The 71,109-nt window shown below is 39.7% G+C and overlaps 4 protein-coding genes across 6 annotated transcripts; 3 read left to right on the forward strand and 1 right to left on the reverse strand.

Moving 5' to 3' along the window:
* Positions 1-482: 482 nt before the first annotated feature.
* wdr20b (WD repeat domain 20b) lies at positions 483-9,327 on the reverse strand. The gene is made up of 4 exons (XM_026142785.1): positions 9,027-9,327; positions 6,244-6,426; positions 2,706-4,112; positions 483-2,301 (listed from the first exon to the last, which is right to left on the reverse strand). The coding sequence occupies exons 1-4, from the start codon at positions 9,273-9,275 to the stop codon at positions 2,245-2,247; spliced, it is 1,896 nt and encodes a 631-aa protein (XP_025998570.1). The 5' UTR covers positions 9,276-9,327; the 3' UTR covers positions 483-2,244.
* A 2,029-nt stretch (positions 9,328-11,356) lies between these two features.
* hsp90aa1.1 (heat shock protein 90, alpha (cytosolic), class A member 1, tandem duplicate 1) lies at positions 11,357-15,859 on the forward strand. Its single transcript, XM_026194214.1, has 12 exons — positions 11,357-11,434; positions 11,528-11,630; positions 12,449-12,598; positions 12,718-13,084; positions 13,173-13,306; positions 13,425-13,730; positions 13,817-13,982; positions 14,108-14,298; positions 14,415-14,562; positions 14,656-14,924; positions 15,040-15,373; positions 15,471-15,859. Exons 3-12 carry the CDS (start codon positions 12,449-12,451, stop codon positions 15,578-15,580), a joined length of 2,175 nt encoding a protein of 724 aa, XP_026049999.1. The 5' UTR covers positions 11,357-11,434; positions 11,528-11,630; the 3' UTR covers positions 15,581-15,859.
* Positions 15,860-16,201: 342 nt separating this feature from the next.
* hsp90aa1.2 (heat shock protein 90, alpha (cytosolic), class A member 1, tandem duplicate 2) lies at positions 16,202-23,338 on the forward strand. Its single transcript, XM_026194213.1, has 11 exons — positions 16,202-16,390; positions 17,436-17,585; positions 17,751-18,117; positions 18,208-18,341; positions 20,699-21,016; positions 21,152-21,317; positions 21,431-21,621; positions 21,839-21,986; positions 22,097-22,365; positions 22,457-22,790; positions 22,889-23,338. Exons 2-11 carry the CDS (start codon positions 17,436-17,438, stop codon positions 22,999-23,001), a joined length of 2,190 nt encoding a protein of 729 aa, XP_026049998.1. The 5' UTR covers positions 16,202-16,390; the 3' UTR covers positions 23,002-23,338.
* A 2,300-nt stretch (positions 23,339-25,638) lies between these two features.
* On the forward strand, positions 25,639-54,077 carry ppp2r5cb (protein phosphatase 2, regulatory subunit B', gamma b). Of its 3 annotated transcripts, none has more exons than XM_026194756.1 (16): positions 25,639-25,780; positions 26,295-26,354; positions 29,391-29,556; positions 41,185-41,384; positions 44,327-44,437; positions 44,529-44,621; positions 45,223-45,353; positions 45,568-45,627; positions 47,120-47,228; positions 47,713-47,766; positions 48,167-48,337; positions 48,446-48,573; positions 48,687-48,788; positions 49,066-49,138; positions 49,517-49,633; positions 51,057-54,077. In XM_026194756.1, exons 1-16 carry the CDS (start codon positions 25,754-25,756, stop codon positions 51,189-51,191), a joined length of 1,737 nt encoding a protein of 578 aa, XP_026050541.1. In that variant the 5' UTR covers positions 25,639-25,753; the 3' UTR covers positions 51,192-54,077. The 3 variants fall into 3 exon arrangements, with proteins under 3 accessions (XP_026050541.1, XP_026050542.1, XP_026050543.1); XM_026194757.1 differs by having other exon boundaries at positions 25,640-25,780; positions 29,394-29,556; XM_026194758.1 differs by lacking the exons at positions 25,639-25,780; positions 26,295-26,354; positions 29,391-29,556 and adding an exon at positions 36,617-36,835.
* The last annotated feature ends 17,032 nt before the right edge of the window (positions 54,078-71,109 follow it).

The following is a 71,109-nucleotide window of genomic DNA, read 5'->3' on the forward strand; positions in this document are numbered from 1 at the left end:
AGCAACCAGAAGTTTTCCTGCTATCTTACACATTTATTTCTCACTATTTAAGCCAGATTTCATTCATTTACCGCAGCAGGATTTCTTTGTCGTGTTGAAAAACTGAGATGTTGTTACAATTGCAAAGCTTATAAGATATCTCTGCAATTAAATCGAAAGAAAAGGGAATTTTACTCATCCAGGTTGCTTTAGATCAAAGTGGCTCACAATGTCAAATGAGTTTGCCCTAGAACCCTGCCCTGGAACCAAGCCATCATGGGAAATTATTAGTTGTGCTAGTCCTTCATTATGAAGTGAAAAAATGTAATACTTCTTTCGCTATGCGATAAAAGTAAAGGTTAACAATGTAAGAAATTCACATTGTATTGAGCCTGACCGCTTATCCAGGCAGAAGAAAGCATGGAGGTGCATGTCCAACTAATAAGTGTTGCATGAACGCGTAGTTTCATGTGTAAATAAACAGTGAACACAAACAGAACAGGTAGTCTGTCAAAGCTGTTTTAATAGGCGTCACATGGAGGAAAAGGCTCCCACTGTTAAAATCCTTAGTTCTGTGTGGGTGCCTGAAAAAGCACCCCTCACCTCAAGCACCTAACCCCCCAACACCACCAGTGCTGACGCATGTCAGCTAGTAATTCAACACAGTGTCAAGTTTGTTCACAAGTTCAGCATCAGTTACTGGCAATATAACAGAAGTCACAGATTTCAGTCCTGTGTGCAGAACAAGGTTGTCAGTCTTATTTGTTAAAGTGAGTTTCACAAGTATTATGACGGATGGGACTGCTGCCTATGGGTGAGGAGAACTATGCCAGCGTTGGTCTTCCTGTGGTTTACCTGAGCTCGAAGTGATGGCTGAATTATAGACCACTGCCTCTGCGCCTACCTGTCTACGTAGTAAAAGGAATCTGCAGCGACAGGCTAGCTAGCATTCAGCACTACCTGTTAGACAAAAGGATAGACATTTCCTATACCAAACGTTTCATTAATAAAAATACACCTGAAATTTCTCTATGTACAACAGAAAAGAAACATTTTCACCTGCATATTCAAGATTTGTTTTAATATTAGGTATAGATTTTCTGTATTAGAAATATCACTATTTTCTGAAATGAGGATTTTCAATTAATGTAATATGATCATTTCACTCATAAATCACTGATGTACAATATTTACATATATTACAGAGCCCATTTCATCCGAAACAATATTAAAATAAATGCTCAATAGATACAAAGTTTGTTTTTTTAAATTCTATTTATATAACAACCTTGTCAAGGAGTCCTTACACACTCCAAAATGTAAAGCCATACTCCTCTAACTATTAAGTGCAAACAATTTTTTTTTATATAAAAAACTATGATTGCAGCATCCAGCGTTGAGACAGAACGATAACAAGCCGTTTCCCCAAGTGCTTTCAAAGCGTTTTGAAAAACTTGTTCCACCCTCATGAGTTCAAAATATACAAGGGAAGAAAAAGAATGAAAGAAAAACAAAACTGTGCAAATAAACTCCTGAGTTTGACAACTCGGACTTAAAAACGTTTCAAAAGGAAGTAAAAGGCAGTCTCTCTTGGGCAGGTGTTTGACAACCGTGACTGCACAAGGAATCACCCAGGAGGTGAAAAATAAGAGACTTCGCTTTGGGGATATGCTGCTGTCGCTCCAAAACAGTTCCTCATCTTATTCCCTTTATCTGTGAATATATTACATTTATTTTATCTCTTTCTTTTTTTTTTAAAAAAGGGATTTAATTAAACCCACACAAAAAGGTCAGGTTGAGGCATCATCACAAATGCTTACACCGTATCTAGTCTTTGAAGATTTACAGGCACAAGAGATTGGGGGATTAGTTTGTTATTGTTAGACTAGACACGTTCTGATATGAGCATAGATGCAATAATGAAGCCAGTCAAACCTTCCCATAAGCCTCCTGGATGATTTAAAACTTGCCATCTAACTTCCAATAGAACCCTTTAAACCCACTCCACCTCCCCCACACAGGCGCACGCGCGCACACACACACAAAACAAAGGGGGTCAAGTTTCTAACTCTGGCCTTGGCCAAAATTCTTAACATGAACAGTAACACAAAGAGAGCATCTGGGTGCTTGTAGTGATGAGAATGAAAGGAAACACTCGAGGTCATGTGATGTGTGACTGTGTGTGAAGAAGCGCTGCAGGGCCTCGGTCGTGGTCGTCCCCACGTCTCTGTTGCGTGGAGCTGTTATTAGCAGCACCAGCATCGACTATACTACTGTTCCACTGGGGGAATTGGCTGGGTTGTTTTGAGATGATAGCAATCCCTGTGGAGAGACAGATAACACACATTGATAATAAAGGTTTTTACTCAAATGTAACACGAGAGGTAGAACAGTGAGGCCGTGAGGTTTGCTCTCTCTTTTTTTTTTTTTAAACAAACTGTCCTATTTATAATCAAAAATGATGCAGGTTTATATATTTATATATATATATATATATATATATATATATATATATATATATATATATATATATATATATATATAGCGATAGATAGATAGATAGATATAGATATATATGAGGTGTGAACTCAAACCCAAACAAACCCAAACCCAACTGCTCCTGAATGCAAGAATTACTCAAAAACAAAACAACAACAACAACAACAACAACAAAACATAACTTTAAAGTGTCACAAGAGAGTATTCTCATGAGGCCCGTCACTCACCACTTTCCCAGGCCTAGCCCAGGTGCAAACGAAACCCTCCTGACAGGCTGTTACCAGACAGTCCTCCAGGAAGATTAACACAGTGAGTCTTTCGTGAGCTATCTTTTTGCACACCAGCGGTTCCAGGAGCGGCACCTCCTCCATGCGTGGGCACAGAGTAGTGCCTAAAGTCTTAGCAGCGTCAGCTTTCGCCATCTTTGACGAGCTGAGCTGGTTTAGCTTGTCGCTGCTCTTGCTGCTGATGTGACCCATGCTGTGGTTTCTCTTGTGGTCCTTCTCGTGGCGCTCCTTCCGCGAGTCGTGTAACGACAGTGTTGCAAACTTGCTGACGCTGGTGGCGATGAAAGCGCTGTCAATGATGCTGTTGGCCTTGGTTGTGGCGGTGGTGCTGCTGCTGCTGTTGCTGCTGCCTGTGTTACTGTTGGGGGTGCTGCCCCCCGCTGGATTTGAGGAGTGAGGCAAGCTATTGGACCGAGGCAAGGTGCCGGGGAGGGAGTTAGTTGGGTTGCCGCTAGTGCTACTATTGCTCAAATTGTCTTTACTGTTGGTGCCACCGGAACTGGTGGTCGTGGACAGAGTAGAAGGAGGTTGTCCTGTTGCTGGAGGGCTTGTGGCACTCATAACATTAGTGTGTGTTCGAGTGCGGGACAAAGGGAGGTGAGGGAAGAGAATGTCCTCTGTGAGATCCCACAGGCACAGCTGGGTGTCCTGTCCCACTGAGCCAAATCTGTAGGTCACACTAACCGGTCTACTGTCCGTAGAGTTTCTCTTAGAAAGCCGAGAATGAGAACTGTTTGCTCTGTCTCTGCCTGCACTGAAGTGATTCTGCTCGTGAAAGTCCTCGTCGCTGCCACTAAACTCCGCAGGCAAGTCGCCATCCTCAACACTGGTGGTACAGTGGTCAAACGCCACCACGCTCACCCATGACTTGTGGCCATGCCCTCGTGCAATGACTCTACAGTCCAAAAATGACCAAACCGTCACCAGGTCGTCCTCCCCTCCTGCCACAATATACCGTCCATCGGGGCTCCAGCACACGCACAGTAAGCCACCGAAGTAGCTCTTCATAGTTCCGTGTAGCTCTGCGGCATCAAAGCCAAAAACCCGCAGGAAGCCATCCTGGCTCGCACAAGCTAGAAACTTTCCATCTGGGGAGAAAGCAAACTCATTGAGCGCCCCTTCGCCCACTGTCCACCGCAGTAAAGGGTTACGAGCCGATTTGCTCTTGCAGGTATGCACAGCATAATTTTCACCCTGCTTAAGAAGCTGGTAGTGAGGTGCTGTGGTGCCACAGGTGTTTTCCACATTGTACAAGTACATGCTGCCACTGGAGTGAGCCACAAGAAACAGGCTCTCTGAACCAGGAACCCATCGCACACATGTTACTCTCGACTTGTCGATAAGTCTCTGGAAAGAGAAGAATAGAAAAAAGGAAAAACAAAGCAAAAAACAAGGAGACAGGTCAGCTAGTGGACTAGATCAAACATAAACACAATTTCTTTAAGGATTAATAAAGTATTCTGATTCTGATAAACATATTATTGGGAGCCTGTACAAGGAAAGTTCATCATATCCATGACACCTTTTTTCTATTTGTCACCACTTACCCCAAAATCAGCAGTCAAGCTAAGGGGTCACACAAAGGTGATTAACAACATGCTAAGTCAGGTTTCTCGATCTAGCTATGAGGATGTTCATATGAAAGAATATGACCAATCAGAAATGGGGTAAGACTAAGGGAAGCAGAGTGATATACACTATGGTATTATAAAAATAGATTTTAAAGACATAATAGAGGCTTAAAAATTAAACTAACACGTGCATGAACACACACTCGCACACACATGCGCATCAGGGCTAAAGCTATTACACCAGAGAGTTTGTATGTTTGAGACAAAAGTACAATAAAAAAAAAAAAAAGAGTCATCTAAATATGTCTATGTAGTTATCTCAGTCAGAGAATGTCCAGGTCATGGGAGTCTGGACTGCTTGAGAAGAAGGCAACTGGTATCTTTTGTGGTTTGTGAAAATGAGCCACCATATAATTCAAATATGAAGGTTGCTACAGACTAAATATGCGCCATGGCTTCCCCAGTGTAACCAATTTTTGCATAGAGGAAGTGAAAAGTAACACTGTCTGATCGCCTTCAGAGATCAGATGGGCAGATGACACCTGTGTCACAATAGAAAACCTATAAAGCAGAAGCCTGCATAATGACTGAAACCAGCCCACTGAAGGAACAATGGGCTGGGAGGTCGTTTCAGTCATTATGCAAATGTACTGTTTATAAGATTGGGGAAACCTGCAGTCAGCTGAGACTGAAGAAGCTACTTTAATCAGTGATGAAGCGTTTCTCCCACTGAAAACGCTACGTCCAGATGAACAGAATCAACTTTTGGAGACACCTTATTAATATGAGAATAAATGCACCAGAACAAACCTCAGACATCCACCAGGGATAGAGAACAACAAAGGGAAATACACTGTTGTCCAGTATGTGGCAAGTTTTTTTAGATAAGTTCCAAAAAATGTTCTCCAACCATTAACATCCTAGTACACGTTTCACCATGGAAAACCCTCAAGACAAAAACTGGCACATTCCAAGGCTAAAATACTCTAACATAAGCTAAACAACACAGTGTAATTCAGTAAGCAGTGTTCAGATTTTTACATGGGAGGAACCAAACACTCACTCCACAAATGCATTACACAACATAACAGAGCCACCTCAACAGGAAAAGGACAGGACAACACCAAATACCTCATATTATGATAAAGTGAGGCAAAGACTCATAGAGGATTCCCACCTTGGCCCTGATTACAATAATGACCAAAGCCTTGTTTCACACCTTGGCTCATGTGACAACTCACATAATTAACAATGGCTCACAAGACCTCAGGACAACCCCCACTAGGGATTAAGTCATTGAGATTCTCCATCAGTTGTTTTAGAATTTTACGAAACCTCTTCGATGAGAGGGGAAACTCTTCATAAACCAAAAATAAAGTTCCTTTGTTTCGAAGCATTCATGATGCTGCTTGATTATGTGTGAGCTTCATCTTCTTTGGCCAGCTAGACTGAAAAAGCAATATTAATAAAGTTTAGTCTATTCAAAGTACAATAAAAGTTTTAAAATGACTTACAGATAGCTTGGACAAAAGGAAGAATTTATATTTATTACTAATGCTCACCAGAGAAAAACAAAGATTTTAGATTTTCTTTTTTCTTTTTTTTTTTAACAACCTTTAACTATCTACACACTTGGATCACAAGGATCATCCAGGAATGGTGATGCTTCATTCCAGAAAACTGAACATACCTGTTTATCTCTTACGTCAAACATAACCTGTAGAGCAGATTAGGTCTACGGTACAAATTATGTTGGCGATGTACCCTGGTAAGTAGTGGACCACATTTGGAACACTGAAAATCCAGGGTTAAACCCGAAGTTACATTACTAAGCCTCAAATCCTTCTTCATAGTACAAGGCTCAAGAGAGGCAAGTTGTCTTCAAAACAATGATAACTGCTACCCACCTCCTCATTGAAGAGTTTGCTGGTTTCCTTCTTTATTGGGTCTATGAGCTGCACCTGGCCAGCTGAGAAGCCCACCAGCAGAGAGACACTCTCTGCTGTAGCTGTGAGGGGGTTGAAGTCATGGCACGTAGGCTGCGTTCCTTTGTATATCCTCTTGTCTATGGGCTTACTAAGATCAGCAGCCTGCAATTACAAACACATTGACATGACTAAAAATAAATTAAAGAAACTGTGATATGTTGTTACATGTAGAAAGTCATTATTCCGAAATAGAAAGAAAGAGCAACAAAGCCTGACTAATGCAAATCTAACTTTTGTGAAAGCTTCATGTCTATCGCTTTCTTCAGGTCTATTTTGGGGCATAAAACAAGTCAGAGAGAAAGGTTAGGAGTTGCAACGCTTCTAAAGGTATCAGTGTTGTCAAAAAGGCAGCTCAAAATAAAATGAGATAAAATAAGCATCTATGGCTGCCTGACAATACAAGTGCTACGATGATGCTGTGGCTAGACTGTCATAAATCATTTATACAAGGATGCTTCATATTCCACCTGGGTTAGACACAGAAGACATATTACCAGGGATGTTCAGCTGCTAATATTAAGTTTAAAGAGAAATAAATACCTCAAACAAAACTTGCTTGATCCCAACTGTTTGCAGTGGATCTGTCTAATCCTTGAACAATAAACTTTATGTACAACAACTCACTGTGACTTATCATCCTGACATACCCTGGTTAGGGTTTCAGGTGACAAATGTTTTACTCACTTTTGTCAACAGACAAAATGGTGATTTTGATCTATCTGTCACTAATCTGAAACTGTGCAAAATGTGTTGCTGTGCTTCAATTTCTTTTACCCACTGTCCTGTATATGGCTGAAAAACTTTGAGATGTTAAGTGGCAATCCCATTGATTGTAAGATTAGTGGTTTGACCATTAGCTCCTTCTTCATGCACATCACTGGGTCTTTGAACAAGACATTTAACCCCAAAATAATTGAGATAGTCAGGCCTTCACCTTGTAATGTGTGTGTTATCCATCTATGTTAGCTATCTTTGTGAGGACCGAAATCTGCATTCTACTATACTTGTGAGAACCAACAGTCACTTGTAAGGACACACACACTGGTCCTCACAAGTTTGAAGGCCTTTTTGAGGCTCAAAATGTGGTTTTAGTGTCAGGGTTACAATTAGGCTATGGTTAGGTTTAGGGTAAGGGTTAGAGTTAGGCATCATTTTTAATGGTTGGGGTTAGGATAAAGGGCTAGGGAAACCATTATGTCAATGAAGGTCCTCACTAAGATAGCGGAACGGGGTTTTGTGTGTGTGTGTGTGTGTGTGTGTGTGTGTGTGTGTGTGTGTGTGTGTGTGTGTGTGTGTGTGTGTGTGTGTGTGTGTGTGTGTGTGTGTGGCTGCACTAGTTCAGTCCGTGCTCTGGGATTCCAAAACTTGATGAGGAAGTTTTGAGAATTGCTGATGTTAAAAACCACCCGAGACGTCCCTACATCAGGAAAATGAACCTGAATACAAATGCTGTCCCTAAAGCTAATGCAGCATTTACTCTGGTTCAATTTTGTTGTATCAACAGGTTAACATTGCTGTTTACTGGCAAACAGTTATAATGGCTAATATTTACTCCCTGCAGTTTTGATTAAGTAGCAAAAGTATCAGCATTTTTATCACTATTCGAAAATTTTCTCTAGGATCTCTTTTCCATAGACAGCAGTGTTGTTAAATGTTTTGACATTGCAGTTTTACGGTTGCTCAGTCAATTTGAAGATTTTTTTAATCATAAGGAAACGTCAAACACTAGCCTCAGGGTTCAAAAAATGTAAAATCGAACCACACAATTCTGTAGCTTAACTTGCTGTCAAATAACAGACTTCATAACTTTTCAAACCTAAAGGTTGCCCTTTGCAGGGTAGTACACCATATTAACTTAGAATTATCCAAAATAAGTGTTCCTCTTTGCACTTTACTTTTGTTAAAGACGACAGAAGAACAGCTCTAACATTAACGTCAATATGCAATGTTAGAGTTTTCGTGGAAAACCAAAACACGAACACAAGTGTGAGTCCTTATTAGGATGCTTGGCCGCTACACCCAGCTTACGGGTCAAGCACATGACCAGCATGATCACCGCTGTCACAGTCACCATCTCTGCTTAAACGTGTCTTGCTGCAATGACATCACCACTGCACGCAACCTAAACAGTGGATCACATTGCATCACAACCCAGTCCTGACAGTAGCGTGCACACATCATTACACCATGAAAAACAACACTGTTCACTTCCATGCCCACAGCTTACAAAGTCTAAAGCTTACATGCAGTCAGTGGCTTCTTTAACAGGAACAACAAAGTTGTTTCCTGTCTGTATTGCCACCGACAGTGTAGAGGTGCACTTTCCACGTAAAGAAACGAGGATAAACAAACACCACATGACATGACAGAACAGGAGAAGCCTTTTCTCGTATAGCACAGTTCACTGGGTAATTTCATGTCACAGCTTTTCGCCGAATTAACTAGTGAACCTTGGAGGGCGCACAAATCTAATCGAAGCAACAACAACAACAACAAAAACAACTGTGGCGATGTTAGCTAAGAATGCTAATCAGTCTCTAACTTAGCTCGGTTTGCTACATGGCCTTCTCTTGATAATCTGCGCACTTAAATAACAGAAGCCGAGAGAGCTGACAGCTGGTTTGCAACGCATTTAAATATGTCAAATTAACGGACTGCTCCCGAACAGCGGTTACTTTGCCTCCTCGCTCAGTACTGTTTACCTTTCTCACGCCTTTGTAGATATAAAAGTAGAGTTCCCGGCCCACATTGAAACAGATCCTGTCGCCGTTGCCGGACTGGTCGTTTACATTGACGAAGGAGACCTTGACGGGATTGGAGCCCTGCGAGTTGAAAGGCACCCTGTTCGGGCGGCTGTATTCAGAGTGCGTGAGGAGTTTGTAGACACCTTCTCGTGTGGTGAACTGAGTTTTAATTTCGTTCATCTCCTTCCCTCCTCCCTCCGCCGCCATCTTGGAAATCGCCGTTCATCCTTGTCCTGGCCCCGGATGTCAGCGAGAGCGCATGCGTTGAACCGTTGCGGTCGCAGCCATGCGTACAGTGAATTATAGAGTCCAGCAGAAAAACAGAAGTGTATGCGCGTGTAAAACGCGATTAATTTAAACAATAAACACATCGACTTAAAATAACTCGCTGTTATTTAATATTTTTTATTGCTAAAATCAATGTTTTTTTACAACTTTTATGGACCACCAAAGCAATAAATAAATTATATTTATTTTGAATGAATACAAATAAAAATTCTATGTAATAATAAGAAAACCTATGGTGAAAAAGCTTTCAATTGAGTATAAACAGAGTAAACAAAAGTAAATATTATTAGTAAATAAAAACAAAGGGGGAAAATCTCTCTGTGCAATAAAATCTTCCATAGTCAAGGCAAAGACAGAAAGTTCTGAAACAGAAAACCAAGACTGACACTCATGGTCACTTCTGTAATCAAAGCACCAAAGTAAGAACCATCCCAGGATGTAAAAACTACCTTCTGGCACTAAGTTCCAGAAACATTGCTATTATTCTCATTCTTCCATTTCATTAAAAAAAGGACTGACTCACTGTCTTACTCAAACAGAATAGTGGAAAACCGAGAAATTTGGCTTCTCTCTTTCATCAGTTTACACTGAGGTACATGAGTATTCAGCTTCTAGTAACGTCTGCTACCAGCTGGAAACATTTAGATTATGTAACTGATCCCTAGAAAGTGCGATACACTGCCCTCCTCTGGTAAGTAAAGCCATTACCGCTCAGATCGGACCAGAGTATTCTAGTCGTCTGTCTTACACAAGTCTGACTTTAATTATTTTTTACATGTAAGTGCAGCCTATTCCAAGTGTTATGGGATGAATGGGTTTTTGCAACCTCTTGCTAAACCATCACAAGCTCTCATCAACACACTGTGTCTTTGCATACACATATTAATGTGTTATAGGGAAGCTTATGATTTCTGCGAGAATTTAAGTTTGGCCAATGGCCACAGAGCATAGTCAAAATTCAGTTTGCTTCACTATAAGTCTCTCTCTATCACCAAATACTTTGGATGGCATATTCTGTTTGCAATCCACAAATGAAAATCAGGAAATTAAATGGAAAGTTCTAGACATTCCTAGTAAGTTGGTCTGCAATATGCATTATGCAAATAAAGAAAAGGTAATCTAAACTCTGACAATATGCATATATAGATGTGTAAATAAGGCAGCATATGGGTTTCCCTCCAGAATTTCTGTTTGGTGAATGTATTAATCAATAAATTTATTAATAGCCCAGAACAAATTCAGAAGTGTATGAAGGTATGAGCTAAACCAGGCCCAGCCCAGTAAAGACACCACTCTGATTGTGAAATGTGAATGAGTACACAGATTTTGAACTTTTGACTGTATTTTCATTAGTTTTTACAACTTTTCCTATTGATAAAAATCTCCCCCATAGCCATTCATATTATACGAAAGTAGTTAAGTAATAGATAAACAATTAAATTGCAGAAAAGTTCCTGTTTCTGTGATATACTATATAAATTTGTTTTGGGTTTTTTTTGTTGTTGTTTTTTGTTTTTTCTTTTATTAGTTTTCTTTTCTTTTCTTTTCTTTTCTTTTACAAGAAGTCCATTTTAAATGTGTTTGTGATGTGGAAAAATTGAGACACACTGTTAAAATTGCATTAAAGACATCTCAGGGATTAAATGTTTAGGTAAATGTCTTTCTCTGGTCCAGCCCACTGAAGATCAAAGTGGGCTGTATGTGTCCCACAATGAAATGAATTTAACATGCCTAATCTAAACTGTGAATGGACAGCAAGTTGCAAACAGCATCCCAAATGGCTTTAAATATGAGCATATGTGGGTGCAGTGGGGCACCATGGCAGCTGCTGATGGCAAAGGCAATGCACAGCTGTGGTGCTGGGTTATGCTGTCTAACAGCTATACAAGCTATCAGCGAAGCTCTCATTGTGACTGACAGGCACTCCTTGTGACTCTGCAACCCTATAAGGGCACACCAACTTTAGAGCGCCAATGTCCCAATCGCAACCCCCTTCCAGACCATTCCTCAGCACCCCCCTGACTGTAGTGAACATACAATCTGGAAGCTTCTGAATGGGAGCTTCGAGAAACCATCCCGTAAGTATAAAAACACGTTGTCATGTCGTGTGGTCTGCATAGAGTCAGAAGACGCTCACTAGAACACAACCAAGAGAGACTTACTGCCCACAGGAGCAGCAGAGAAGCACACACTTGAAGTTCTCCAAGAAGAGAAATCAAGCTCAGTGATACATTTGTCTACTAAAGGTGACAGAAGACAAAGATTAAATCTAAGGTAAGAATGGAATCAATGCAACAATCATTTCAATTTTAGAGTATACTGGGTGCTTGCACGGTTTTATGTAAAGTGAGTGATTTAATTCACAAGACACTTACTGCTCACAGGAGCAGCAGCCAAGCACACACTTGAAGCTCTTGAAGAAGAGAAATCAAGCTCAGTGATTGATTTAACTATACAAAGTAACAAAAAATAAAGATTATATTCAAGGTATGAATTAGAATTCAAGGTAAGAATTAGAAAATTTAAAACAACTTTTTCTTTTTACAGTATATTGGGTGCTTTTGTGATATAATGTAATTAACTTTAACCTTTACTATCGGTTAGAATCAGAATGGTATAGTGTATGTGCTTTTCTATCAGTGTCTAAGTAGGACTGTTACAGGCATGAAGCACATGGCAAGCAAGGTGACCCAAGTATGGGACCAATGGCTTCTCAGAATCTATTCTAACAGCTGATGCAGCACATTTGCATCTTAGCTTAGTAAACTGTAAAGGAATTATTGATTCTGGATTAAAGCTTTTGTTTAATCTATGAAATGTTCTTAGAAGGCCTAAAAAATATATGCAGTAGCATTAGCCCCCCCCCCCCCCCCCCCCCCCCCAAAAATGCCAGTTCTCTGATTGACAGAAGGAACATGTGCGTATCAGCAGGCCATGTGGCTGCCTGAGAAAAACGTAACCGAAGAAGTTCAGAGTAAATAAATTTAAACTACAGGTGAAAATATAATTATTTGAAAACACAAAAAATATAGAGGTACAATTTCAATTTTGTTTTTCTGAAAAATGTTACCCAATATGTTCTCCCCCTTTAGATGCCTGAGAGCTCTGCACACATTATGGAGGAGGAGGTGGAGACCTTTGCCTTCCAGGCTGAAATTGCTCAGCTGATGTCCCTTATTATCAACACTTTCTACTCAAATAAAGAGATCTTCCTTAGGGAGCTCATCTCCAACTCCTCAGATGTAAGGGAAATAAACACTTCCGCATCATGTTTTCCTTTTTTTTTTTTTTTAATGTAAAACAAGCCCTTATATTTTTTGCCAAAAAAAAGTATTTTAATTGAGTTATCTATTCTCGGCAGGCCTTGGATAAAATCAGATATGAAAGCTTGACGGATCCCACCAAACTTGAGTCCTGCAAGGACCTGAAGATTGAAATCAGGCCTGATCTGCATGCTCGCACCCTGACCCTCCTTGACACAGGTATCGGCATGACCAAAGCTGACCTGATCAACAACCTGGGCACAATCGCAAAGTCCGGCACCAAGGCTTTCATGGAGGCTCTGCAAGCTGGGGCTGATATCTCCATGATCGGTCAGTTTGGTGTGGGTTTTTACTCTGCCTACCTGGTAGCTGAGAAGGTGACAGTCATTACCAAGCACAACGATGACGAGCAGTATGTGTGGGAGTCTGCAGCTGGAGGCTCATTCACAGTCAGGCCTGATACAGGTATGTCTTAGTCCCCTCATTTACAGAACAATTGAATCAGTCATTTTAACCCTGTCTGCCACGGTTCTAATTTTGTTGTTGATTTTAGGAGAGCCAATTGGCAGAGGCACAAAAGTGATCCTTCACCTCAAGGAAGACCAGACAGAGTACTGCGAGGAGAAACGCGTCAAAGAAGTTGTGAAGAAGCACTCACAGTTCATTGGCTATCCCATCACACTTTTTGTAAGTTTTTAATTACACAGTAAGAACAATTATTCAATCAATACTTGATAATAACCACACATTGACTGTGATAATGGCATGGCAAAGCAAAATGTAAATATGCCTTTGCATATTTAAGGTGGAGAAGACAAGAGAGAAGGAAGTAGACCTGGAGGAGGGAGAAAAGGAAGAGGAGGTTGAGAAGGAGGCTGCTGAGGACAAGGACAAACCTAAGATTGAGGACGTTGGCTCTGATGAGGATGAAGATACAAAGGATGGCAAGAACAAGAGGAAGAAGAAGGTCAAGGAGAAGTACATTGATGCCCAGGAGCTCAACAAGACCAAGCCTATCTGGACCCGTAACCCTGATGACATCACCAATGAAGAGTATGGCGAGTTCTACAAGAGTCTTACCAATGACTGGGAGGACCACCTGGCTGTGAAGGTAAGCTAAATCTTCTTGTGATGATCATATTTACCAACACCAGTTGCAATAATGTTATGCTAATTAATACATATCTACCCCCGCAGCATTTCTCAGTGGAAGGCCAGCTGGAGTTCCGCGCCTTGCTCTTTGTACCCAGAAGAGCTGCATTTGACCTCTTTGAAAACAAGAGAAAGAGAAACAACATCAAGCTTTATGTGCGCAGGGTCTTCATCATGGACAACTGTGAAGAACTGATCCCAGAATACCTCAGTAAGTAACAATGAAGTAATGCATAAATCTTGACGCATTCTCTCAAAATTCATAGTTATTAGTAATTGTTTTTGGAACTCAACTCCTGGCTTTGGGAAGCTGACCAGTTTATTTTCCCTACTCAGATTTCATCAAGGGTGTGGTGGACTCTGAGGACCTGCCACTGAACATCTCCAGAGAGATGCTGCAGCAGAGCAAGATCCTGAAGGTCATCCGCAAGAACCTGGTCAAGAAGTGCATGGAGCTTTTCTCAGAACTGGCTGAGGACAAGGACAACTACAAGAAGTTCTATGAGCAGTTCTCCAAGAACATCAAGGTAGGTTCATCCATCTGAATTTCTTCAACTCTAAAACTTCAGAAAAAATGTCTGATACCAATCATCTTGCATGGATTTTAATACCACGAAATGACACGCTGTTTTTTTATGTTTAGCTTGGAATCCATGAAGACTCCCAGAACAGGAAGAAACTGTCTGAGCTGCTCCGCTACTACACCTCAGCCTCTGGAGATGAAATGGTTTCCCTCAAGGACTATGTCTCTCGTATGAAGGATAACCAGAAGCACATCTACTACATCACTGGTAAGTTATTCAGTGTGGTTTATTTTCCTTTGTTTTCAAGTATTCCCCAGTAGTTTAAGTTCATTAAACACCATATTGAAATAACTTTAACAGGTGAGACCAAAGACCAGGTTGCCAACTCTGCCTTTGTGGAGCGTCTTCGCAAAGCTGGCCTGGAGGTCATCTACATGATTGAGCCCATCGATGAGTACTGTGTCCAGCAGCTGAAGGAGTATGATGGCAAGAACTTGGTTTCAGTAACCAAGGAAGGCCTGGAGCTGCCTGAGGATGAGGAGGAGAAGAAGAAGCAGGAAGAGCTCAAGACTAAGTTTGAGGACCTCTGCAAGATCATGAAGGACATCCTTGACAAGAAGATTGAAAAGGTAATTTTTCTCCTTCAGAAAATGATACAGTTATTTTAGTTAACATTGTTAGGGATGGGAAGTTGGCTTGACTGTGTTCAAACATACTAAAAATACTGAATTTCTATCCTGACAGGTTGTAGTTTCGAACCGTTTGGTTGCTTCCCCTTGCTGCATTGTCACCAGCACCTATGGATGGACGGCAAACATGGAGAGGATCATGAAGTCTCAGGCACTGAGAGACAACTCCACCTTGGGCTACATGACTGCAAAGAAGCACCTTGAGATTAATCCCTCGCATCCAATCATTGAGACCTTGAGGGAGAAGGCAGAGGCTGACAAGAACGACAAAGCTGTGAAGGACCTGGTCATTCTCCTGTTTGAGACCGCTCTGCTCTCCTCAGGATTCACACTGGAAGACCCACAGACACATGCTAACCGCATCTACAGAATGATCAAACTTGGTCTTGGTATGTATATCTTTTCCTTTAAACATTCAGGTAGTAGTTAGGTTATTATACATTAATTGAGGAATTTGTTTTTTAATGGCTGTATTTCTATACACAGGAATTGATGATGATGATTCTGCAGTTGAAGACATAATTCAGCCCACTGATGAAGATATGCCAGTCTTGGAAGGCGACGATGACACATCAAGAATGGAGGAAGTTGACTAAATTATTTACTAGACTTTTTCTGGCTTTCATTTTTATTTTTGTAATTTATGTTCCTAATTTAAATGTACATTATTTTTTAGCAGAATTTCTGTTAGTAAACAATGTGCTAGTCAGAAAAAGTTGATGGAATTAATACAGACCACAGTGGCTTTAGTTTATATTGTATCAGCCACTTGTAAAACTTCTGACAATCACTAAGAGTATTATTGAGTCACTGGGGGTTTGACTTGTATCTCTTTTGTAACATTTTTTATGAAAAGCAATCAAATTTGTAATAAAATATATTTTAAAAATGACACCTGTCACTTTTTATTGATCTACTGCACTTTATTTTATCACTTGTTCTTGCTTCCTGCAAACAATAATACTGAAAGGTGAAAAGTTGTATTAGAGAAGCGCATTATACAGCTGGCTTACATTTATCAATTACATCGTTTGATTTATCATGTATTCTGGAGTTTTCAGTGAATACAGCATGGTTCATTTTAGTTTCTGCTCTCACATGCCTTACTCATTAGGCTCAGCGACCCCTCCCTTAATCCCGCCTCCTTCTGCCAAGAAAGGCAGAGAGGCATGTACACGCACCATGATTGACAGGCCACCGGGCCAGTGAGTGGCCACCACCGAGCAGGAGGATTCCAGACGGTTCTGGAAGCTTGTGTCAGGAGGATTTCTCGAATGGTCATAGAGGGTATAAAAACCGCACCGTTACACCAGTTTCCGTAGGAGCATTAGCAGTCAACGAACCTGTGAATAAGGAAGGATCTCTACACATCTTCCTCAGGAGGTTTTGGCACACTGCAAACCAAGGTAAATACATTAACAGCCTTACCACAGACATTTGGGATACGAAAATATTACACTCCCTGAAATTCAGATTTAATAGTACTAAATGTTAGCTTATTTGACATTAATTTATAAACAAAGCTGACATTTTTGTCATGTCTGGATAAAAAGTGAAGCTAAAGTGAAGAAAGGGTGAAGTCTAGTTACAGCACTTGGTCTTTAAAAACTGATTTAAAAAGTATTAATATCTGCTCTGAGAATATTAATGTCAGCTTCATAAACGGTAATAAGAATTTGATTCCTATTGTGCCTCATTTCAGAATTCAAACCTGCGGGACAGTAGCCACATGGCAGGATGCTTTAGTGATGCATTTGGGAGGAAGGTGTTATGTTAAGCAGGGGTTTAACTGTTTGAACCTTAATCAAATTTCCTGTGCTAAAATTTCTGCAAGATTTTTGGGCCACCTTATCCTTGTACCAGGTTTTAATTCAGTGCAAAATCAGTAGGTACAGAGTGTGCATTCCTTTAATCTCGTCAGCTGTATGAGAGGCGGAGCTTTTGATTCCTATGGAAACTGCTAGAGAGTTCTTCTTGCCTCCTCGTACCTTCTAGAAACCTGCACTTCACCTGGGAAACCAGCAGGTGGAGTCATTTCTGCTGACACGGATATGCAATTCAAGCCACGTGTTAATCTGATTAGCCAATAACCAAGCAGAGATTAAATTCACAGTCCAAGAAGGGGGAAAAAAAGGTCCTTGTACCTTTTTAATACAAAATTATGAAAGTAAGCAAGAAAGAAACCCGGGAAAGTCACTATATACTACACATCTACAGAGAATTTGCTTTCGTTTGACTGCTGTTAATTCCTTAATGTAACATCGAGGCTACTTAATAAGGATAAGCTGTAACTGCAACATCTTACATAAGAAGGATTGGCAGTGTTTTTCAAGTGTACATTGCTGGGATGCAAACATTTAGTGTCATAAAAATAGTATTTTATATTGTGTTCCAGTCACTTTAGTCAATGTGTTTTCTAAAAAACAATATTTGTTCTCCGTCTTCACTCAGATGCCTGAAATGCATGACCAACCAATGGAGGAGGAGGCAGAGACCTTCGCATTCCAGGCTGAGATTGCTCAGCTTATGTCCCTGATCATCAACACTTTCTATTCCAACAAAGAGATCTTCCTTAGGGAACTTATTTCCAACTCCTCAGATGTAGGTTTTCAATATTAGTCTGTGTTGCTGTGTTTATTATTTAAAAAAAATAATTAATTAAATTACATGCTTTTTTTCACTTAAGAAATTTAATTATATTATTATCAATACAGAATAAATTCTGGAATTTGTTTAAACAATTAACATTTTGTTTTGCTCTGTCAGGCACTGGACAAAATCCGCTATGAGAGTCTCACAGATCCTTCCAAGCTGGAAACTGGCAAAGACCTCAAAATTGAGATCATTCCCAACAAAGAGGAGCGTACTCTAACCCTAGTTGACACAGGTATTGGCATGACCAAAGCCGACCTGATCAACAACTTGGGCACAATTGCAAAGTCCGGCACCAAAGCGTTCATGGAGGCTCTGCAGGCTGGAGCTGACATTTCCATGATCGGTCAGTTCGGTGTGGGTTTCTACTCTGCCTACCTGGTAGCCGAGAAGGTGACAGTCATTACCAAGCACAACGATGACGAGCAGTACGCCTGGGAATCATCTGCTGGTGGCTCATTCACAGTTAAAGTAGACAACTGTAAGTGATATAACCCCGAATTTGAAGTGAATTATTAATCATTTAACCCAGTGGTTATAAAGTATACTGACCTATAGTCTTCCTCTACAGCTGAACCACTGGGACGTGGAACTAAAGTGATCCTGCACCTCAAAGAAGACCAGACAGAATACCTTGAAGAGCGAAGGGTCAAAGAGATTGTTAAGAAGCACTCACAGTTCATTGGCTACCCTATTACGCTATTTGTAAGTACTTAAGTCATATTTAATGATCCCATAGAAGAATTAAATTTGTAACTATTGCAGATAGCTTCTGCACTTAAGACTTCTGAGAAAGTTGCTCAATTAATCTCGGAAACACTGATATTATAAAATAGTGACTCCCTAAGGCCAGGGCTGGATTGGGACAAAAAATTGGCCCGGGCATTTTGACTACAGACCGGCCCACCAGGTATTATAGGAAAAACCATAAAGCCTTTGAATGAAAACAAACGCTGTTGTGACAGTGATGTACACTGTCTTGTTGGTATATGTATGATTTCAATACGTTGTACATCAGATAAAAACTTTGGTTGTAAGATTCAGATAATTATTTAATAAAAGCTAGATATTTTAAATGAGAATAAGAAAGAAAAGTATTTCTTTGTGCCCCCCTCTCCCTGTTAATGCCCCACCTGGGCCCCTGGCAAAGCTTTGCTAGACCCGCCCCTGCACAGTTACCAGCTGTCAGCTACTTAGAAAAGGAACCTGGTGTTATTTGTCTCTCAGAAACAGTTCATAACTTCAACTCATTCATGTCACCTAAAAGGTAAACCTGTTTCTCCATCACCTGTTCAGCTCTGATGATTCAGTAAGGACATCTCCTGGTTTCAACTTCATGCTTCCCTCTCCCCAGATAACCAAACCGACATAATGACCAGCAGCTTTTACAGCTGTGACTCCAGCAAACATCAGCTGATACTAGAAATTAATATTAAATAAATTCTAACAACAGCTGATCAAGCTTAAACATGCTGCTGTTGCTTAGTGCGACATCTGCTGGTTTCCTCTTTCTGGCGCAAAGTGGGCGATAAACAAGCAAGAGAGCCGATCAGCTGATCACTGATCAGTTTCACGATTGAATGAGAGAAGAAGGCTACGTTCACACTGCAGGCGAAAGCGCATCAAATCCGATATTTTTTTTTTTTTTTTTTGACCCTATGCGACCCATATCCGATCATGGTATGACAGTGTGAACGGCACAAATCCGATATTTTCAAATCCGATCTGGGTCACTTTCATATGTGGTACTGAATCCGATACACATCCGATGTTTCAGAAAGCAACTGCTGTGTGAACGGTCAAGTCACATTAAATCCGTCTTTTACGTCACTGACACAAGACAGACGCCAATTATCAGTGCCGGAGAAGCGCCCGATAAGACATCGCGAACGCTTCCTGGCCATCTGGTGAAACTGCTGGGAAGACAACGTTGGAGAAACATGAACATTTTATTTGTACTGCATAATCTTCAGATTCTGACAGAAATCTGCAACTATCCCTTGAAGCACCGCTCCTCTAAAACAGCAATAAGGATAATGATTAAGTTATTTACATTATTATGGAAATAACAAAATAACTTAAAGCAAAAATTGGGAAACATGAAGTCCGAAGTCTTTATATTAAGGGCCATCAGTCAAACGATATTGTTTGCTCTGTGTCTAAACAGAGCGCGTTGTGTGTGACATCTTCTTTTGCGCATGCGGGCCACTTTGAACGTTCACACTAGAGCGCGTTCGCTGTCGCATTTTATTTGTAGTGTGAACGAGCAGACAAAAAAAATCGGATTTGATCAAAAAATCGGAATTGAGCATTAAGACCTGCAGTGTGAAGGTAGCTGAAGAGACAGCTGACAGCGTAAAGACAGAAAAACTCCAGCTTTGTGTCTTTTTCCATTCTAGCTGAAGTCCGGGACAAACTGTTCCTTTTCAGCTCAATACGAAACGCGTGATATTTTCTCTGAATACGGGACAATTCCATTTTTCAGGGGACGGTTGGCAACTCTACTAACTAACCTTATGAATAGAATAAAGTTCACTATCAGTAACATAGCACCCACTCAGCTGTAGAAACTCCGTCATGCTAGCTAGTACGCAGTACAAGTTATTGTAACTGACGGTAAAAACTCAGCACAACGAAAATAAACTCCACCTAAACTTGGATTATATCTGATCCAGATAGACTGCAGGTCATAACTTCTTACCTGAAGTTCAGTTCACCTGACACTCGGACGGGCGGCCGCCTCGGGTCTCTGCTCCTCCTGCCTCCCCTTTCCCTCATCCACCTGGCCTCTTGTGGCAGCTCCGCCATAGCCACCACCAAACAACTGAGTTATTTTTACACATCTGCCAGCATCTGGCCAATCCATCACCTTTCATTGTTTATACTGTTATTAAAAAAAAAAATAAAATAAAAAAATAAAAAAATCATCGGCCCATAAAAACGAAAAATCACCATCGGCCCACCAAGCAAATGCCCTGTATGCCTGATGGCCTGTCCAGCTATGCCTAAGGCTAAGGTGTAGGGAAATTCTTTAGTGTGTGACCAAATGTATTTTCCTTCAGGTGGAGAAAGAGAGGGACAAGGAGGTGAGTGACGACGAGGCAGAGGAGGAGAAAGAGAAGGAGGAGAAGGAGAAAGATGAGGAGAAGGATGAGGACAAACCTGAGATTGAGGATGTTGGATCAGATGAAGAACATGACCATGACAAGTCAGACAAAAAGAAGAAGAAGAAGAAGATCAAGGAAAAGTACATTGACCAGGAAGAATTGAACAAGACCAAACCCCTGTGGACCCGAAACCCAGATGACATCACGAATGAGGAATATGGAGAGTTCTACAAGAGTCTCACCAATGACTGGGAGGACCACTTGGCTGTTAAGGTTGGGCTTTTGAGATGTTATTTTAAAAATACCTAAAAATGTAGCAGTACTTTATAGGAGGAAAATTATGTCTGATATAATGTAGTCCAATATATAATCACTTTAATTTTTTTATTTTATTTTTTTGCCTAACAGCACTTCTCAGTAGAGGGTCAGCTTGAATTCCGTGCCCTGCTCTTCGTGCCTCGGCGTGCTCCTTTCGACCTCTTTGAGAACAAGAAGAAGAAGAACAACATCAAGCTGTACGTGCGCAGAGTCTTCATCATGGACAACTGCGAGGAGCTCATCCCAGAGTATCTCAGTGAGTATTAAAGTGTGGATTACAATTTCCCTAACAATAATAGAATTATCATAATGAAAATGACACAATGGAATCTTTAGAGTTTTAACAGTTTCCTTTCTGCTTCCTATCAGATTTCATCAAGGGTGTGGTGGACTCTGAGGACCTGCCACTGAACATCTCCAGAGAGATGCTGCAGCAGAGCAAGATCCTGAAGGTCATCCGCAAGAACCTGGTCAAGAAGTGCCTGGAGCTTTTCACAGAACTGGCTGAGGACAAGGACAACTACAAGAAGTACTACGAGCAGTTCTCCAAGAACATCAAGGTCAGTATCCACAGCCTTGACTGAGTGAGGTGCAAGGTTACCAGATCTTGTCTTTAATTCTTTTGCTTGAATAATTTAGCTCTAGCAGTATGAATATTATAAAGTAGCTTAACAACAATTGAATGCAGCCAGTGGTAGCGCCTGCAATTTTTTTTTTGCACATTCAGCTGAATAAATCTGCACTGTTGATAACAGTTGACTGTTTTCCTTATTACAGCTTGGCATCCATGAGGACTCCCAGAACAGGAAGAAGCTTTCTGAGCTTCTGCGGTACTACACATCAGCCTCTGGAGATGAGATGGTGTCCCTGAAGGACTATGTCACACGTATGAAGGACAACCAGAAACACATCTACTACATCACTGGTGAGGACACTTTTAAAACTGCCAATCAAAAGCATGCGTTCGGCAAACAAAACTTGTCTCATGTGGGCAATATGGCATGAATGAACAACATTATCATGCCTGCATTTCAGGTGAGACCAAAGACCAGGTTGCCAACTCTGCCTTTGTGGAGCGTCTTCGCAAAGCTGGCCTGGAGGTCATCTACATGATTGAGCCCATCGACGAGTACTGTGTCCAGCAGCTGAAGGAGTTTGAGGGCAAGAACTTGGTTTCAGTAACCAAGGAAGGCCTGGAGCTGCCTGAGGATGAGGAGGAGAAGAAGAAGCAGGAGGAGAAGAAATCTCAGTTTGAGAACCTATGCAAAATCATGAAGGATATCTTGGAGAAGAAGGTTGAAAAGGTAAGCTGATGAAACCAAATGACAATATAACAACGGAATTTGTTTTCTTGTTCAACTGATTGATACCGGTGGCTTTTGTTTTCCTCTGCAGGTCACAGTCTCCAACCGCCTAGTTTCTTCCCCTTGCTGCATTGTCACCAGCACATATGGATGGACGGCCAACATGGAGAGGATCATGAAGGCTCAGGCGCTGAGGGATAACTCCACCATGGGATACATGGCAGCAAAGAAGCACCTTGAGATCAATCCTGACCACCCAATCATGGAGACCTTGAGGCAGAAGGCAGAGGCCGATAAGAATGACAAGTCTGTGAAAGATCTGGTCATCCTTCTTTTCGAGACCGCCCTGCTCTCCTCAGGATTCACACTGGATGACCCACAGACCCACTCCAACCGCATCTACAGAATGATCAAACTAGGTCTTGGTGAGTATCTGTTAAATCTTGTATCTTTTGGTGGTATGTTTGCCAGTAAACGAGTTAACCCTGCTTTGCTGACTGATCTGCTCCTATTTTCCTTCCAGGTATTGATGAAGATGATGTGACATCTGACGATAACACCTCTGCACCCACTGAGGACATGCCCCCTCTTGAAGGGGAAGATGATGACACATCTAGGATGGAAGAGGTGGACTAATCAGCTTCCATTTCCTGTTTAGATTTAAAAAAAACAAAACAAAACTAATGTTATAAAAAAAAAAATTAATGTTAAATGTTGTAAATGAGCCTGGAATGTCTGTTCCTAAACACTTTTGATGACCATCGTAACTTTATTTCCACTTGCGTTGACCACATGCAGTCCAGTCATTCCTTTAGATGTTTAGAGTTTTCAGATTGTTATTTTTGTTTTTGTATTGATGCATTTGTTCTTTTTGTATTTGACATTCCAAAGTTTGTTCTTTATTGTAAATATAACAAAACACGATACTGTTATTTGAAACGGTGCAAAAACCATTAATAAAGGTTTACCATGTTAAGCTATTTGGTCATTGTTACTGATGAGTGAACACAAGTCTCGTGTTTTATGTATAGTATGCTGCATTTTTAGATTGGACAGGTGGGTTAACCTGTCCACTCTGTCTATCTGTCTATCTATCTTTCTATCTATCGAGAAAATCAATGAAACTTAGTGTTCACTTGTAGTCGAAGAACTGCTTTAGACTTTGTTCTCACCAAGTAGAAAGCTATGTCAAAAGGGTTTCTTAATTCAGCTCAAATGAAGTACAAACATTATTTTAGAACCTTTTTTTTTTTTCTCACCAGGATTTTTTAAAGACATTCTTTATCCATCATTTGACAGAAATTTATATCTTGATAAATATAAAGTGATGATGTGACATTGTAATTTCCATGTTTGAAGTATACTGTTTTCATTTAAAACCAGTGAAGTCAACACTGTTTATGAATCATAAGCTACCAAACCAATGCTTGCTTAAACATAGAGTGAAAGAAAGAGAAGAACCACCCCTTTTTTTTCTTTGCTTCATATGAATGAAGCATTGCCCTTGGGCAGATTGTTTGCTCTCCAGTTGCCTTTTTAGTTTCTCCATGGAAAAAGCAAAAAATCTTGTGTAATAAAAAGCAAAATGCTTGAGGGGAAGTCAAGAAATAGCAGATAAGTCTGATAATTATGCCTTTATTGGGAACAAATTGAAAGAAAGACAAACGGGGAAAAGCCAAAAGAACTCGAGGCTTCTTTTTTTGGCTATAATTTGGGAATTTGTTCATTTTTACGTAACCTCACTGAAGTCTTTTCCACAGTACTGATATTTCTTGCCAGATTGAAGCTACAAGGATATAGATGTTTGTGTTGAAAAAGTAAAAGTGGACAGAGAAACTCCTAAAGAGGAAGGAAAGGTTTATATAATACATCATTGCTGTAGTCAGATTAATCCAAAAATAACTTCCTTTTTTTGTCTCCTCTTCTACTTTTCTGCTTATCTATCTTTAAGCTTCTTCTAAGATACAAATGATCAAATTAAGGCTTACCCATTTTGTTATTTGTGGAAAGGCACATGTTTAACTCATAAGTCTGTGAAGGTTCTCAGTCATCCAGGTCATTGTAGTCTAAGGAGCTTGGGAAGAAAAGAGTCTGGACTCTCCACCATTTTACCCTATAACTGAAGAAGCTTCTCGGATGAGTAGTGAAACGTCTTCAAGCAACCTAAAGAAGTCCAGACGCTTTTTTTCCCAAGCTCCTTAGACTTAAACTCATAAGCTTAAACATCGATTTAGATATTTTCATGCATTCCGCACTGCTTTTATCCTATATGTCCAAGTCATTTTACACGTGTGGGTTCCTGTTAACTACCAGTAGATGGCAGTCGTTGTGCATTCAAAGAAGGTTCTACCAAGCTGTTCAAATATTCTAGAAAGCTCCGGCCTAGTAGGGGTCTCAACCAGCTGAAAGAAGAAGGTAGGTGGCGGAGCCTCACCTCTGTCAGTGCGCCCCAGGGCAGCTGTGTAGCTTGCCACACACCATTGTATGAACGACTGAATGTAGTGTAAAGCGCTTTGAGGTCCGTAGGGACTAAATAAAGCGCTATACAAATACGGGCCATTTACCACTGGTTTTACAGGTGCGTGAATATATTTAGCCAAAAATATAACTATAAAGGAAAATTATTTTGACACATAACGAAGATGGTTCAGCCTGGTATAAAATGTTATAATTTGTTTTCACCATCCGAGTCTACCCAAAATTCTGCAGTATATAATACTACTACTTCTACTGCTACTACCACTATAATAATAACAACTTTATTTATATAGGATTTTTTAAACCTAGTTACAAATTGCTTCACAGTTTGGATAAAATCACTTATTAAAGATAATTCTACATATTCAAACACATTAGAAGAACAAGAGCCAAAAACACTGGGAGAAACATTAAGGAAACACAACTATGGAGACGAGTTTTTAGCAGATTCGCTCCTGAAACTATGGTATGTGCCAGGATTGGGATGCTCAAAGATTTTAGACGAAAAATTGAATGAAAAGGAATAAGTAAAATAAAAACTGTACCTGAACATGTATCTGTAATAAAAAATATATATATATACACTGCCAACTCATTATGAGGGGGTCATGTGGGAGGCACTGATTGATTTTCCATCGAATGACCATAGGAAGTATGCTGTCGATGGCTGTAATCCAAAGTATCGGGAGCCTGTAATCCTATGTGTTGCTGTCCTGTCACCGGCAGGGTGCGCTCTCGGTGCCTTTACACTGGCCATCGTTAGCGTGACGCGCCAGAGTCAGCTGACTGAAAACAGCCAATCACAGCGTAAGGGCAGACTGAACCGCCTTGCAGTGTGCTGTCCTGAGAGTTGTCAAGGTTTTGGTTGTGGAGTATCCGTGAGGGGAGCAAGGGCGGTTACGCTTGTACAATGCCGAATAAAACGAAAAAAGATAAGGTGAGTTAGACAAAAGCTAGCAGGCCGTGTCCATAGTGAACAAACTTTGCACGAGTTACATTTCATTGAATTTATTGATAACGTGCCGGGTGTATAATACGACATTTTGCTACCAGCGCAGTGTCCCATCACACAAACGTTAGCCAGCCTGCAATCATTACCTGCTAGCCCTATCCTGCCGTCATGTTAGCACTTGGCACGTTGTGCAGTGTTATGTAAATAGAGTACCCTTATCTTAAAGTGATACTTACATTGCACGTGTGTGTTATTTTGGTGTAAATTTAAGGACTTTTAGAAGCTGAAACCTCGGGTCGTGTAACGTGAGCTAGCTAACAGCAGACTTTACAGTGTGGTTAAACAGGAGTGCGAGACTGGGTGGGCAGGCGTGCTATATTTAGCTTGGATTTGTGCAAGGCGGCATTCACCAATTGCATTCACCTGATGTTGTCAACCAATATAAACTTCATTTAATTAAATCAAGTTTATAATCTTTTGATTGAAAATGTTTTTGCAGGAGTCTCCCAAGTCTGGCAAAGTGGGGAAGAGTGGAGGACAGGAGAATTCAGAACATGAGGTATGCTAACAAGGAAAACCACTCTAAGAACACATAACTTTATTTTTATTTAAAATGTATTTAACCCTCAAATTGGGACTTTTGAGATGTCAGATCTCGTTTGTGATAGTCCCCTGCCCAAGAGAACAACTCAAATAGAATGAGCATATACATTACCAAAGACCCTAAACACAGAGCGATATATAACATTAGATTAGATAGAGGAAATAGAAACTTGTAAATGATATATTAAAAGCTAAACAAGCAGTTAAAAAAAACCAACACACCCTAGACTCATCACAGATCAAACAGAGACCGCAAGGGTTGGGATAACCTTTTCAACTTGATGTAATTACCTCCAAGTCATTTAAAATTAAATGGAATTTAGTGACACCAGCTTTGCAAGAGGAGTATTACATTATAATTGGATTATTACTGCATGATAGTGGTCTCCAGTATTAGTGATTGTGGTTGCAATACAAATGAACGTACATGCTGAACTTATTTTTTCAATTTAAAAAAAATGAAGAGGGACACGATAAAGCTTAAGTTTTATTGTGTATATCTAGTTTATTGTCTTGTTATCAATTCAGTGTTTTGCAGATTACAATTTATAATGTTGCTCCTGAAGTGCCGATTCAGAATACTTAAATGCATCACAAAGGCCTCCACAAACCAGGATGCCTATGTTATATACTTGTGCAGAAATTGTATATTTTTCACTTGACAGCAAGTACTCATGCAAAAGGACAGGAAGCCTCCTGTGGAGTGGAACAAGAAAAGCTTATTCTGTTTTAGGTCTCATGATTCTTTGAACTCATCAGGGGAAAATTCTTCTTTGTGACCAAATTTGCTGTAGCGAGCTAACTAATGATGGATGTGAGTCACATGAACACCATAGTGAAATATGGGAGTATGGACTACTTGTGTTGGCCATCTCAATTTGAAAATCTCAGTCCATCACAACTGTGGACTTACTGTAATATTGGAAAAACATGAACTTTCTGTCATTTAATTGTTTATCTCTTACTTAATGGCTTTGTAGGAGTATGAATGGGAGTAGGGAGTGATTAATCAATAGGAATCTATGAACTCCTTCATATTTTCTAAAGCTGTCTGGCGTGCAGGATTGGAGTCTTTGCCATGCTCATTCTGGTCTGCTGGCCTTACATTTGACCTCCCTGTACTAATAAAACTAGTAAAATGGGATGATGATAATGACTGAACTCAAACAACTAGAGGCGCTTTAATTTTTTTTAAAGGAAGGCAAGCATTTGAATGCAGTTATGTCGCGTGTGGAATGAGAGCTGGCAGCTGTTTGTGCTGCCTAGAAAGCAAAAGGTAGTCCTGCTCTTGCACAGATTACAATGTTCTCAACCAGGCTGTATTCCGGTGTCACCACAGATGGACTGAGTTTAGGTGGCAAGGTCTTTTGAAGTCTGTCCGAGTACACTTGACTCATTTTAACATTTACATATTTTTCTTTTCATCCTTTCAAGAGATCCCCCCCCCCCCCCCCCCCCCGTGTCCAATTTGCATATAAACCACAAAGGCACACATACACACAGATTATAGTCATGGCACAAATTTTGTATTGTATACAATATGCAACTTGAGTTTTTACAGTAGTCATTCACACTGGTTCAGAGTTATTGTGCCAAGAGATCAGATTCATTTTTATGAGCTTCTGGACTTAGCCCCGAAGCTGACATCCAGCATGTCACACTGACAACAAAAGCTTATCAAATGCCTATGATTATGTTTTTACCATATTATAAAAACATGAAATGAAAACTTTAGGCCATGACTGTACAAGCTAAATCTGTGGGAAACACACTATTTTATTGCCTTGTGTTATATACACAGTCCAGTTTATTGAGTTATAAAACCCACACTTGTCAGTTAGCAGATAATTTCATTAAGCTTTATATCTATTTCAGAGCTTTATGTAGTTACCAGTTTAATATAATCCCTATTATTTTCCACATTTGCGTTGTACATTTACAATTACAATAAAGGCCTTATCTGTTCTATTTTAAAACCTGTCCTTTAATAACAGCTGGCTAACAGCTGGCTAACAATTACATATATTAGTCATCCTTGCCGACCTACTGAAATATATTTATTTATTTATTTATTTATTTATTTATTTATTTATTTATTTATTTTTTCAAGCTGAAAGTTTCAGGCTCTGCCAGCATTAGACTTGCGTGTCAGCAGCCATGTATTAGATCAGCTAGTGCACCAACCTGTGTCAAATTAAAATCGCTGGGCTGCAAGCTGTTGTCACTGCCCCCACCCTTCCTTTTTTCCCATATGCTCTGTCAACCAGAAATGCATAACTGTAAAGGCTGTTATGTAATATATATGTAACTTTCATTTGGCTTGTTGTCAGCAACCATAACTGACAAATGAAAATTTGAAGCATTAAATGAGAAGAACCATAGATGACAGATGTTTCTACTTTGGCCTAATATACTTACATGAGTTAATTCAGATCTTTCCAGTACATTAATATGTAATCGAGTTCATAGCAGAAGTCAGCACAGCGGCATTTTCCACTTCACACAACAGCTTTCTAGTGGCACAGACTGATTGTCTGTCTTGTAGTGTGGCTCAGACTGTGGCCAACTTTGTCTGGGTCTTAAGCGAATTTGATAAATCTCTTGTGACTCAGACTCCACAGCTGCATCAGGTGAATTAAGCTCTGTGTCATCAGGTCCACACTGATAAATGGATCCTAGTAGGAAGGCTGGATCAGTTGAACTTGCTGCTTTCAGGTGATCCCACATCAGGATGATGCACTATTGTAAAGAGTAATTGTACATTTGGTAAACGGGTTTGTTTTTTTTAATGAGCATTTTGTCAAGTGGATGGCAACTCAGTGTATATAATTAAAAGTACCAGTTGTGCTCCTTGGCTGGTGGCTGCATGCACACATTTTTATTAGATTTCTGCAGAGGTTCATTCGCCCATATTTTATACCTGCATCTTTTTTTTTTAGTGTGTCTTTGCTCTTATGTCCGTGTAACTAATGTGTGTTTTCTCTTGTTTCAGCAGAGCTCTAACAGGAAGGCTAGCAATAGTGTTCCTCCAACAACTCAGCTACTAAAGGGGAAGCAGCCAGGTTCCCAGACACCTGTCAAAAAGGACAAGAGGCAGAGCTCCTCTCGCTTCAGCTTGAGCAACAACAGGGAACTGCAGAAACTTCCTGCTTTTAAAGGTATTCACCTGTGTGACAGTCTGAAATCCATTTTATGTAATCACATAATGAACTACAGAGTGCGCTCGATTTGGTAGAATTTGCATTTGTTATATATTCATAGAGAACGGAGTTGAGGTAATGTTTTCACGCTTCAGGGTTTTGCACAGAATTCAAAAATCAAATCAACCAAATTTGGCAGGTGGAGAAAACTACCTGGTCTGCCTGTGTATGTTTAATATGTAAGAAATGTCTCAAATGCAGATCTAGATAAGTGCACACCTCACAGAAATATGTACTAACAAGCACGTACTCAATTATTTAGTCACTCCTTCCCCACAGAAGTTCCCATGAGCATCCCTTGCTGCATCACCCCCATTTTAATACCAGGCTGAACATGACATTATGCAATATGTGGAAACAAACAGAGGACATGCATGGCATGGATTTTGCTCTGGATTTAACCCAAGCATCTATATTTAGTGATAATCCAGAGATAAAGCTTTAATTCCACGGCCCTTGTGTTTCCGAATGTTGCCAGTGAGCAGATAAGACATGTCTGCCAGCTATTACTATTCCTCCTCCTGTCTTTCCTCGTGAACTTTACAGATGTATATGGATATTTAGTGTCCAAGTTCAGTGCCAGATCCAAGAGCAACGAGCAAACACTGCTGCGACACAATAAATGCATATTGTCAGCATTGTCCTGTGTATACATGGATGACTGCACGCATAATTTCTCAGTACTTTAATTATAGTTACCTAACATAGTGGTATGCTTTACAGACAGTTATATTGACATTGTTGGCTGTTAAATAATCATGTAATTAAACTTCAAAAACAATTTTATAACTGATAGTGGCAATGGCACAACAGGAATTGGTTATACTGTTTCTGTTTCTTTCTAAATGTTCAGACTCAGGAAAAATAAGAATCTCGTAGGAAAAGGGTATTTTAGTGGTCCCCAGATGACTATTCTGTTTAGTAAGTGAAACAAAGTTGGGACATTGGAAATGTGCCCGACACTTTCAGAGTGGGTAGGGAGAATTATCCATCTCCTTTCAAGGACAGATATTTCCTGGATTGTTAGATTATTTACAGTTGATGCAACAGCAGTGTAAAGTTTATGGAACTGATGTAACCCCGAATGGTGGTGAATGCAGTCTCGTTGGGTTACTTGCTCAAAAGTTTCTGTATTTGGTAAAAGATATTGTGGACGTTCTGGCACTGATGCCGTGTGTGCAGAAAAGAGCGCTTTTGTTTTTGTTTTTCGTCATCGGTGGGAGGCTTGTAAGCTCACAGTAGAGCAAAGGCAGCGTTCTTCAAGGAGAATTTACGAATGTTATTTCTGTCTATGGAAACCTTGGCATGTAGAGCAAAGTTGGATTTCCTAAGGTGGCAACATGATAACAGGCCATTTATTGTTCATTGTGTCTTTATGCTCTGCCATAAAAAAATGATTGTGTCTTTATCTTAGCTAGCCGTTACCTTTGTAACGTGTGAGGAAACCAATAGGCTTAACTTCATTTCTGATACAGCCTGCTCACTTCCCACACCCCAATGAGAGCTTTGATAACATTCTGCAAAACATTATCCCACAGTGGCCAAGTAGATGTTATCACTTAGTCCTGTCCAAACAGGCTCCTCGCTTGGCCTGTTTTCATTCCAGGCATGTTCACCACCTCCTGATGGAAACACATGTCCGTGAGCCTGTCCCGCAGAGCCGCAAAGTTGAGGCGAGACTTAAAAACCCTGACCAGAAGCAGGCCTTTCCCATGAACTTCCAGATTCGTGTGTGCTTTCTTTGACTGTATGGTTCAAATTTTTGCATTTGTTTGGACGATAGTTTGGTTTCTGTTGAAACCCGATGTGGTGAGCTGCCGTTTTTTTTTTGTGTGTAGATTTTATAAGACAAAATACACAAATCCAAACTTGTTTTTTTTTGTGTTTGGCATAATGTTCAGCTGGAGATCTGTCTGACTGAGGCAAGTAAACAGGAGATTAATTCCTCTTTCTTTGTCTCATTGCAAGTGTTATATACATGTGCCAAAAAGCACAGAACAACAACAGTTGCTCCCTCTGTATGGGTTCTCTTTTAAAGCAGGACCTCTCCTTCATGGAGCCTTGGTCTCACAGGGTTTGGTGCCACCTTGTGGCTAGAGTGTCAAATATGAGAGGTGATGTTGAAGGACATGAGTATATCTACTTGTAACCAAAGTTTAAAAACAGATAATACTTTTTAATCTGATTTTTTTTTTTTTTTTAAATTGAGGGTACAGTTAACATAGTGTATGAAATTTGCAGTCCTTACCTTTTTAATGAGACTATGCTTAATGGCAATGCAAAACTTTCCCATGTTCCTTTATAATGTGAAACTGTTTTAAGGGGCACTTTAATGGATATAACTAACAGTCGGCAGACCGCAGATATGCAAACATTGTACACAATGTAAAAAAGAAAACATAAGGAAAATAAAACACTTAAACAGAAGGACACCAGGAAAAGCCTTACAAAAACAACATAATGAAATCATAATGACCGAGAATGTTTATTAGTCTGTGAACAGTAGTTCGTGCTAACTCTGAGATATGTTTTATTGAGTAAACAGTTGGATGAGAGAGAAATTGTGTAGAGTAAAATGTTACAGATAGTGACGAGGCTAAATGCCTATGTCACGGCAGATTCTGGTGGGTACTAAAATATTATTTTTATTGTCGCAGGTTAAGTTGGGACATTTCTGCTCTTTTATAAACATGTAGCTACTAGTATTCAAAGTAGTTTGGATTTCGTTTATGCGTCACAAATTGTTATGTTTCTCCCGTTGTTGTGTTTCTCCTGTTGAATGAGCGTAGTTCATTGTAAATTATTAATTGTCTGAAATGAATCTTATCAGTGAGAACGGTACACGGGCTTCAGCACTAGTCAAAGACACAATGGACACAAATGACGAAGCACGGAGCAGGGACAGCTGGAGACAGTGGGCTGTCCCAAGTCTAATAAGCTGCAGTGCTTCTGACAGTTCTGACTATTTTTTTTTTTTGGTGTCACACTGTGTGCCAACAGCTAGTTATGTTTGACTTCTTCAGTGTACAGTCATCTTCATTTTGAGGGATAAACAGTAAAGATGACAGAAGTTATATGGTCAGCAGTTATGTTTTTTTTTTTTTAAAGCATTTTTTCAGCCTAGCACTAGGGAGACAGGATAATGACAGCAAACGTGAAGATGTTAAAACTAAATAAGTTGTGTGTTTAGTTCTGTTATTGCTACCTGTAATACAGTTGTTTAGTAGGTGTCAATGACTGTTAGCAGAAAACACAGGTCTAAGTCAAACTACTAAAGTGTACGTCAGTCAGTTTTTATTTTTATGAATCGAAATGTTGCTTTTACTGTGGTTGTCTTTTAGTTACATTCTAAAGCTTCCAGGAAGTAATCTTAACGTTAAATCACTATTTGTCATGTCATGTCAGAGAAACGTCTTTAACTTTGAATACATGTGGGAGCAGAAAAAGGCCCCTACAACTCATGACAGAAACTTCCTGGGTCAGACATTTCATATGAATAAAAATACAAAAAAAAGTCACTGGCAGTGATCATGGTGTTAAAACTGCTCAAGCTGTGCACTGGTTTTGCACGATTGGACTTTTCAGCATTGCTTCTAGAAGGGTTTTGTAGCTAGAAGTCAGAGAATCAGACACATTGCTATATTTAAGCAGTGAATATTTCATTTATGCATCAGCAACATTCAGAAATGACAGGATCCTACTAAAAAACATGACACTGTATCTGAATTGGTGGTCTTTTGTTTGGAAGAATAGTAAATATTGAAAATGGTATTTAATTAATTCACACACGTTTACTATATCTGCAGGTCTAAAACTTGTTTTTGAACTTTGAAAAACGTTTTAAGCTTTTAAACTGTTGTACATATTATAATAACACATTCCTCAAGTTACCAGGTTTAAGCTGCAACATTAAATGCGATCTCCAAGCGTGTTTATCTTGTAGTCATCAGCCACAGGTGTTTTCCACTTGTGCAACATTTTTAGTGGCACAATGAACAAATCTGGGCTTTGTTTCTTAATATATCTGCTTCTAATGTGACTAATACAGATCAGCATGTATCATCGCTTTGTGATTCATCTTTGCGTTACGAGAAGAAGAAAAAATAGGTTGGATCTTGATAAAGATGTCCCTATCATTGGAAGCTGCCTAAGTTCAGCCACTGTTGAAAGAGCCTGTGTCCTCAGCTGCGTCGATCAGTCTGTTTCTCCAAATAGATCTGAGCCTTAAGCGTTTACAGAGGACCGTGACATTGAAGATCAGCAGACCTGTGAATGAACCACTTCGTTGTGTATTTTAGGCAGTGCTGCTGATATCAATGATACGTTTAGAAAAAGCTCTGAAACCATGCTTGTGTTATAGCAATCTCACAAGTTTCTTCGCATTTAAAAAATAGCACAGACACAGCAGAAAGCTCGAGTTTGGTGAATGCATGTGCCAAAGTAGCATTTGTAATGAGTAATCCAGTATTTTCTTCTCATGGTCATGGATGCACTATGCCTAAGGTACAAAATGGCAAGAAAGAGCCCTTTATATGCCCAGATTAGTTCCTGCTGATGAAGTGCTCCATTATCGTATATATTAGGACCAACTAAACTAGATGTTAAGTATTACATCCATTAGGGGTGTAGTTGTTCCCATTTTGTACAGTTGACTTTAGTGTAAGACTTTTTACATCCTCTAACCTGCAGACAAACACGTATACAAGCTCAAGGTTGTGTAGCAGGAGCAACAGTGGCAATACAAGAAGTGTGCAAGAACAAACAGCAGCCGGACTCGAACCACACCGCACCTCCTGCACCTCCAGCGGAGAAGTGCAAACCCACAGGGAGGAACCGTGACACCATTATGTGCTTTATGAAATACCACACAAAATGCATTTTGCACAAACATTACATTAGCCTAAAACAGTGTTTGTTTGTTTTTTTGTTTGTTTGTTTGTTTTTTTGAAAGTGTGAAACTTCCAAAACACTTTATGTATTCTATTTTTCTTTTTTGAGCTTAAATGGTAAATGGCCTCTATTTGTATAGCGCTTTACTAGTCCCTAAGGACCCCAAAGCGCTTTACATATCCAGTCATCCACCCATTTACACACACATTCACACACTGGTGATGGCAAGCTACATTTAGCCACAGCCACCCTGGGGCGCACTGACAGAGGTGAGGCTCCCGACACTGGCGCCACCGGGCCCTCTGACCACCACCAGTAGGCAACGGGTGAAGTGTCTCGCCCAAGGACACAACGACCAAGACTGTCCAACCTTCCGATTACAAGGCGAACTCCCAACTCTTGAGCCACGATCGCCCCGAGCTTAACCAAACCTCTGTATAGAGTTACATCTGCTGGACAATATTATCCACAAATAATGATTCCCCTAATTACTTTTAAGCAGTCAAGAGTATATCAATGTCTTCCTTCTTTGCACATTATGCAGAAACTGCATAGAAAAAACAACCCTGTTGCCTTGCTGTAGTTGCTCGGCCAGTTTTATGTAATCTTAGCTAACGCTGCCAATCACTGAAATGACAGCAATCATAGTGCAAAAAAATAATGTCGTTTTTTGTCCTTCACAGAAGAGAAGTAATTGCGAAGGCTAGTATGCCATACACACATTTTAATAGAAATGTTTGTGGGTTGTCACACAGCTACGGTTATGAAATGTTCATTCTAATGGGGTAAGCAAAGTCTTTTTGTGCAGTCTTTTCTCCTCGGTGGCTTTCTTATGCAGCAAAAATTATTAGATTATATGTGACTGTAGTCCAAATCTGTTTAATTCACACCCATCTACACTGTATTTGCGTGGTTATTCTTCGTGCATAGGAATGCTTATGACTTTAGCTGAATCACTGTTTCGACACCTTGTCTGTATGTGCTTACTGTACTTTCAGTATGATGACACATATGGCATGCACAAAAAAAAAAAATGTCGGTGTATGTTCTGATTGTGTTTGTCTGTGTGCAGAGTTTTACAGAGCCCTATTGTATTCTAAGGGTGCAGTGGTTACTATATTTGGGAGTGCTACGCCAGTGACTGGGAGTATGGATTTCTTGCTTTTAATTGTCTGTGTCACCAATGTGCCCGCAAAGGTTTACAGTGCAGGCTTTTGTTCCCCAGTGCTGCTGATTCAAAATGTGGCTTTCTGCATATGCACATCCTGTGTTGCTCACATTGAGACTTCCTGCCTTCCTGTTTCTCTTGTCACATACACCTGGGCTCAGGCTGTGCTGCTGAAGAGCCATCTGTCATGCAAACACAGACACACGCGCACAAAGTTGGCACGCATGCTGGAAATGGCAGCAGACATTAAAAAAAGGTCCACTAGTTGATGACCAGTGTAAGGTGACATTAAGCATTGAACACCTTGTTGTATTTTGTTTTATTTAGGTTTGTCAATATGGAAAAGATATATATAAATCTTCTAAAGTTTGTATCTGTCTTGTGTGAAACTTGTATGAAAAGCATATAAGAGTGAAAACAGATATAAGATCCCTTGAAAAATTATATAAATGAAACTTCCATGTTTTGGATACTTCCTAAAACAATATATGAAAGTAATGAGAAAGTGGCCACTTTCATGAGTAAATCATATAAGCGTTATATGATTCACTATATGAAGCAAGCTAAAGCTGATGCAAGTCTTTTATAAGTTTTTCTTATTTCTTTTCCATGTGGGTGTTGTTGGGAGTTAAAGACTAAAAGAGAAATAAATGGTTTCCTTTGTCCTCTGCTTCTTACAAGCAACCTACATGTTGTACAGTTATTTGTATTCCATGGTATTATTATTCCATTTGTGGTTATTTCAGAACCGGTTAAATGGAATTCAGGCGAGTTGTTTGTGCTTTAAAAACTCCTTGACAGATGTAGGTTCTTTTGGCCCAATCACAGTAACTGGCCCACCCCTTTTCTCCCCACTCCAATAGCCAGTCTCTTTCCTCATGTTTATTTATTCTGACAGCCCGCCCATGTGATTGCAGCTAACCAACCAGGTTGCTTCTGTGTGGGATGACATCACTAACTAGCTGGTTCCCTCCAGCAGCAGGGGAGCTTCATTTTCTGCTCAGTGTTCGTGCTAAAATGGAGGCTGGCTCCTCGCCTTAGCCTGGGCTACCCTCTTCTCTCCCGTTTCCTGCCTCAGCTCACTGATGTTGGCATGTACTAGAGCTGCCGGCGGGATGGTTCTGGATGGACCGAGCGCCAATGGGCCTTTCCAGCCTGTGGCCCTCATGCATTTTAGAGGTGAGAATAGGAAATCTGCTGCTGTGTACTGGTCTGTTTAAAGAGGAGGTGGGCTTGAGTGTTAAGCAGCCACAGCTGGTGATTTAAAAAAAAAAAAAAAAAGAAAAGAAAAAAAAAAAAGCTTGATATTATATGTATCATTACTTTTGTGGAGGCGAGTTTAAGAGTTTTTTTAGTGTTGTTTGCACGAGGGTTTTTGAAAGAGAAAGGAGGTGATTGTGTTTGTATGTCAGCAAGGAAGGGTTCTGCTAAGACATTGCAAAGCTTAGCTTTAGTTTAGGGGGGGTGTAAGATTGGTAGTTTTGAGTCTCCCCTCCCCCATCAACACTATTGATGTCATAGAAAGTGAGGTCAAAGCTTGTTGTTAGTTTGTATATGTCTGTATTGTATTGTTGCAATGTGACTAACATAAGTAGAAAGGTTGTTTGATGTTGTTGTAGCTCCAGTGTTCTTTTTGAGTTGACGTTGATTCGGACAAACTTAAGGAAGCTGGAAGCTGTCTCTAGATGAAGTGGCAGTGTGTGTTTAACATGCAGCCAATTATTTCATATGCTTGCTGCTGTCACAGTGATGTCAGTATCATGGTGTTGCTTATGTGGCTGTTAACATGGTCTCGTGACATTTATATGCATAGTGATAATTACAGCAAGTTATGGCAGAAAGCCACCGGTCCCTCCTTCGGATATCCTGTGTCTGAAGGGACAGATGGTAAGCGCACCACATTTGCCATTAGGGACACTTTATTAATCAGTTATTTTCATATTCCGTAGTACAGAATGTCTGAGTCAAGAGTTGTGCTTAAAAGCAATTTGTGTTCGTGGCTGGCTTCCTGTATGCATGCTGGAGCTTTTAGATGAGTAAAGGTTATTCACTGATCCATGCAGAGACGCTCGTGTGTGAAGTCTGCAGTTGCACAGCAGGTCTCTTAATATTTTAGGTCTGTTCAGAAACCCTACTGCTGTTGTGTAACAGGAGCTGGTAGACCTCTCAGCACTCAGAGGCTGATGAGTCGAGGTGCTCATGAGTCGGCCTGTAACAGTAATAGGAACAAAACTTGATGCAGGTGTACCAAGCCTCAAATAACTCAGCAACCGTTTTTCTGTATTCATCTTACTCTTTTCGCTATAAACACCACATTTGACCACCTCCCCTCTACCCTTAATGACAAGTTTTGACACCTCAGTGTTTATCAGTAAAGATGTTGTTTGATGACCATTATGATAGTTTCTGGGTTTTTCAAAGGGTAGCTGAATAAGCAGAGACCACCCTCACGAATCTGCACACCCAGTCATTTTGTTCTATAAGCAGCTCAATTCAGAAAAGACCTTAAAGGGTCCTTGTAGGATTTCAAGCGTTAAAGAGTTAAGGGTAAAATTTTGAGACTTCCTAGTAAAACAGATGCTACTATATTAACTTAACACTTATAAATATTTTTATTAACTTGCATGCATTTAGAGGGGATTGTTCATCATTTTGACAAGTATTTGTGCTCACTGTCCAAACAAGGCTTAATATATATATATTTTTTTAAACACACTGTACGCACTTAAGCAGAAGCAAGCTGAATATTAGTCATGAACACAAAAAGTGGTCGTGAGTTTTACTTTCACAGTTAGTGCACCTCACTGGAAAGGAAGACACTCTTATGTAAACTTGCTCCAGAAATACAAAATGGATGTTGTGGCAAAAGCTCAAGAGCTTGGCTGATGTTTGACCTTTTACTGTGCTCAATTGGATCCTGTTTGCGGATAGTAGTTTGAATATGGCAGTTAGTCTTCTAAATATAAATTCAAAAATCTTCCAGTTTTTTCCAAATATCTTATGGCATGTATAACTATTTGTATAAAAACAGACAAATGTAAAACAAGAGCCAACAAAGAGCTATTAGATAAGAAAGGAAGCAACAGTAAAGTAAGGAAGCTTCACCACAAAGCTTTGACACTGTTGGGGAATTATAAAGCAAATACATTATTGATTCAAAAGGGTAGTCTACCTAAAAGAACTCATAGGACAGCTTTGTTTCATGCTGTTTTAAATGCTAACGTTTCCTCTGTGACTAATGTGGAGGTGTGCTGTCAGTCGCAATTTGAGGTTCTAGTCTGTGAGCATTGCCTCCATTACTGAATCTTTTAGAATTGACCTATTTTATTGGTGCCAGCTGTTAACATTTTGTCTGGTATCAACTTATGCAAAGCAGGGTCTGCACAGAAAATACTGTAGATATATAATTACAGATTACCGTGCTGTTTTAACTCTTTATTCCAAAGTGTTCAAGAAAGCCACTGGACGCTTATAAATGTATCTGTAAGATTACTGAGTGTAGCAGGGAGTGCTGACTGACTTATTTTACTCCATGATTCATGTTTTGCATGATGCCTTTGGCTGACACTTTTTTCAGCCATAGCTGATGTGATCAGCAATTCAGCGGTCTCTTGATTCCAGTGTAGAAGCAGCAGACATGCGTCTCTGATTAGCAGTGGTCACCCCCTGGTCCAAAGTCCTGTCTCTGCCTGCAGTCACCATGGTGATGTAGGGTACACATGCAGATTGTTAATGGGGAGAAAAGAAAGACTCAAGAATCACAGACTGTGATGAAGAGATTAATGCTGCCCCATAGGTAGGTTTTATAAGGTGACATTCTGTTTTAAGACACTAATCCCCGTGTTGGATGAAAATGAATGAGCACCAATCCACTTCTCTTGGTTTCATGGTATTTTCTGGAGCTTGGGAATCGGATGAGCTCAGGCTAATTCAGAGGAGAAGCTTCCTTTCTGTGACTCGTGTCATTTATTACAGGCTGCTACTGACAGTTTTGATCATTGTAAAGAAAAGGGAAATAGCTGTGTCCTAGTGAAGGCCCCATCACAGTAGAGTGCATAATGCTGGGGTTATTTGGTGCTATATAGGCTGCTTGTAGTAATGGCGTCCTTTCTACTTTTGTCAAAAAAAGGTGAAAGTAAGTTGCACTTTATTCAGAGCTCTTCTTCCTGAGTGCTGATAAAGGGAGAGAGCACACATTATAGCTATTTCTAAAATTGCTAAAATGGTTACCTGTAGATTTAGAGTAGGTCTTGTTTATAAAAACGTCCGTACTTTCATACCTTGCACTGTTGCACACCTTATGATGTATGGAGTGTGCAAACCCTTCAAGCTCTGTTCAGGTTCCCTCTGAGCAGTCCAGAAAGTTGATTGAAATTATGATCTATTTTAATATATAATAATTCTGTTTAGAAGCTTTGTTATTGTCACTTAATTACTTAATTGCAGACAAAAAATGTTTTCATACTTTTCTCTAATCGTTCATATCTTTAAGGAAGCTGTCAAGTGGTTATAAATCATTTAAACTGACACTGATTGGAGGTTAGCTCATTGTGCAAAATTCATTGGCTGCAAAAACATGTAATTTTTTTTAATTGCAAGCTAATAATGATACACAGGTAGGTGTGGCCCCACATTCCCAGAGGGTGCATCATTGATGTGGCGATAACATAGCAGTCATTACCTCACTAAGTTGAATTGGTTGCTTTTTGCTTTAATAACTAGAGGAACGTGTGTATGTGTGTGCAGAGTTGAGTTTGAAATCATTTGGATGAACAGTTTTCATTTTTTACCAAAGGATTTCACAACAGTTGGCGCACGGATACGTCAGCTGCAGGGCTGCTCTACTCTGTGATTGGTTATTGCTTTAAGCAGCTGTGATTTGTTATTTGGCTGTCAGCAGGCTTTCATCACCGGGTACACTGGCAGCACAGAGAGAGCTGCTGTGCACAGTTGATGCATGGGGCACTGGTAACTTCATTATCTATCATGTGACGTGCCACCCGGATATATTCTGCTTTATCAACCAAAATGCTTATCTCCAAGCAAACAGCTGAGCTGCTGTGCACAAATTCACAGTTCCAGTGAAGTCTGTAGAAACAATGCAGTCGTGCCCAGAATAAAGCCAGCAAGTCGAAATGTTCTTTCCTCTGGAGAAGCACAAAATATGTGTATCTGGTGTTTTTATTAAAGAGTTTTCAGTAGGAAATCCAGCATTTCCTGAACTATCAAATAAATGAAAACGCACACACAAAAGCTGCAACCGTTCTGTCTCAAACAAGCACAGCACAGCTCAGTAAACCTAAAGTTATTCAGAGACATGCCTTGCAGTCTATAACATTATAAGTCCTTTGTGATGGATCACAGCAGAATAAAATATGGTTGTAAAATGAAGAGATTGCTTAGCAAAACATTTAAAAGTAAGTCAGCCTGTCGGTATCATTGCTGCTCTAATGTTAAAAATCATTGACATTTTGCTTTGTGAAGAGAATTTGAATTTAATTCCAGCCTTTCTTCTCTCTGTTTCACAGATGTTCCCCCTGCAGAGCAGGAGAAGCTGTTTATCCAGAAGTTGCGTCAGTGCTGCGTTCTCTTCGATTTTGTCTCAGACCCACTGAGTGACCTGAAATGGAAGGAGGTGAAACGAGCCGCGCTGAGCGAGATGGTGGAGTACATCACCCACAACAGGAACGTCATCACCGAACCGATCTACCCAGAAGTGGTTCACATGGTCAGTGTTACAGTAAACAGTGGAAATGAGAAGCTTGGACCAGTTGTTTTTATTTTATTATTTTATTTTGACCTGGCAAATGTTTAATAAGTAGAGAGTATAAGTGAACATAATTAACTAAACTTAGTTAGCCATCTTTGTACTTTGTATCACTCAACTCCTGGAAAAAAGTAAAGCCTTGCATAAAAAGCGATTTGGTTACTCATATTGCAAAAGTATGTGTGGACTTTGTCTCGAAAGGCTACATCTTATGTCAACTTAACTTTCAAAATAAGAGTAAGGGAATTTTCCAGTTGTAAATAGGTCACATCATTGTCGGAGATGGAGGAAAAAATTAGAAGAAAATGCAAAGTATGTTGCCAAGATACATGGGACTCCCACCCAAGTCAGGTTTAAGTGTGAGGAAACTCTGCCACCAGTGTTTCCATGAATGAAAGCTTTAAATGATTTAGAATAGAACATTAAAATCTGTAATGTCCTGTGATGTACTAGTGCTGTGGTTCTATAGCTGATGATATTTCTCATAAAGCTTTTTATCCCATAGAATATGCAATGTGTAATATGGTTTGGGGAATGTTTTAGTAGTTTAGGTCTAAAAATATTCACTTACACAAACTCTGCATTGTTCCTTTATAATTGCTTTATTTCGTGTTAGCGAGATGTCACGTGTCACTTCTCTTACTGTAAAATTGTGTAAGTTGTAATTGTGAAAAAAGGCTCAGTGGAAGCCACATGGCCTCGGAGAGCCATCTCACCCGGTAGATTCCCTTTTCTTTCTTTTTTTCATGTTTGTGATGAAGCTGATTTGTTTTCTTCAGTTTCATTTTCGCAGCATGGAACGAACATTTTGTGGTTTTCACTTGACCCATTTTAGTTTTTATTTTGGTAGTTTTTTTTTTTTTTGCCACAAATCTTTTAAGATCATTTAAATAATTCGTATGCATCCAGGTGATCTGTTTGTTTTCTTCAGCATGTCTCTTGTTTGAATTCGTCTAAAGATTGTTCGTGTATTGCACACCCTAAATTGTTTGTACCCCTCAATGGTGTAGGTCTGAAAACTGCTCGTTTAATCAGGGTGTTGCCAGTGCAGCTGTGTTGGAGCTCCTGCTGTAGATTGGAGAGGTGTTCCTCTTAGGTCGTGGTCTCAATGTGTTCCTGGTGCCAGATTTGCTTTCCCAAGCCAAATTAAAAAGCCTTTGATGTTAATCAAAGGCCGGCCTCAATGCCACATGGTAAACTGCAGATGATCAAGGTGCAAATTTCCCCCCGTCCTCCTTTGCCTGGGCTTTATTTGATCAATGCGGCAGAAAATGCAACTGAGCTGTCAAATCAGCATAAAAATATACTCTTACTCCTGGCAGCGCCTGTCCCCGTACCCCCTTAAAGACAAGGGCTCTTTGAAGTCCACTGATGGCTTTTATGATCAAAGTAAGTAAAGAGTGACACGACATTTTCCTTTATGGTAATAAAGTGTATTCTGATGCTAAAACTTTGCACATTATTTACTTCCGTAAGGTTTCTGTATTTCAGAGCATTTTTGACATCTCAGTGTTCAAGCATCATTATTTAAACAGGCATTATTTGCACTACATGGCACTGTAACAGTGGTTTCGTTGTCCTGATCTATTTGTTGAAAGTAAGGAGTGATTTCTGCTTGGAATAATAACCTGATGGTGAATGAGTGTTTTGACCTCTGATCGACTGGAATCCCAAAGGAGTTCTGAATGCGCCGTCTCAGAGGCAAAATAGATTCTTCACAGTCTGGGGTCTGTACAGTCACAGAAATAGGCCAGTATGGACAACTAGCGCAAGAGACTGTTGATATCCACTCACCTACCACCTTTTTATTAATTCTTTAATACAAACAATACCTCAAAGTTGATGTATTACACTGAACTTGTTAAAAAACAGTTTAAGTCTGATATGTTTGCACAATGTGTATTTAAAATGTAATCTCAAAATACTTCACTGGTCTTTCTTTCCACAACATTTTAACGTCTTTGCCCCTTACAGAGTCTGCTGTATTTTGCAGATATTAACTTATCCATATTGCACATTTTTGGTGATGAATCAGTTTCACAGCACTGCTCTTAATCTGAAGAAACGAATATACACCAATCCCCAAATCAACGCTCACTGCCTTGTTTTGCCTAGTATACCTAATATGTGCTGTGGATGTAGCATGAAAAATGGATACATTTCAAAGCACAGTCAGTCCACAGATACACAGATTCATCGTAGTTAAATGTATGAAATATTAAAAAGAGGAAGATACGAGCTCAGAGAACAGAGAGAAGCAAACAAATCTAAAGGCTGATTAAAAAGCAACATGAAACACAGTAACCTACACTCTGTTCTTGTTTATTGCTTTTCATAAAATCTGATTTTCATTACATTACAGCATTCCAATTTTGACATAACTGTGGCTCGTAGGAGTACACTCAAACCTAAAGGTAACATTAGCCACAGCAGCTGCTCATACTGAATTTAATAAGGCAGGTCTCCTTCACAGCCGGGGGCGGTGCTTATCAGGTTTTGACGTCTCAGTTGGTTTTAACCTCGAAGGGCTCAAGAAGGAAAAGGAAGGAGAGGATGTAGTCAACTCATAATTTGTGGATCTAGACAATTTTTAAAAAATGGCAAAAAGTGGATTTTGCAACATTTAAACACGTTTATGCTGATAGAAATATTTTACTTGTCTTTTAAAGGCAGTTTGGACAGTACATGGTCCAATGGATTTGATCTATTTGTTACTACAGGTTACTGGCAGCCTACGTAAACAAAGAAATGGTGATGTTTTAAATATTGTGTTTTTATGCAAGTAAAAAGGGCAGAGGCCACCGCTTCCTTGAGCGGTTTGGATTTCTGTGGGGGAAATGTCTTTTTCAAGTTTATATTTATCTGGCATGTCCGATTGTCTGTCCTCTGTTTTTGTTTCCCAGTTTGCTGTGAATATGTTTAGGGCATTGCCGCCGTCATCCAACCCCACGGGTGCAGAGTTTGACCCAGAGGAAGATGAACCCACTCTAGAAGCTGCGTGGCCGCATCTACAGGTACATGCATCACACCCACATACATGGTTTAGTCAGAAAGAGCCTGTTCACCTATTTCTGTTGTTTTAAAGTCTTTGCCCCTCTTCCACAGCTCGTCTACGAGTTCTTCCTGCGGTTCTTAGAGTCACCGGACTTTCAACCAAACATAGCCAAAAAGTATATTGACCAGAGGTTTGTATTGCAGGTGAGCATGTTGCTAGAGCACAGCTTCTTTCTCTGTAAAGAGGAGCTATGATGCTCATTTCCACCTTGATATTTTTATTCTTAACTAGACAAGCTTTGCATGATTGATAGTTCAAAATAATCCTTGTTTATCGCATACCAGTGCTTGGTCCAGCCCCTCTGTTCGTGCACTGTCTAAAACAAGCTGTTTTAGCTCCTCTACCTTTATGCATGTGGGTGAGGCATCTGCGTGTACAGCTTTGACTGTGCGCACAGATGCCTGGAAAGAACATATTGAGGATATCTGCTCTCCTACACGTCATTTGAGGCCAATGTTTGTCTGAAGTTTAGTGACTAAAGCAGCCTAAGGCCTGAAGTTTTGGCTTTTTCAGATTAGTTGCACATACACTGAAATCATTGTTTGAAGCTTTGGCCATGTTTAGTATGAGCATGCATTTCTGCATTTCTGTAATAGTATCAATGTGACAAAACAATAAAAACCGTAACATGCCCACTTAAGAGCATTGTATGTAGTACTTGGTTACGTTTAATTTTATTGTCCCATTAACCTTCTTTTGTGTGTGTGTGTGTGTGTGTGTGTGTGTGTGTGTGTGTTTCTTCAGCTCTTAGAACTTTTTGACAGTGAAGACCCCAGAGAAAGAGATTTTTTAAAGACCACTCTCCATCGCATCTATGGGAAGTTCCTGGGCCTTCGAGCATACATTAGAAAACAGATTAATAACATATTTTATAGGTGAGTGTGTGTCTTCTATAGCTACATTAATGGTGCTTGTTTTGTTTATGGGGTTTTTTTTTTTTGTTTGTTTGTTTTTTTGTTTTCTTTAACCCTCAGGGCTCTATACTGGCCACTTGTGGCCACGAACAAGCTGAAAGGGTGGTGATTTTTAACAAAGCCTGAGGGTTAAAGGAACATTATTGCTAACTTGTGTGTGTTTGCCCTTTTTCAGGTTCATTTATGAGACTGAGCATCATAATGGAATTGCAGAACTACTGGAAATACTAGGCAGGTAAGATACTTTTAGATTTGTTAAAGCAGCTGCTGTTCGCAGTATAGGGCTCAAAATATAGGTTTGTTTTTTGTGTGTGTGTGTGTGTGTGTGTGTGTGTGTGTGTGTGTGTGTGTGTGTGTGTGTGTGTGTGTGTGTGTGTGTGTGTGTGTGTGTGTGTGTGCATACACGTACACAAGTGGTCCGCAGGTGCGCATTTGCTATCAAAATAAAAGATGCGCACCAGATAAGAAGTTTCAACATGCGTTTGCATACATATTAAAGGCACTGTTTTGGTCCACTAGAGTGGGATTTTCATGGCATATTCTGCACCACATCTCTGTGCGTTCATCATTTGTTTGAAGCCAACTCACCTCCTCCAACCACTTCTCCGAGAATATGCGCTTCTTTTGCGGACTCCCTCTGACATTTCTTTGGAGGTGAAGGAACACCAAAGTAATTGCTTAAAGGAGCTTCTTCGACATCTTTAAGAGTTCTAAACAAATGTCTGTCCTCCTCCAGAAAATCTTATGCACGCAAACGTGCGTTGCAACTTCTGATCTGGTGCGCGTCTTTTATTTTGATAGCGAGAGTGCACCTGCGGACCACTTATGTACACCCCTGTGTGTATATGTGTGTGTGTGTATATATATGTGTGTGTACGTACACACACACACACACACACACACACAGTATGTGCAAAAGTGTTGAGCTACCTCTTTTTTTCTTTGTAGTTTGCTAGGATAATGGCTAAAGGGTGCAGTGATTTATACCATTTGCAAATTTAAGTAGAAATAGAGTATATGAGGCAAAAAGTGAGTTTGCATAGTTTTAGTAAGTTTGAGAGTCAATATTTAGTAACGCCACCTTTATCCTTCAACACAGCCTGCGCTTTCTTGTGATTTCTTTGAGTTGTCTTCAGAAATAGTTCTCCGGGCTTCTTGAAGGACATTCAAAGCACTTCTCTGGATGCAATTGAAAAATGAAGCTGTTGGCAATCAGATGCTTTCCAGATGGAGTTGTATTGTGGAGGATACAGATTTCGGTGCCATCACTCCATAAGACTTGTTGCCACTGATTTCAGTCCAGTCCTTGTGTGATTTGTCATTTTCATTAGAACATTTCTAATGAGGCTTCAGTAAACAGATAATGGGTCACCTGAAAGGCCACATGGTATTTGCAAAGTTGCTATGTATGGACATATTACTGGTTCATCCCATGAGTTGAGAGATTATTTTGTGTTCGTAGGTCTGTGCTGAAAAAAAATTTCTCTGATAATGTTCAAGTACAAGGACTGAAAATGAGTGAAAGAACAGTGTCCAAAGAAAGTCTTTGAACGAGCTTCAGAAATCCTGCAGAACTATTGTTCAAGACCATTTCAAAAATGACAGGCTGACTCCTTGGAAGAAATGTATAAGAGCATTAGTGGTGGCTCAAGACTTTTATTAATATTTAGATGCCGAATTATTGTAAACTGGAGTAATTTCTTCTCTAATAACGGTCTTTCTCACAGCATAATCAATGGATTTGCATTACCTTTGAAAGAAGAGCACAAGATATTCCTGCTGAAAGTCCTCCTGCCTTTGCACAAAGTCAAGTCCCTTAGTGTGTATCACCCACAGGTAGGAATTTTCTTATGCCTTGCTCTGCCTTCCTCTGCTATAAGCAAAACGCTGTAACAAAAGTATGTCTCGAGCAAAGTCTTTTCACTTGGCAGACATGCAGGTAATGCCTCAAAGCAGTTATTTTGTCAGTGAAGCGTGTATCCAATGATAAAAAATGTGGAGTTAGTCACAACTTTAACTCTCAATGTTCACCAGATAAAAATGCACATTTCAACTTAACAATCTGGTCCTTTTACCCCTAACTAATGTTTAAAAATAGCGTACACATGCAAAAACTGACATCTGTGCTCATGTGCCAATGCAGCAACATTTTTTTGCCTGATTAGAACATTTAGGACAGCCGCCATCTTTGATGTTACTTTATTATGTAGATTCTGTAGTTTGTTGAGTGCAATCTCTCTCCCAATAATATTTATGATACTTCTGATTTTGTCAAAATGAAAACAAATGCCGTTTCCTGTTTTTCCCTTTTATTTCCCAGCTGGCCTACTGTGTGGTACAGTTCTTAGAGAAGGATAGCACCCTTACAGAACCGGTAAGATTTATTTATTTTGATATTGATTTTTTGGCTTTTTTTTTATTTTTTATTATCGATTGACCTTCAAGCTCTTTTCAGACATACGTCATTCAAACTCCTCAAGACAGTATTCTCTGTTTGTTTTATGGTGGGTAAGGTCGGAGCAAACATAAACGCGCTCACAAGTCCTCACAAACCTGCTGGAAGGTGTTTTGGATTTTGTGTGCTTGCATTAAGGCCCTGAGATCAACTAAACTACTTTATGAATATGTTGACTACTGTTTCTGCTTCTACTGATAGTTTTTGTAATGTAAGCTCATGTAATCCACCATCAGCAGATTAATAGCTGACCAAAATCGGCTGTCCAAACATTCCTGCTTCCTCTTTAATAAGCCTGGTATCCTGTCTGTGTGCGTAGACGGTAATGGCATTGTTAAAGTATTGGCCAAAGACCCACAGTCCAAAAGAAGTTATGTTCCTCAACGAACTGGAGGAGATACTGGATGTCATTGAGCCTTCGGAGTTCGTCAAAGTCATGGAACCCCTCTTCAGACAGCTGGCCAAATGTGTGTCAAGCCCGCACTTTCAGGTCTGAACCACATCCCTGTTTATTTTGATGCGTGTTTTAGTTAATCGTACAGTGTGCATTCTGTTTGTCTGTGTACGCACGTAACCCTGTGAAAAACTGTGTTGTCAGGTAGCAGAGCGAGCGCTGTACTACTGGAATAATGAGTATATCATGAGCCTGATCAGCGACAACGCTGCCAAGATCCTCCCCATCATGTTCCCAGCCCTTTACCGCAATTCCAAAACCCACTGGAACAAGTGAGGCTCCCCCCCCCACCCCCTCCATTTATCTGTTTATCTTTATGATGAAGTGTATGAGGATAGTACGTAAGCAAAGCAAGTGACCTGTGGTAACCTTTTTGTGTCTGTAGGACGATTCATGGGTTGATTTACAATGCTCTGAAGCTCTTTATGGAGATGAACCAGAAACTGTTTGATGACTGCACCCAGCAGTTCAGGGCAGAAAAAAGCAAGTAAGTAATGCAGGGAGACATCACACCCATTTATACAGCGCAAGCTACAGTTTCCTTGTTCTCATTACAGTGTTAGAAACGTCATGGAAAACATTGTTTAAACATCATTAGAAGTGGAAAAGATGACTAAGTAGATACAAACTAAAACCACAATCTCTTAACTTGAAAGAGTTTGGGTATATAACTTTTTTTTTTTTTAACATGAGTTTATCTTTCAGCAAATCTTCTCTGTTTTGAAGAAGTCTCTTAGGACTCTGTGTGTGTTTGTGTGTGTCAGAGAGAAAGCCAAATGGAAAGAGAGAGAAGAAGCATGGGTGAAGATTGAGAATCTAGCAAAGGCAAACCCACAGGTGAGCAAATAAATAGTAACCTAGCAATTCTCACAGTGCTGCAACCCTCTCAGTGGTTTGCAGGGTATCTCAGTGCGAATCAAGCAGGGTTTGATGTTTTGGTGATGAACATCAGTTGGTGTTTTGACAAACACTCCAACTGAGGGGAAAAAAGGAAAAAGAGTTTCTAGTTTTTCTTCTCTTCTTTTTTTCTTTTGTGTATGTGTGGAAGCAACAGATGGAAAGTTACAGGATGGATTGTGGGGAAATGTATGTCCAAAAGCTGAGGATTAAAGTCATTGAGAAAAGTTCTGCTTAAAGCTAGCACCTCTCACAAACCTGTATATTGGATAATGCGATTCTTTGTGGTTAACTTTTCTTTCTCTTCCTGTGCTGCAGTTTGTCGTGTATGTGGACTCAATAGGATCAGGGAGTCCGATGGACATGGAGACAGATGGGCCACTGCTAGACGATGTCAACATGCTAAAGAAAGCAGTAGTTGAGGAAGCCACACAGGTCAGTGTGTGTAACATTTAATATGCATGCCTATATCTGAGGGGTACCACACGTTCTCACTGAAATGTGCACAAGCTTTGATGAATATCGCTTTAATATGAGACCTGTTTACATTTCAGTCTTAATGAAATCATATACGTGGTCATAAAAAGCAGAAATCTGGACACTTTAATTTATTTATTGATACTGACTTTGGCGCCAGGAATGGAGGTTTATTTTTGTTTGAAAACAAATAAATGTGGTTATGTTAAGTGGAACCACACAGCCACAGTCCAGCAGTCCGTTTTTTTTTTCTTTCATTTTGCTTCAAAGCAGCAGAAAACTACAAGAAATGTTAATAATGAAGAAAATGTGTGAAGTGAAAAAAGCTAATAATATGAAATGAATTCCACTAATCACACCTCATTTTGCAGGATGCTGTGGAGCCTCTCTCATTAGTTGACATAAATACAAAAGCAATTTTAGGACATTTAAAATTGTGAACTGTGCAGCTCAGGCTTAGCGACATTTTTCTCATGCCGTGTGCCAGTCACTTTGCCTAAATCGTCCAGTTTGGTGTGACTGTACTGTTTTAGCGATAGCTGTGCTGTAAATAAAAACCACGTTCAGGCCCATAAATATCTGTGTGGCGCGTGTGAAAACAGCAGCACTATCAGGGGACTTTGTAGTGGTTACTGTGCAACTGCCGCTGCCACCAGCAGCTTTTCAGAAGCACAAAGACGAATGCGGATGTTCCAATTCTGCGCGATCGATGCAGCTCCTAATGCGTCCTGTCATCACTTTGTTTTTTTGTTAATATCTGTCAAATGCTAAAATGAAGAATGCTGTCGACCGAGCAGCACAGAACCTCTAAGCTGTCTGCACACTCCTGTTTGTGTAAACTATGTGGGTGTAGGACTGTTGCAGACAGCATCTTCACATTTGTATTGTTTTGAAACAGTGGTCATAAAATGCACACATACAGTGAATTTGCAGGTTGTTGGTTAAAAAAATATTTCTTCAGAATCACAAATGAACTTGGTTTATGACTCAGCTGTTTGGCCCCACAAGTAATTCCTGAGCAAAGATGGTTATTCCAGCTGCTGAAACGGAGACAGATTACATAAATCACTTGAGCATCCTGTCTGCCTTCCAAACCCAAACAACAGAGACGGGATGAACAAAGAGTGTTAAAGGACAATATTGCCAGAGACTTGTCCATGCTGCACTATCACATTTTTCTTTATTATACAGTTTTGAATTGTATAGCTTATCAGTTTTGTCATGTAAGTGAGAAAAAGGTTTGAAAGGAAGGCAAATTGCAGGAATTAAAATCTTGTTCGGCCTGTAAAACGGGCCTCCGTGCAGAAGCTTAGGTTCATGAAGTGGGGCTGTAAATGCATTAGTTCTGATTTTACTGATCCCTCTTTGTGTCTGTGTCTAGATCCAAAAAGACCAGCGCAGAGAACGCCCGTTGATGCGGAGGAAATCTGAGCTCCCCAAAGACATCTCCACAGTCACAGCTTTGGAGTTGCACCGAAGAGCAGAGGAAATGTTGACGCCACACGATGGCCATTAAGAGACCATCCCAGACCTACCATAAACCAGCAGCATCCACAGTGGAATCACAAACCCACGGAGGGCCAGCACAAAACCCCCCAAAACAAAACAGAACTGTGGTATCTCAGTCCAGCCCAGTGCAACACAGAAATGAACGATCCCAGCTCCACCTGACACAGAAAATGTCTAAAGCCACACATCTAAGCCAGGTCCGGCTTTGCGAGACAAGCGGTGCTCGGTCCTTACTGATCCCCACCCCTTCACCTGGTTCTTGCTTGCGGTGCTGGGATGTCCTGCATGACCACAGCAACCCGCCGTATACTGAACTTCAAATAAGAAATTGTCATAATCTCCTTTTCTTCTGTTTTTTTTTTTTTTTTTTTTTTTTTTTTCTCCTCCCCCTGTCTGCTCAACTTGTGTTCTGGGGTGCTGTGCTGCCCCCTTCTGGTCATTTTTCTCAGGTGTTCTGTTCTGGTGTGTGTGTGTGTGTGTGTGTGTGTGTGTGTGTGTGTGTGTGTATATGAGCCGTCTTCTTCTCGTCTCTTCTTTATCAACGTCAGGTGCTTGTACAAATAATAAGAGCCCCCAACTATAACTTCAATGGAGGCCATCTACAGTGGGGTGAGACTGTGTCAGTTCTTTCTGTATATTTAATATTGGCTGTTTTTTCTCATAAAATTTAAACTAGATAGCTGTTTATATTTTTCCCTTCATGCTATATTAGGAGCTCTTCTAAGATTTTTAAAAAATCACGTCCTATCTGAAGAACTGTTCTGTTTCTTGCTATTATTTTAGGATTCATTCATTCACTCCATTCATCAGGACTGGGCCACTCCTGAATTCAGCAGGGGTGTGTATTAAGGATTGGGGGGAAAAAAAACCCCTTTTAACTCAGTGCTGTTCATCAAACACGGCCAACCCGACTGAGGTTCCAGGTTTTTCTTCTGCACATCATTATTCCCGTGTAGAAACCTAGTTCGGTGCCAACTTTCTCATTTAGTTCCTGTTTTTAAGAAAAAAAGATCTTTTAATTTTGAAGGCAGTCAGTTAGCACGGCTCCCAAAGCATCTATGGCTTAAAGTTTACCACATGTTCAGAGCATTTTTTTATCGGTCACAGCGATGAGTCCGCGGCCCAAGCATGTTTGGCTGCCCGGTTACATGAGAGCGGATTGTGTCGATTTATTTTTAGTTTCCTATTTACGTCCAGCCATTGTGTGTTTAACATGGTTATTAGCATTCAGTACAAGTCACTATCATTCATTTAAGGCTTATGAGAGGTTAAAGAGATGTACTAGGTTGTTTGGGATTAACACGATGTTACTGTGTGTTGAGAGAAGTTAAACAGGGGCAGAAACCGTGCCGATAATGAACTTTGTCTTTTTTGTTTTTCAAATCTTTTCAAGCAAGATCCTTTTATTTGTACAACAATTGGTAGAGAATAGATTGCTCCGTAGAGGAGGCATGTTTGGTTTGAAGAGGTCAAACATAAGCCTTTCTTTTCACAGTGCCTTTTGTAGTCGGAGAGGGTATTTACTCAACTGAGAACAGAGTAGCAGCATGACATAAAATGTCAGATGATTTCAAAGGTTATAACAGTAGTTTCCATAAAAAACGTATTCAGGTCCATTGTTGGACTTCTGCCTTGTTGAAGCTACGTAGTTGGATCCGTTTTGTTTTTTTTGAGTTCAAGGCTAAAGAGCAGAGATGGCGTGGTTGCCCCAAACCACTTCAGCAAAGAAGCACTTCCTGATAACACTTGAAAGACACTCGCAACACAACTGAAACTAAAACAAACTAGTAAACATTTGAAATCCGTGATGCTGTCTGTCTTGGTGTGTGTGTGTGTGTGTGTGTGTGTGTGTGTGTGTCTATGTGTGTGTGCGCGCTTGTTTGAGTGTTTGAGTCCCCTCCCCATAGTGCCTGTTGTTAAGAGCTAGCCTATACAGGAGAGGAAAATCACCTCCCATCCCAACTTTTCTTCTTCCATCCTGTGGCCCCTCTATTCCCGTTCCACTTTTTCTGATTTGTCCCATAGTCTGATCCTCTCTCGTCCCGCCCTCCACCTGCGTGCCCACACGGTGCACGCCCTCTTCAGTTTAAAAACACGAAACAAAACCTGTAGGGCTCGTTATTTGAGCACGTGTTTGCTTCTGGATGCTTGCAAGTTCTTTTTTTTTAAAATTTTGTTTTTTGTTATGGTTTTATTCTTCCTTTGCTCGCAGAACCTCTCTGTCAGTGTTTTCAACTGAATGTGCAAATTTGTAAATAGTACTGCAACCACACTGTTCAGTTCTCTCCATGTTTGTCTTGAAGAACAACAGTCATTCAAGGCTTTCACCAAAACCCGACAAAAAGGAAAGCGATTCCATCCCGGCTGAAGCGCAGTGCTGGCTCCCATTGGTGACTGCTGTTCTTCTTCAGATGGCTTTAATATTGGCTTCTTTGGAGCTCTCTTCATTTGACATAAGCTTTTTGTTTCTTTGAAAATAGTTATATTTGCAAGTGTCCTTTAGTATGCGTCTGATACTAAATGGCTTTGTCTAATATTGTACATACAATGTACTTTTGTGTTATAACTATTATTAAATGGTAGATTTCATATTTTGTACAAAATATCCCGTGTACAGATTACAGAGGTTATTAGCAACTGCTGACAGTTGGTATGTGGGACAGAGTTCAACACATGTAACTATTTACAGTTAGAAACCATATAGAATTTGGGTAGTTTTTTATCTTTGTAATTTTGACATCGTTTCCATTTTTTTTTTTTTTTTTTCACCTCCAGATGTGTTGACCCTACATACATGAGCTTTTCGTGTGTGCTTTTATCCAAATCTCCAGTGGTGTACATCTATCTATATACAGCAAATAAAGAGAACATGTGTTTTATATTTTCATCCTAAGAAAAAAAAAAAAACCAGTGTGTCATCTTTTTTCCTTGCAGTGCTCCTGATGGTCACAAGTTCATGCTTGGACTAAATAGTGTTGACATTTTGTAACTTTTTGATCCAGATGATCATCTGCTCTGTTCATCTGCTTCATCTTTTGATTGCTCTGTAAATATCTAACACTCCACAAGCTAAAATAACAAAGATTCTGTCTGAGTGGTGCCCAAAAAACGACGTGGGCTTTATAGATCATTAGGAAACCTTACGGGGGAACCCAGAAGCATCACCCTATAGCAGAAAACTCGTAAGCTGGAGAGCATCTCAGTGATTTAGAAGATCATAATTTAGCCTGAAGTTTATTTAACACAATTCAGTGGGCTACATACTGAACTTAAAAGATAGATCCAAAGAATCAATGCTATCAGCAGTGGTATCAATACTATTGATATTTAGATCAATCTTCCAAACTCTAGCTGCCAGTAATTTCTTTTAAATGTACAGCCAATCTTTGGTTTGCGTCGGGGTTAATTGTGGAACTTAATTTGATGCAGTGTGTTTAGTGTTTATAGTAAAACTAAGACAACCAGCTCGAGTGTGTTGAAATTGATGTATTTCAGTTTAGTAAAGTTTAGTAATTTTTTAAAGTTGGACAAGAACAAATTAGCTTTGAATTTGAAGTCAGAAAACCAAATAAGCCAAACTGTATGAGCTTAGATTACATGGCCTAAAAAGTCTCCAAAGACTGCCTATCCAGTATATCCATTTACACATTAGCAATGACAGGTTGTAACACACACATTTTTAACATGTCTTAATGTAACTCATCTTCTTTATTAATGATTGATTAAAAAATAATGAAAAACACTAAAAGAGGAACCCCAGATCCCCAATCCTGAAAAAAATACCCTGATGCATCCACAAGTTACTAAAGAAATAAAGTGTTTTGCTGCCACCTGCTGGAGAATATTTGAACCTCAACACGCAGATTAATTGTCTTGTCAAGAAGCTTAATCGTGAATTGATGTGGTGCTTCACTTGCTTTCACTGCACTCATTTCTCACACTTTTAAGATGCAGACTTCATGCATCTCTGCAGACTTTTTCTACCTCCAAATTAAAAGATGATTTGGCATTTCAGAAATAAGAAATAAGAGGGGTGCGCAAAGTATTACACTAATGAAATGCACATCAGCATGCCACCTTTGATGTTTTCAGCCCTTTATTTTTAACATTAAAAGCTCATTTTCAAAATAGAATCTCATTTGTTGTTGTCGTTCCCGTTAATTATTTATCATTCTGAAAAAGTATATAATCCAGTCAGTTCGGTTTCATAATTTTACGCTGGATTACAATAAGAGTAATCTATGTTGCATTTTCTGAATGTTTGACTGTTTTCATCCTTTTTTTATGGTACTTTTACCAACCAGTTCCAGCCTAAAATGTGATCATATCCTCTTTTCAGATCAGAAGCAGTGATATTCATTCGGGTATCATCTGAAGGACACTGCTTTCTTTTTCTCCTCTTGTCTTCGAGTGTTGCTAGGTGCTTCCATCGGCCATTCACAATTGCCCGAACGCTCTCTAAATTGGCTTGTCTGAGGTCACTCAAGTTTCACCTATGAGATTGACAGACCACGTGACTTTCGCGCATTGCATTGTGGGTACACGTGGCAACAACATCAAGACACTGCATCAAACACTAGCATTTCCAGCACCAGTAATCATCAATTCTGCAGTTTTAATCCCTACTTTCATTTTATTTGCCCCAAAAACAGTTATGTAAAAAACGACGGAGAACACAGCAGGTCCGTACAAAGACAGACTTAACGAAAAGCCAAAAAAAAGTACGAGGAAAAAAAAAATCAAAGGAGTGAAAGGGTGAGACCCATACGAGCATACAGAGTGGACTAAAGACGTTAGCGTGCTGCCCAACTTTCATCACGCACATATTTATTATTATATGATCCTGAGTGAAGTGTGAGTGCAACACTCACAAAATGTTTAGTAACTTCAGATCCCTGCAACAAGCCCAGGTCTAGTTTACTTTGGTCATTTCACCGCTGTTGTTACATTTTTGTTCTTTATCTCCTGTACAGGCCAACGCAATCTATTTGTTATTTCAGGTTGTAGTATTACACAACATTTTCAGATCTAATAGAAAAAAAAGAGTGTTTTGTAATTAATTCAGTTTTTCTTTATTTATAACTGGCATTATTGTTTCATTCTATTATAGAATCTTACACGAAAGAGGCAAATTGTATTCCATCACGCTTTATTAGCTGCTTCGGTGAAAAACAAATCAACAATGAAAAAACAACAACAACATACTGGAAAACAGTTATTCATCACTTGATTCCTTCAATACAACACTTGGACACATATATGCAGACCTTTCGTGGCTGTTTTGATCTTGCTCTCTTTCAACCGATCAAATCTCGCTGTGGTAGCAGCTTTACACTCGGTCTGACCCAGGTTGATAGAGGGGCCCCAGTCTGGATCACATTCCAGCATTTTATAGGCTGTTTTTTTCTATAAAACACATCAAAAAATTGGCAAACATTAGCCCGCAAAGCCACAGTGAACAAAGCAGCATAGCACAACAAATTAAATTCAAATCAATATAGACTTATTTGTAACCTACGTCAACAATTATGTTACGATAAATTACGTAACAACTACAACAGAAGACTTGCCTTTGTGGAAATGCTTGGAGCAGACTAACATGTGAGCTGCAGTGTTCTGAAACGATATATTTGGTCTTCAAATTGCAGCAATCCAGGCCATCCGTCGGCTCTTTGTTACTTCGGAAACGTGGCTTAAACAATTTCTCTTCGACGACGTAATCCGATAACAACCGATCTCTTTACCCGTCGGCTTCCTGTGGCTGTCATGCGACCGGCTATTGCAGTTAATAATACAACGGCTTCTTGCCATTTTTTTGTTTCTTTTTATCGCTATGTGACTGTTTTCATGTGAAAGCCTGCGTGCGCTAGTACCGCTTGCCACTCGTTCCCAGAATCCTTTGCGGTTTTGCCCCTGAATGACGTCACATTTCCAATCTCTATTCATTTGAAGACAACAGTGAGGTTTGGCACCCACCCTCTTGTGTCTAGCACCCCTGCTGGGATTCATCTGCTGAACCCAAATGAACCAGCTGGGATTTGGAAAACAAATAGACTTGCATATTTTTCGCTCCAAAAACACACAACTGTTGGGCTGCTGGCATGAAAGCAGAAGGGAAAGTGTGTCAATTATTTAATTTATTTATTTCTCGCTTTGTTGGCGTTTGATCTTGCGCCCTTGTTGCAGTCAGCAAACTTATTATTCACAGATTTCTATATTTACTCTGAATGGGCATAATAACCCTTGTTCCTAAAAGCTTGCCCTAATGAGGATGAAAAAACAAAAACTAGAAAAAAATCCCAGTTGGGCTCATTGTCAACACGTTGTCCTCCAATTATCTAAGGAAATATTCCTCAGGGCTGCGTGCGTCATTGAAAATCAAAATACATCAGTGGGTTTTGTGGGTGGCTAAAAGGCTCTGTGTATCTCTCTCTCCCTCATCTCAGATGAGGTCACATGGGTTCATTGTTTTTGCCTGCAGTCACACTCTTGTACCACACGTCTCGACTTCAAATATGGTGTGTTGCCCCCCCCCCCCTTTTTTATTTCACTCTTTTTTTATTAGGATGTTCTGACAGCGTTCCTTGACTGTCAGTGCTCAAATCTTGTTGTGCGAACCCCCCCCCCCCAGTCCTTGCAACCAAAAAGCATCTCGTCACGACAGGAGATGTCAGAACCTATTGCCATGGAAACAGTGCTCCAAAGTTTGGAGCGTCGACCCCCATTTTGACTATATCCAATCAGATTTTAGGAAAAGCTTTCGGCTGTGCATTACTTTAATCGGAAGTCTGTTGTGGGCACATCTGTGTGGACCAGATATTACGTCTGAGTGATGCTTGCGTGTGTCTTGTGTGTGTGTGCATATGTGTGTGCATATGTGTGTGTGTGTGTGCGTGTGATGTTTGCAAGCCAAGAAGTGACTCATCATATCACACAGGGGGTCTGGGATTTAGCTCTGTGTCCTTATATCCACTTCATCTTTTCCTCTCGTGCTGGTGCTGTGCAACACCTGAAGTCTTTTTCTGGAAAGCGACGAGTCACACCTCGCACTCCAGCCGCTCTCCCCCTGAGGATGGAGAGCTGGGGTGCAGCCCAGGCCCGCTTTCTTTGATGCTCGACACTCCAGCTTCAAAGTCATCAGCATCAAAGCCAAGGACTTGGGATCAGGCCCAGGAGCAGCCCAGTATCCTTACGTTCGCGCACACACACAGGCAGAGACAACTTCACTTCAGGTTCGTCCGGCTTGAACAAAGCAAACTTCCTTACAGGGACACCACAAAGTTTGGTAAAACAGCACTTTGCTTAAGTGTTTGAAGATATAACCCTGCCAGTGAAACTAGAAACAACCCTCATGTTCTGTAAAGACTTTTATTTATGAAGTTAGACCTCATCAGTATGACTCACAGCTCATTCTTTGGGAGAAATCCATTCATTATTTGACAGAAATGATTTCAAACTTGAACAAGAAACCTTGGAAACACAACTCTAAACTCTTACCTATGATTCTTTGACCATTTTCAGGAACTTCTGCTGCTTTTACTCACTGAAATGATGAGTTTGTCCAGACCTGTAAGGGCCAAAAACGGGATTTGTAATTTGGCCTGAAACAAATTATTTGCTCTTTTTACTTTAAACCATACTTCACCATGTAAACCCAGAAAATTTTAATTGTTTCAACAATTAAAAATGAACACATTAAATATCGATTTGCATATATATGTTTTCATTTCTATAATTTCTCCAAAAAATCCCGCATTTTTCTGCAGTTTAGGGCTCACAGTAGCACCGCATGTATCTGATTGCCTACATCAGGTTTCGTTAAGGCGGAAGAAAATCACACTGATGATGTAGAAGTCTCAAAAAAATCATGCATAAATGTTGTACACTTGGAATCAAAGCGTTCCATTTGAAAACGCAGGCTGCTGGCTTTCTTGGCTGTCAGTAATAAAAAAAGATGAAAACTTCATTTTACTGTTATTATTTTCTTTATTTTTTAAGCACAAAAGCAAACAATGTTTAGTTGATTAATGAATAAAACACAGAGGCTCGGTTCAGCTGTGGTCAAATTTAAACATATATTGATGTTATTAGTTCTGAAAAGAGGAAAAATGTCATGTTTCTATTATCTTGATTACTGACTGTGTACTCTCAGTGCTGCTTTTAAATTAGGTTTGAGAAAATGAGTCCAAAAATTGAATTCATCTTCAAAGTATTTTTGAAGGGACATTTAAAAAAATAAAATAAATAATACCAGACTAAGAGCTGTGGCCTGAGGACAGCATTCACGTGTGTGTCTTTAAAAACAGTGTGAGGTTTAAATAATGAGCCTGGAAAAAAACTGATGTGGAAAAAAAAAGCAAAGGTATGAAAGTCTGAATTCAGATCAATAAAACCAGAGTCGAAATCCGACCCCACATCTGCCTGATCAGAAGACTGCGGAGTCTTGACATTATTAGCCTGTTCTCTCTCCACAACTAGTTTCCTGCCTGCTCCACGTGCACGTGGATGCACGTGTATGTGCGTTTTGGAGACAAAACTGCGTTAACCTCTCCAGCAGTAATCCTGCAGCCTGCCACTCTGGGCACAACAGAGTCGTACCAGGACAGCCTTCCATGTCTGTCTGAGACACACAGAACCTTTATTATCTTGCAGGGATTCAGGGGCATCTGGGGACGACCTGATTGTCTGCTGAATTCACGCAGACGCATAAAGGGCTCGGTGGTGTACGACGAACCCACCGGTAACTGTGTGACGATGTGCTGGGGAGATGAACCAGAACGGTGTTTGGAGACGGCAGCCTCACCTGACTGTCTGGAGCCTCACTGCTCTCAGCACACAACGTCAGAGCACACTTGAGGGAGTTGAAGGGCAGAAAAGACTGTGCAGAGCACCGAGTTGTATACTTGTATTTGGAAATATGTCAAAAAGGACGAAGGAAATTGGAGGAAGGAAGAAAAAAAGCCCGAGCCAGGCACACACACACACACACACACACACACACACACACACACACACACACACACACACACACACACACACACACACACACACACACACACACAAAGCTTTTTCACACTCTTTGCTCTTTTTCCACTTGGCTGAGCAATAGCTGAAATGATGCAGGGGCAAACTTCTGCAGAGGAGGATGTTCAGATGAGAAGCGTTATCTAAACAGCACTGCTGGAGAATGATTTTTTCTCAGCATGTGCATGGCTGCATTCACGTGCTATGCATTCTTTTTTTCAGGGTTTTTTTTGCAAGAAATTCAATTTTAGGCACATCTTTCACAAACTATAACACAGGTATAGCATGTCTGCAGATGTAAATGCATGAACTATGACTTAATTGTGGAAAAGCATATTCTGCAACTTATACATGATTCTTTGCTTGAAAGTCACACAGGCTCTTCCAACTTGCAGTGCAGGGTAACAGAAGGTAAATGAATACAAGCTTCTTCTGATGGTTAACAAAAAAAAGACGTGGGAGTGTCTGTATGTTGGCATTGGGGTCAAGCTGATTTTGGGCGGCTTGGTCTCCAGAGTTTCTTATAGAAACACAAAAAGCTCTGACTTCATTGATTTTTGCTGCATGTGGCCGGGGATGGATAGCCTGCTGGAGGTCGACCCTCGGGAAGAAGGGTACACATTCATTCTAATGTTAAACCAGCTTTTTAACCTCTGAAGTTCGACCACGGCACATGGTTGTTTGCACATGCTGTGTAGACCTGAGATAGATTTTCCTTTAGAGCAACTGTAGGGCTCCTGTGAGAAGAAATATGCAGGGCTGTCAGCTAACTGCCCATTAACATCTATAAGCAATAATAAAAAAATAAATCAAATAATAATCATGCACACATGCATCATGAAGAACCAACAACCAAACATCCTCATTGTGCATATGCGGTTTTAGCAATGCCACTGCATGTGCAAGCTGCTGTGACACAAGCAGCCTCGCACACATATTGCTGTTGCTGTTTTTGCACATCTAAAGCTCAGCCATCACCTGAACATACTTTATCAACTGTGGATTTTGCAGAGAAAACAGAAATGACAAAACTAAAAAAGGCTGTTACTATTTATGGGTAACATTAAGATGATGGCAGAAGAAAAGAAATCCTAGAAACAGTCTCAGTGATCTTTCTCTCTACAGTTGGTATTATATATTCAGAGTCTTCTGCCAAATTTCTTATTTTCTTTGGGCGTTTTGTCTTTATTGGAGACAGAAAAGCGGAGAGAGCAGGGGGAAGATACACAGCATGGGGCTTCAGGTCAGAGTCACCTGCTCAACCCACAAATTAACCGATACTAGAGGTTGGCAGCTCAATTAAAATATCATTGGTACTGATACCAATGCTGGTATTGGTATCAGATGGATAGTAGTGCAATAAAACCAATACTTTGTTTCTGTTCCCTAAGCTCAGTATGCAGCCCACTACACTTTAGAGACAGTCACATTTAGATTCAGGGGCTCCAAAATCAAACAAACAGAAAATCACAAAAAGTAAAAATCACAATGGTCATTAAAGTTTGTTCAGAATTCGCAAATTGATGATTAAGCTCACTATATAAGTTAAAAGTATCTGTATTAGTGTTGGCCCTATATTTAGCTGACATCACTTTAATACCAAAATGTGCAGTAATGCACAGCATTTACATAAATCAGAATTTCTTATTTTCTACCTGCATTATGCACATACTTACAGAGCTGGGGCCATTTCTGATAGCATGGTTTCACTATGAGCAGGACAGCCGTTTGCACATGTCGGAATTCCCCTTGAAGAATAATCTATGCACATTAGAAACGCAGTTATCTTAATAACATCACTAACCTTTCAAAGAACTCTAGGAGGGAAAAAAAGACTGAAAATCTAATTCAGCAAAATAAGAACTTACAAAGATTCGCATTTGACTCTCTTCCTCTGCTTTGGTCTAAATATTACGTTTTTGGAAGCTTCGATTAATCCTATTAGAAGTCTGAAATCACACCAAGTGCTGAACTGTCAGTTGAGTGGAAATAAATGATTGGTATGTAGTAAACAAACAGTCAAAACAATCTTAATTCAGCTCTGTCTGTTTCATAAGAAGTTACGACATGGTAAAATTGGAATGATTAGGAAATCATTTCAAGGTGAAAATTAGAAATGATTTATTTTATATACATTTTTATATCATATTTTAAATTTGTAAGCCAACAGCCTGTTCATAAAAAAGTGGAAAGAGGGTAAACAGAAGACGAGAAAAGCTGTTGGACATCTCAAAACTAATTTGGTTAATTTGCAACAGCACAGTAACTTGATTTGGTACATAAAAAAAAAGCACCACAGAGAAGCCATTTGACCACGGTGAACTCATTGTCATGTTCAAGAATGAACAGGTCATTTGAAATTTTGGACCTGCTGTAAGCAGCCAATCACATTGTGGGTACGCTTCGGTCATTAAGGGATGGACATGGTCGGGAACAATACTGACACAATAAGCTGTGGTGTTTTGTAAATGGTAAATGGCCTGTATTTGTATAATCTTTTACTAGTCCCTAAGGACCCCAAAGCGCTTTACACATCCAGTCATCCATCCATTCACACACACTGGTGATGGCAAGCTACATTGTAGCCACAGCCACCCTGGGGCGCACTGACACTGGCGCCACCGGGCCCTCTGACCACCACCAGTAGGCAACGGCTGAAGTGTCTTGCCCAGGGACACAACGACTGAGACTGTCCAAGCCGGGGCTTGAGTTTGCAGTTTGTCTTGTAACCGGAAGGTTGCTGGTTCAAGCCCCGGCTCAGACAGTCTCAGTCATTGTGTCCTTGGGCAAGGCACTTCACCCACTGGTGATGGCCAGAGGGGCCAATGGCATGATGTGGCAGCCTCGCTTCTGTCAGTCTGCCTCAGGGCAGCTGTGGCTACAACTGTAGCTGCCTCCACCAGTGTGTGAATGTGAGAGTGAATGAATAGTGGAATTGTACAGTGCTTTGAGGGCCCTGAAAAGTGCTATCTAAATGCAATCCATTATTAATCACTGACCCAGAAACCTTTAACCAGTTCAATAACAGTAAAACAATATACTTCTTTATTATACTGGAATCTTGCTCAAGAGTACTTTAATCTGGCAGCTTAACACCATTCAATTTAATTAACTATAGGCAGTCAACAAAACTGAGTTTCTTTGTTATATTAATTAAACAACCACCAATCCTGAACAAAATAAAAGACTCAGGCATTCTTGGATGCATGCATTTAATTCCTAACAGCTGATTATGTATAGTCATTAGCTGTTTATCAAACTACTTAATGTTATTCGCTGTTAGATAAGATTAGAGTAGCTATGGTTTACCAGGCCACTTCTTAAATAGCTGTAGTTCACTGATCATTTACAGTGACACCAGGCAGTTAAACAGCTCCATAGAACAGGGGTGGTAAACAGAAGGTCTGGGGACCAGAATCAGCCTGGCAAAGACTCCGGCCCTCTGGATAAAAATAGCAAGGCATTTGTAGATGAACTCTAATAGGTTTACAACTTTGGCTGATGATAAAGATCACCCCAAAGCCATTCACACTACATCAGAGTAGTAAAGTAATAGATAAACAATTCAATGACAGAAGTTCCTATTATAGACGGGACAGTCTGGGCAGTGAGCTACCAGAACTTTTTATGTAATTTTACAATTTTACACATTTATGTACAAAACATGAGATGTGCTGTTGAAATTGCATTTTTTTTTATATTATATTATGATATTTCAGGGATTAAATATGCAGTCAAATTTCTTTGAACTGGTCCGGCTCACTTAAGATCAAAGTGAACTGTATGCAGCCCTTTATATAAAATGAATTTGACATCCCTGCCATAGAACTAAGCCCATAGTCCCAAACCCTAATTCAGACATCACACAACAATATAGCTACATTTTCAAGCTAAAAGCATTGGAGTGAGAGGGTGATCTCTATTGCTTTGCTCCAAAAAAAAAGAAAAGAAAAAAAAAAAAGCCTAGAATCTTCCAAAATGATATCTTCCCCTCTGAAAACAGAGAGTTCAAAGCCACACTGACCACAGCGCCACAGTAACAGGCTTCCCTAAATCTGTTCACAAGATACACGATGCTTAATGATCATCCTGCTGTGGATTGCAAGGAAAGGTGTGTGTGTGTGTGTGTGTGTGTGTGTGTGTGTGTGTGTGTGTGTGTGTGTGTGTGTGTGTGTGTGTGTGTGCGTGAGTGAGTGAGTGACTGGGGGGCTCCCTATTCAACGAGAACATTGATTCAAAGAGATTGAAAGACATTTTAAATCAGAACAGAAAAATGACCAGAAACGAAACACTCAGGGATTTTCATTTTCTTCTCTCCTTTCTCTCCCTAACACACTGGAGGGTCTGAGCTTGCCAGAAAATCAGCTGGAAATTTGCAATTTTACCCCTAGAGGGGCTTCACACCTCATCTCTCTTAGTTAAAAACATGTCAGGAAGCTGAGGCGAATTAAGTGCAAAACTCGCCTTAAATCCAAACATCCTTGCTTACCAAGAATAACTGTGTGCCTCTCATTTCTCCAGTAAATGATCTGGATAAGAAAAATACATTTCTCTTTTAAGAAGACTAGCTGAAAGCCTGTCATGTGAAGAAAATGGCAATCAAATAATGAAACATTACTATTATTTATCCTTACCAGGACCTTTTATTTTTTATGTTTTCTGGTGTTTTTATCCTCCTAGGACCTGGCGTCCACATATGTGGACATCACATTTTGCGTTATTTAGACCAAAATACTCAATTTTGCTCTACAAGGGCCTGATATCCACTTACGAGGACATTATACTGCTACTGTTCTATCAAAATTTAAACGAATATCTTCATATGTGGCTCTGATTTTTCATAAAAACAAAAATAAGGTAAAAAAAAAAAATCTGGTAATTCTTGGTTTTTACATTCATTGAGCCCCAATATGCCCAAATATCAAAGAGAAATTAAAAATGCATGCCGTGGAAGAGTTCGGGTCTTAGGAGGTTAAGCCATAGATAGCCTAGAACACCCTAACGCATCATATCAGAGATAAAGTCTTTGCCAGCACATGAATGAAATTAGTGTTAATTAAATTTCTCCCTATTCAATAAAGTTTGTAAAATCCAAAAGACATTAAAAAGAACATCATGCACAGTTTAATGTTATTCTTGTCATGTGACAGCACTGCTGTTCAGTGACCGTGAATAGTCCGGTAGTTAGGCAGTACAAAATATGCTCTGTGAGAAAACAGTGAGTAAACATTTGTATCATATTCTTTATCAAATCACAACTTATTGTTTTCAAGTGACAAATGACAAAACTGCTGTTTTACAAGAAAATCAAGCCGTTTATGTAGTTTAACAGGCAGGTGGCAAATTTAAGCCCGCGAGCTAAGACATGCATTTTACAGAAAATGAAGCATTTAAGGTGAAGAACGTTTAAATTAAGTGAATCAATCTTTTATGTTGTGATCATAGTGTGTTTTTGAGGCCACAGCATCATTTAATTGCTCATTAATGGAGCTCTTTAAATGTTTTTTAACCATCATTTGAAGTGCTAGACAGTCATTCAATCAAGAAAGCTACCCAGGAGCAGAGATATTACATTCTATACTTAAGCACAGATGTTCAAACTCACCACAGTACAGCAAGCTGACATGTTTATACTGGACAAAACTACCCAGTATTTCCGTGCAAAATTGAATAACATAAAGTTAGAATACTGATTCATCAAAACATATTACATACAAATCCAGTATTTGATTAAAATGATGACATTACATGTCAGCTTTAAATTTTCAGTCTGTAAAGTACCACTGAACAGTCCTTAACTTTAAATCTGACCTCTTCTTCCTCTCTGTCCTGTCTTTTATGGCCTTCGTATATCTTTCTCCATCTGTGGGTGAAGTGAGCTCTCATTATTTTCTCTCGCAGATAGGAGAAGAAAGAACATATTTGTGTAAAAATGTAGGGAGTAAACGTAAAAAGTAAATAAAGTACAGAAAACTGAAATTCTACTTAAGTACAGTATACAAGTATTTGTACTTCATTGCTTCACATCTCTGCCCAGGAGACACAACTCAATTATCTCTTGTCCCAGAGACGGCAGCATATAGTAAATATTTGTACATCTTTGCTTGATTCATGGTAATTAAATCTAGAAAGGACATTTACAGGCAGGTTTCTCTGGCAGATTGTTTTAAATTTGTTTTAAAACTTCATGTTCTCTCGTGGTTCATTTTTCGAGTCATTGCCTGCTTGGATTTTTTTTTTTTAAATCACAAATCACAAGCAGTGGCTCTGACGCAGCCACTGAGAACATTTTATGACTTGTCAGATCAGTCACACCCAATAGCCCACCCTGATGTATCATCTATTTTGCTCTAAATGGGACACAAAGAAGATACTGTGGCATTCATTAAGACTTAAGCCAGACTGAAACTCATCAGGAAAGTGCTCATGGGGTCCCCTGCTGGCCATTAGAAGAATTCATGGCCCCTCTGCACTGGTTTCACTTTACGGCTACCTGAGGTTTTAGTGCAGCTCACCTCACTTTCAGCCTGCTTTGATACTAATGTACCTTCAGGCTGTAGCCCATTACTGCTTCTCTCTAACACTGTAATGAGGCTCAGCTACTGTTCACAAACAGCAGGCGATTTGCTCTTGCCTTTAACCGCTTCACATCCTTTACATTGCTGACGAACTGTGTGTGTGTGTGTGTTTTCAGAACTTTATATTAAGTTAAGTAAGCAAAGGCCGCACATTGGAAAACTACCTTCCCACTTGTGCCACATACCCCACAGAGTACATACACTGACAGAGCACATATGAAATTAAGTAAAATAATTCAGGCTCACTTAAGTAATTTGCCTCAAAATTCCTTAGCAGGAATCTATTTTGTTGTTGGTGGGGTTTTTTTTCCAGGACATTGCTGGTGAGATTGCCCAAATGTGTCCTGTAGCTGACATCCTTGTGAGGACATTGTATAGTCTTACAGTCACTCCCTCTTATCACTTGTGATAAATACAGGCTGACATAAATGAAGACATATGAGCAATAAAGCAATTTTCATATGACACTTATGGATATTAATTACTGAATGAAACTAGAGTAGGTTTGGCATCTGTGGCATTCATCTGATATATTGAACACCCGAGAGTGTGCATTCGGGTCACAGTTTTACGCAGTTACCAGAGGAGAGTGAAGTACCCAAAATGTCCCGACTACTTTATCGATGCTTTCAGTCTTTGTTAAACTCTTTTCTGTCAAAGTAAGTATCGACTGTAAACCTTAAATGTATGTAATTTAGCCAGGGCATTGTTATTAAAAGCAGCACCCAGTGACATCTGCAACCGCCAGATCTCCAGATAAATTGATCTCATAGCAACCATATTCCTATGGCAACCAGGATACAGATGCCACGCTGAGGTGATATGCAGAGTAACTGGCTGCCACAATGACATTTTTTTCCATAAGAGAAAAAAAACTTGGCTGAATGATTCATCTAGTTTCCATCCCAAAATTATTGCCTGCATCATTGGCCTCCTACGATTTCCTGCCTATTCTTCTTACTTTAATTACTTTTTACCATTTCTCCAAAGCAGCCTCCTCTCACTGTGATTGATGTACCCCCTGAATTATGGATCAGAGACATTTGAAAAAATTGATAGTTTTTGCTATAAGTTACCCTTGGAAAAACTTTTAAAAATAATTGTAGATCCCTACTAAATCCCTACTAAACTAAGCGAGATGTATGAATATATGAAGTTTTTTGTGCACACTAAAAACACAAACAAAACCAAGCAAGTGGCCTAAAATGTCAGGAGTAAAAGTTCATTTCTCCCTCTTTACATGCTCTGAAATATAAAGAATAATAATCATTAAAATTTAGGTTTGATTATAGGTTCTGTTTGTGATGAGTTGTACTTGATGCTTTAGAAATTTAAATGCAAGACTTTTTTGAATCCATCACATTGACCATTCAGTAACTATATTCAACACCCAATCGTTCATCCTTATAAACATGCAAAGATAGGCACGAATGAGCATTGGCCCCAAAAAAGAGAGACATACAAAAGACTGATATATATATATATATATATGTGTATATATATATATATATATATATATATATATATATATATATATATATATATATATATATATATATATATATATATAAGGGTGGTCCCCGTGGTAATCGGAGCACTAGGTGCGGTGACTCCCAAGCTAGGCGAGTGGCTCCAGCAGATCCCAGGAACAACATCGGAGATCTCTGTCCAGAAGAGCGCAGTCCTGGGAACAGCTAAGATACTGCGCAGGACCCTCAAGCTCCCAGGCCTCTGGTAGAGGACCCGAGCTTGAAGGATAAACCGCCCGCAGGGGCGTGCTGGGTGTTTTTATATATATATATATATATATATATATATATATTTTTTTTCTGAGTCTTAAAACAACCAACATTTTCTTTTTTACTGAAGTCACAGAGCAGGAGCAAGGGGGGGGGGGGTTTCCCCCAAAGGCTTCCATACAGCTATATTTGCAACTTGAGAAATTAGCCCCTAGTGGTCATTAAAAACAATGCAGGTTTAAAGCACTTCCATGTTAGCGTCACTTTTCACGCATCCATCTTTTATGTTGTCAATGGTCCAGATAGATTGTGGTGTAACTTAAAAACCAAAGGTGTTAACTGACAGATGCTAAAATTTATGTCATTTGGACCTGAATGGACCCTAGGGGACTCGTGGTAAAAAAGCATAAAAAATGTTTAATTAAGGTTGCCATGGCTCCCATTTTAAAATGCCAATCTTCAGTGCAAAATAACCACAATGTAAAAAGATATGGACTGTATGGTTAGTTTCCCCTTTCATGTGGAATTGCTTTAGAACTTACCTATCTACATTTTTATTTAGTAAATTTGCATTATTACAATTGCAAGTTTGCTACTTTGAATGACAGGTGAATGCTCACAGTGTCATTAACTGAACAAGAGGTCTGTAATCCAGTTTTGGGAAGTGGAATTCTAACATTTTATCTGTATGTCACTTGATATCGTATCAAGTGACATACGGTTACTAATTACTATACTAATTATAATTAGTGTCTGTGACTTTGTGATGCACCTACACGCACAATGCTATGCTGCATTAATATGAAATTTGTTGCATGAGTTGATAAAATAATTTGCCAGCATGATCATCACAGGGATTTTGGATGAATCAGCTGACATTATAAACTCGAGGCAATAATCTTCTAAGTTGAAAGCTTGAACCTCTCTGTTAGTGTTAAATTGATGAAACCAAATGACGTGAATCAAATGCCATGCTGATTACTAGTTTTGTTAGGAAGGCAATGAAGGCATGTCCCAAGTGTGGCTCACAAATATGTTCTTCTTTTCCTGGGATGTGAAGGATCCAACTGGTATATTCTTCATAACCCTCCCTATATATTGTAATATATAAATACCGGTATTGCTTTTGAGCTGTCTCACTATGTAATTGTATTTCATCCAACTGTTGAATGCTCAATTTCAGCCTATGTGCTAAGCTGTGGTTTTCCATTGTTTGAAGTCTGGGAAGCATTTCCCATCTTGATAAGGTATTTCTATCAGTAAACTAGTCATTTATGTGTCATGTGTTAGGTGTAAACTATATGATGACACAAGCTTATATAAAAGTCTGATACCAGCATACAGCGATCTGTGGTCACCTCCTCACTGAAAATGAGTCCTCACTGCTTCTGTGATTCTTTTAATCTTATTATTGCCTCTGATGTTTGCATAGTTTATGAAACTGAGTCAAATCTCCCTAGTGTTATTGTCTAGCCATTTCTTTTTTTATTATGATGTGTTGTTTCCACAGTTTGTATTGTCTGCACAATTCTATACACTATATGAGACTTTGCCGTGTGTTACAAGGCTCAGACCTAATTATTTAAAATTATGGCTTGCTCATTGCAGGTATGTTTCCCAGCTTGAGTCTCACAGCACTAAAAGAAAAAACGTTTGGATTCTGCCTTTAATGGCAGCAAAATTTCTGATTCTAGTCTTGTACCAAATCAAAAGCTTGATAAAAGTGATAAACATGATAAAAGTTATCCAGTGGGGTCACTAAGGTAAGGTAAAAATTTGTCATAGACTGGCTACACTGTCCCATGGTCACAAACCTTGTTTTGTACATCATATGACTTCAAGGGCTTGCAGCTAAATGGAAAGTCATGAGATTGGCAAGATGAAAAATGATAATTTCACCAACAGATTTGATGTCTTCCTATACGTCACCTCATTTCAGATAACATAATGATTCATCACATATCAGGAACTTTACATATTGTAGGTATGTAAAGCGCTATACAAATACAGGCCATTTACCATTTACAATTTACCATGTATCGGTATGTTCTGGGATTTCTTCTGTTCTTTTAATGCCAAGTCAGTGCTTCATGCAGAAGAGGTGGCCCTATGCCAAAAGATGGGTTCCTGTGGTTTCTGGAACTCACTGGAACATTAACTTAACAAAATGCTCACGGATTACATGGATATCTATTATAAAATCTTTTTAAAAAACGCTTTTGCCTCTGCTGGAAGGGATAAAATGAATACGATGATATAAAGCTTAATAATTTATTTATTTTTTTAATGAAATACTGCTTATGTTTTGATTTTATATACTGTTGTTTGTTGTTTGTTTGTTAATTAGTTAGTTAGTTTATTTGCTTGTTTTAATCAATTTTAAATCATGCTTTTTATTTGTTCTTGTTTCTAATGTCTCTGTAAAGCACTTTGAATCACCTTGTTGTTGAATTGTGCTATACAAATAAACTTGCCTTGCCTTGCCTTGCCTATAAAATGTGACAAGCATAAAAAAGTACTAAATCAACTTTTAAACTTAGTTAAAGTTCTTAACTAATGGATGCAACCAACCGATGCTGATCCA

This window comes from Astatotilapia calliptera, chromosome 15, assembly GCF_900246225.1.
Source record: "Astatotilapia calliptera chromosome 15, fAstCal1.2, whole genome shotgun sequence".
In the NCBI taxonomy this organism is placed as follows: Eukaryota; Metazoa; Chordata; class Actinopteri; order Cichliformes; family Cichlidae; genus Astatotilapia; species Astatotilapia calliptera.

Bases quoted from the DNA above. Each gene is read 5' to 3' on its own strand.
- hsp90aa1.1 (XM_026194214.1), top strand. From the start codon at position 12,449: ATGCCTGAGAGCTCTGCACACATTATGGAGGAGGAGGTGGAGACCTTT. The intron at 13,731-13,816 runs GTAAGCTAAATC...CTACCCCCGCAG, and splicing joins AGGACCACCTGGCTGTGAAG to CATTTCTCAGTGGAAGGCCA. The intron at 13,983-14,107 runs GTAAGTAACAAT...TTCCCTACTCAG, and splicing joins ACTGATCCCAGAATACCTCA to ATTTCATCAAGGGTGTGGTG.
- ppp2r5cb (XM_026194756.1), top strand. From the start codon at position 25,754: ATGCCGAATAAAACGAAAAAAGATAAG. The intron at 41,385-44,326 runs GTCAGTGTTACA...TTTGTTTCCCAG, and splicing joins ACCCAGAAGTGGTTCACATG to TTTGCTGTGAATATGTTTAG. The intron at 48,789-49,065 runs GTAAGTAATGCA...TGTGTGTGTCAG, and splicing joins TTCAGGGCAGAAAAAAGCAA to AGAGAAAGCCAAATGGAAAG.
- wdr20b (XM_026142785.1), bottom strand. From the start codon at position 9,275: ATGGCGGCGGAGGGAGGAGGGAAGGAGATGAACGAAATTAAAACTCAG. The intron at 6,427-9,026 runs GTAAACAGTACT...TTGTAATTGCAG, and splicing joins TCTACAAAGGCGTGAGAAAG to GCTGCTGATCTTAGTAAGCC. The intron at 4,113-6,243 runs GTGGGTAGCAGT...TTCTCTTTCCAG, and splicing joins GCAAACTCTTCAATGAGGAG to AGACTTATCGACAAGTCGAG.
- hsp90aa1.2 (XM_026194213.1), top strand. From the start codon at position 17,436: ATGCCTGAAATGCATGACCAACCAATGGAGGAGGAGGCAGAGACCTTC. The intron at 18,118-18,207 runs GTAAGTGATATA...CTTCCTCTACAG, and splicing joins CACAGTTAAAGTAGACAACT to CTGAACCACTGGGACGTGGA. The intron at 22,791-22,888 runs GTGAGTATCTGT...TTTTCCTTCCAG, and splicing joins AATGATCAAACTAGGTCTTG to GTATTGATGAAGATGATGTG.